The 72,089-nt window shown below is 38.5% G+C and overlaps 2 protein-coding genes across 3 annotated transcripts; one reads left to right on the top strand and one right to left on the bottom strand.

The window, feature by feature from the left end:
• Nucleotides 1–8,928: 8,928 nt before the first annotated feature.
• On the bottom strand, nt 8,929–9,540 carry LOC115991044. The gene has a single exon (XM_031114797.1). The coding sequence runs from the start codon at nt 9,538–9,540 to the stop codon at nt 8,929–8,931; it is 612 nt and encodes a 203-aa protein (XP_030970657.1).
• Nucleotides 9,541–11,820: 2,280 nt separating this feature from the next.
• Nucleotides 11,821–50,948, top strand: LOC115988883. Of its 2 annotated transcripts, XM_031112512.1 has the most exons (6): nt 11,821–12,064; nt 13,587–14,121; nt 14,514–14,663; nt 34,812–34,976; nt 48,697–49,181; nt 50,054–50,948. In XM_031112512.1, exons 2-6 carry the CDS (start codon nt 13,587–13,589, stop codon nt 50,822–50,824), a joined length of 2,106 nt encoding a protein of 701 aa, XP_030968372.1. In that variant the 5' UTR covers nt 11,821–12,064; the 3' UTR covers nt 50,825–50,948. The 2 variants fall into 2 exon arrangements, with proteins under 2 accessions (XP_030968372.1, XP_030968373.1); XM_031112513.1 differs by lacking the exon at nt 34,812–34,976.
• The last annotated feature ends 21,141 nt before the right edge of the window (nt 50,949–72,089 follow it).

Below are 72,089 nucleotides of genomic sequence, written 5' to 3' on the forward strand. Positions count from 1 at the left end.
TATCAAACTATTATTTATATAATTCAGCAAAAAAAAAAACTATTATTTATAATATATATATTTATATGCGGAACTTAAATAGCAAATTATACTTTTTCAACAATTATTAATTAGGAAAAAAAATGAAGAATAAAGAAAAATTTTCATTTTTATTAAATATTTTCTTAATATAATTTATGAAAAATAAAAATTCACATAAAATTTATTTAAATATTTTAAATTAAATTATTTATGACATCATCAATTCGACCCTAATCAAACTATAAAACCAACAATCAGTCTCTTTACTAGCTCTTTGATCGTACCGATTTTAAAAACTATGAGAACATCATGAAGTTTGGAATTATTTAGCTTAAATATTCTAAAATTTAAAAAAATAGATTTTATACTCTCAAGTGACAAGTTCACATGCTGATGTACTTTTTTTTTTTTTTTTTTTTTTTGCCCAAATCAGCAGCTATTCAAAATGATGAGTTTTGCTTTCTCTTTTCTCTCTCCAGGTACTCTTATCTCTTTCACTGTGTTATCTACGATAGACCCCTGTTCCACCTAACTTTCGAATCATCCTGGTGGGTTCTAGTACCATTTCATATTGGTAAGTGCACTTACCACCTACCATTTCATATTGAGGCATGTATTCTCTTCTAGAGGCTCTAGAAGACACGTGTTTTCTCGCTCTAGAATTAAAGTACCTTTCATATTCTCCAAGGAAAGACAAAGAACAAAGTTTCTCTCCAAACTAGTTTGGAGAGAAACCCTACAAACTCATCACATATATTTATATTGAGTGTGAATTTTGAAAATCTAACCGTTAGATTTCATGTTCCTGATGTTCTTAACATGCATATCAAATTTCGTTTAAATTGGATATTATTTACTATTTGATCAATTAACTTATTTTTTATATACAATTTTAGATTACAAAAACTTGAAATTATAACATTTATTTGATGACATAGCAATTGATCTTTGATTTTCTTGAAATTTTGTAAGCATTAAGGATGTAATAAGAACATGTAATCCTACGGTTAGATTTTGAAAATTCACATTCAATATAAATATACATGATGAGTTTGTAGGGTTTCTCTCCAAACTAGTTTGGAGAGAAACTTTGTTCAAAGACAAAATAAATTCCAATTCCATATACACCACTTCTTTATTGACCTGCCCAAACGGGAGACGACAATAAAACTAAAAATCATTTAGGGTGCTAAATTATATATCAAAATTTTTGAAATCTAAAGAATAGCCTATTACTCACACGTACGTATAATTTATAATATATATAAAACTTGATCACATAACATTATGCCTTATAATAGTTCTCACAATTTTATATGTTATTATTCTAATATATTTTTTAAAATATAAAATTTTATTTTATGTTTAAACCCTCTAAAATTTTGGTATATCAAATTTTCTTTAAATAATAGACTATATAATTTCATATATGAACAAATTCATAATAAATGCATAATGCTAAAATATGTAATTCTATATAAAAAATTATAAAAAATTTCTATTAATAATTAATGCAAGGGCAAGATTTGAAATCCAAGCCCAAATTTATGGAGTCCTGGTCTAATAAGCACAATACAATCAATTTGTAGAGTATAGGTCAAAGAACTAGATCTTAATGAATTGGGCAACGGCTAATATTGAGTTAAGAGACAATCAAGCACAAATAAAAGACATCGGTGTCAATGGATTTTTAGTCTGAGGAGGCCAAAGTTTAACGTATATTAATCACAATTGAATATTAAGATTGTTTAGTATGCTACAGTATTCTCTCCCCCTCTTTTTTCACCCCCCTTTCACTCATGCAGGTTCTTCCATATTATATAGCTCATTTCTGATCATCTAGACCTTACACTTGTTGATCATCTAGATCCTCACTTGAGTACCCATCCCATTAGACATCCCTTTCAGCTTTTTGTGAGTTGTGGCAGTTAAGGTAGCACTGTTCAGGAGTCCTCTCCACATTAATGCGGCCATAAAAGTAGTTGTAGTGCATTTAATGTAGTAGTAGCAGTTTTTCCTTAGATATTTTGAGTTTCCTTCCCTCTCACATGTTCACGGAGCGCATTTCAATTGCCAGAGTACACACTTGGTCTACATTTGTCGTGTCCAAGGAGGAGTTCCTCCTCGAACCTCCTTCCCTTCATCCCCCACTGATGAAACTTTTAATGCGAGTCATTTAATAGTTATCTTCTCCTTCTCGGATTTGTTAATGTCCACGAATAAGGGTCAAGACTCAATACATTATTTTGGGCCCTAGTCCCTCCAATAGCCCCTCAAAATTTCGATTTTTCCCTTCCATCCGAGGAGAAAAAGCGGGGTTTTGATTTTTAAGAGATAAGACCAACTGATTTTTGATTCACACGTGCTCCAAGCAGCTTTGTGTCCCCCGTATCCAACGGCGAAGCGCAAATCCAATGGCTAACGTTTCTCCTAGTATTTTGAGTGGGAGTACACTTTTCCATCTTCTCCTTCTATATAAAGCCTTGAAGGAACCCCCTTTGCCTTTCTTTTTTACGAATCTTCAAGAACTTCAGAGAACTCCAGCGCCCAGTTTTCATAAAACATACCAAACTCTTGAGTTTCCGTAGTCATTTCCTGTAAGAAGTTTTCCTTTGAAAAAATCTCTAAAAGTTTTAGAGATTGTTGTACGAGTACCTGTAAGTTCTCATTTCTTTATATTGCCTTTTTTCCTCACGGCCTTTCTCCTCGGCCTCTCAATTCATCTAGATGGGTAGATTCAAGCGTTTAGTAGACACACCAGCCAGTATGGAGGGTTTTAGAGCTAGGTACCGTATTCCACAGGGGGTGGTTTTAGAATATTTCCCCCCGGACCGAGTACTGATCGATAGAGATATGGGTCAAGTCGTCATTCCCATGATCGCTTTCATAGAGGGAGGAATGACGCTTCCCATGCGTAGGATAACCCGAGACTACTTGATTAACTATAAGTTGACCCCCTATCAGTACGCCCCCAACCTATTTAGGGTTTTAGGCTGCGTAGATGCCCTGAACGAGTAGATGGGCTTAGGGCTCACGTGGCATGATGTGGTTCATATGTACGAGTGTCACAAGCTTGCCAATGCGGGTTACTACCTTAAATCCTGATCCGAGGATGTTAGGCTAATATCCTATCTCCCCAAGTCTAATAAAGGTATGAAGGATGACTACCTGATTGCCTTAGGGGAATGAAGCGACAGTCTTCATTGTCCAACTCGGGCAGGAGATCCAGGTGTGGTACCTTTAGGATTAGTCCCCTTGGAAGGGGACTTAACCTTTTAGCTTTATTCCTTTTGCTTGGCACTTCATCTTCTTTTGGTAGAAAATATCCTTTTAGTGATTTGACCATAATTCCCTTCTCGGCTATTTTGCAGATAAAGCCTACATTGCTCCGCAGCTCAACCATACCAACGTTCAGGCCCTTAATTACCTCCTAAGGTCGGAGATATTTGTAAGCGAGGACGGACAACTGCATGCCGCTCATTTGATCATGGGTTACGAGCCCCTGTCCTGCGTCTTTCAAGACATTGGCCAATCAATAAGAGCCGGGAGCTAAAGGTTAGCTCAGATCGACGCCTCTAAGCCAGGATTTTTGGCTTGAAGGGATCTTCCGCCAGTTACCTTACCAATTCCACAAAACCTTCCACCAGCTGCACAGCCACCTCCACAAGACCATCCTGAAGCCGTAGCATTTATTGAAAAGGAGATTGATTGATCTCGCCTTTCATTAGAGGAGGAGATAGACGAGTTTTATTTTGAAGAAGACAATCCAAAGGCTCCTTTGATTAACCTCTCAGACACTGAGGGTGAGTCAGCCGGCATTCGCGCCCCTCCCCTTGTGATCGCCTGCTTGGACAACTCCTCTGACCAAGAGGAAGATAATATGGCCTTGAACAAGGGCAATAAGAGCCTAAGGGAGCTCATGGCTACCAGGGGCAAAGGATCAACCTCAAAGGCACCCACTAAGTCTCAAGCTCCCTCCAACCTTCCTCCTGCTCCTTCACAGGTCCCCGCTGACCTCGGCCTAAAGGCTAACCCTGACTTGAAAAAGAAAAGGCCAGCCAAGTCGCTCGAGGAAGGCGAGGTGGGTCCTCGGCATGGCACAAAACATTAAAAGGTGATCCAGGAACCTCGAGACAAAAGGGCCCCATCCGTGGACAGCCGCGAGGAGTAGGATAGAGCTGAAGTGCGCGTGGCACAGCGTACTTGGAGCCCTCGGCTCGAGGTGGATAAGGCACCAATTCCTTGGAATGCCTCAGTCTGAGAATACCAAAGGGGCTGTGCAGGATACATTGCTGAAACCCTAGAGCAGCCCATGCTCCTTCCTAGGGACATGGACGCTTATAGGCGTTTCTTGCAAAACGAACTCTTCCTATCCTTGAAGAGGGACCTTGCGATGGTAAGGCAACTTATCCTTTTATACACATAAATACTGAATCATATTTTGTTCTAACTCATGTTGTTTTGTGATCTTTGTGATCTTAGGTTCTGTTTAACACTTAGATAGATGCCATAAGTTATTAGTTTCCCTTAAGCCTGTGGTCGGAGGAGCCATGCAGGACTTAGGTTCTGTTTAACACTTGAATAGATGCCATAAGTTATTAATTTCCCCTAAGCCTGTGGTCCGAGGAGCCATGTAGGACTTAGGTTCTATTTAACACTTGGATAGATGTGAACCGCATGACGCACAATTACAATAAATCATAGTGCAAGCAAAATTGCTTTTATTAATAATAATTTCTTCTTAGATTATTTACATTCCATGGGTGGGGTACAACTTTTTCATCTAAGTCTTCTAAATGATATGCACATATTCCTGCTACTGAAGTGATGTGATATGGACCTTCCCAGTTGGGCCCCAGCTTTCCCCAGGACGGATTTTTGGCATTACCCAAAACTTTCCTCAACACCAGGTCTCCTAGCACTAGTGGTCATAGTTTTACATTAGCATCATACCCCTGCTTGAGTTTTTGGTGGTAATAGGCTAGTTGAATCATTGCCTTTTCTCTTTTTTCTTTAATTAAACCCAAACTCCTTCCTAGCAGTTCGTCGTTGTTGCTTAGAGTGAAGGTGCTCGTTCTTAGCATTGGGAAGCTAGTCTCTAGGGGGAGGATAGCCTCGGCCCCATAAGTCATGGAAAAGGGAGTCTCTCCTGTTGACTGTCGTGGTGTAGTCCGATAGGTCCATAGGATGTGTGGCAGCTTTTCCTCCCATCTTCCTTTCGCATCATCTAATCACTTTTTCAACCCATTAACTATGACCTTATTAACAGCCTCGGCCTGCCCATTTCCTTGGGGGTAGGCCAGAGTGGAATATTGGTTCGTAATTCCCAGGTCGCAACAGTATCTCCTGAAGGCCTTGCTATCAAATTGAAGGCCATTGTTTGAGACGAGGGCATGAGGGACTCCAAATCGAGTAACGATGTTCTTCCAAATAAATTTCTTTGCATCCATGTCCCTAATGTTGGCTAAAGGCTCAACTTCGACCCATTTGGTGAAATAGTCTGTGCCGACCAACATGTATCTTTTATTTCTTGCTGCTTTAGGGAAAGGGCCTATAATATCCAGGCCCCATTGAGCGAACGGCCAAGGACTGGAGAGGGGACTAAAGACCCCTCCCGGTTGGTGGATATTTGAAGCAAACCTCTAGTATTGATCACAATTCTTGGAGTATTCTTGGGCTTCCTTCTGCATACCCGGCCACCAATATCCTTGAGTAATGGCTCTGTGTGCTAGTGATTTTTCTCCTGTGTGACTCCCGCAAATTCCCTCATGCAACTCTTTGAGTAGTAGCTCTGACACTTCGGGGTGTATACATAGCAGATACGGCCCAGAATAGGAGCGCTTGTATAGCTTGTGATCCTCGGACAGCCAGAACCGAGGAGCTTTTCTTCGTATTTTCTCGGCTTCTGATTTCTCTTCTAGTAGTGCATCAACTTTAAGAAAGCTCACTATGGGATCCATCCAGCTTAGACTTACTCTGACTTGATGGATTCGAATCATGTCTTTCTTGACTACATCTGCCCTGCAAAAGTCCTCGACAAGGATGATTCGAGGTAAACCCTGCTCCGAGGACATGGAAAGAGTGGCCAATGAATCCGCATGCGTGTTTTCACTCCTAGAGACGTGTGTCAAGTTGAAGAATTCAAAATCCGATTGCAAGCGCCTGACCTGACTCAAGTACCTGCATTCTCACATCTCTGACTTCTAGCTTGCCCTTCACTTGGCCCACAACCAATCTGGAGTTCTAGAACACTTCCATCGCTTTCCCCCCCCCCATTTTTTGCACCATGGCTATTCCTTGCAATAAAGCCTCATATTCGGCTTCGTTGTTCGTGGCCGAGAACCTTAGTCTCAATGATTTTTCTATGGTAATCTTCTAAAGGGATATTAGAACTAGTCCCACCCCGGACCCCCTTTGGTTTGCTGCGCCATCAACGTACACTTTCCAACATGAGGCTCCTTGTGCAGAGATTGTACTAACCAATTTTCCATCCATGTTTTCCTTCTTTGCTACTGCCTCTATTGGGGGCTTGGCAAATTCGACTATTAAATCAGCGAGGACTTGGCCCTTGATGGAGGTTTGAGGCATGTATTTAATATCGAAAGCCCCTAGAACCGTGCTCCACATGGCAATTCTTCTCGTGTAATCAACACTCTGGAGTACCGACTTGAGTGGAAGCTGAGTTAGAACAACGACCATGTGTGCTTGAAAGTAATGAGGGAGTTTTCACGTGGCATGCACTACTACCAAAATCGCCTTTTCCAATGGTAAGTAACGCACCTCGGTCTCATGTAACGATTTACTCAAATAGTAAACTGGCCGTTGTATGCCACCATCAATTCGTATCAATACCAAGCTTACAGCATGAGGGGCCACCGTGGTGTAGGCGAACAAAACCTTTTCAGCCTCAGGGCTGGACATGATGGGTGGCCGCGATAGGTATTCTTTAAGTTGCTGGAAGGCTAAGATACAGTCCTCAGACCACTCAAATCCTTTCCATTTGTTCATCAGGAGGTAAAAGAGCCAGCATCTATCCCCAGATTGGGAAATAAACCGATTCAAGGCCGCGATCATTCCAGTGAGTTTCTGGATTTCTTTTGGGTTCCGAGGAGGTTGCAAATTGTGAATTGCTTTGATCTGATCTGGGCTCACCTCAATTCCCCTGTGAGTCACCATATAGCCCAAAAATTTGCCAAACCCGACACCAAATGAGCACTTAGAGGCGTTGAAACGCAATTTGTATTTCCTTAAGATGTCAAAAATGACTCTGAGGTCTCCCACATGCTCAGACACCACTTTACTCTTTACTACCATGTCGTCTATGTAGACTTGAATACTCTTACCTAACTGTGGCTCAAACATTCTAGTCATCATCCTTTGGTAGATAGACCCTGCATTCTTTAAACCAAAAGGCATCACTTTGTAGTGGCAATTTCCAATAGGAGTCATGAATGCCGTTTTTTCTTAATCACTCGGGGCTAGTGGTATTTGATGATAGCCCTGAAAGGCATCCAAGAATCTCATTCGAGGATGGCCTACAATTGCATCCACTAATTGGTCTATCCGAGGCATTGGGAATGGGTCTTTTGGGCACGCCTTGTTCAAGTCTGTGAAATTTACGCAAACTCGCCACTCCTCACTCTTCTTCTTTACCATTACAGTATTGGCCAACCACTCAGGGTAGAAGACCTCTTTGATAGCCCATACTTTTTTGAGTTTTGTTACTTTATCCCTAACAACGTTGGCATGCTTTTTTGACGAGCGTCGGGGTGGTTGCTTTTTGGGAATGGCGGATGAGTTAACGTTTAGGTGGTGGCAAATGAAGCTCAGATCAATCCCTAGGGCCTCCTAGGTGTCCCATGCAAACACGTTCACGTTTTCCCTAAGAAACCCAATCAGTTCTTCTTTCTCTCGAGGAGGTAGTTCTAAGCCGACTTGAAAGAACTTCTCCAGATCAATGTCAACAATCACCTTTTCTAGATTTTCGCATTTTACCTCCTTGGCTAGCTTATTACCGGGCAATGTCGGGGTGACTGATTGCTATAAGTCCTTTCTAGTGGAGGCCGAGGGCTCGGCACTGGGTTGGCGTGAGATGGCAACCACCATGCACTGTCTGGCCATGGTCTGATTCCCCACAATCTCTTCGACCCGGCCTTTCGACGGGTATTTCACCTTCTGGTGAAGTGTAGAAGAGATAGCCCCTAGGGCATGAAGCCAAGGTCTTACCACAATAGTTGTGTAAGGTGAATAGACGTCCACCACAATGAAATCCACCTTCATCACGTCCGAACCAGTCTGTATGGGCAGTCTGATCTAGCCCCTTGGTGTAACGGTCTTCCCCTCGAAACTTACTAAATGGGAATCGTACGTTGTTAGGTTTTCAGGTTTTAAATTCAGCCCCCTATACAGGTCGAGGTATATCACTTCCACAACACTGCCCTGATCTATCAGTACTCTCTTTACGTCAAACCCCCTAATCCTAAGTGTAACTACCAAAGCATCGTTGTAGGGTTGGATGGTTCCGATCTTATCCTCATCCGAGAATCCCAGCACAGGCAAGGCTCATTTCCTGGCCTTTTTGGACTCCCGATCGTTGTCCTCGGTGGAGAGTCGAGCCGCAAACATTACTCTAGAAGGATAAGAGTCGATCTTTCCTGGAGCAGCAAGGATGACATTTATCGTGCCCATGGGAGGTCTTAAAGATATGTCTCTCTGGGGTTCTTGGTTTGTCTGGCCTAGATGACCACTGGAAGGATGCAAAAGGTGCCTTAGTTTCCCTTCTCGGACCAACTGATCCAAGTGGTTCCAAAGGTTCCTGTAGTCTTCTGTAGCATGTCTGTGGTCCTAGTGGTGCTGATAATACAGACCCTGATTGTGCTTTGTGAAGTCTCCAGCCATCTTATTCAGCTACTTGAAGAATGGCTCATTCTTGACTTTCTCTAAAACTTGGTGTACCGGTTCTCTAAATACAGCATTAACCATCTGCGTGTTGGCTGATCCTGATTGCCCTACGAAATCTCTTCTCGGATGGTTATTATTGTATCGTTTCGACCTGAAATCATTCCTCTTTTGGGGGATGATCTTCTCCTTTCCTTTCCCTTGTAGCTGGTCCTCTTCTATTCTTTTGTATTTATCAATCCAGTCCATAAGTTGACGGATGTTGGTGACAAGCTTGCCAGTCAAGGATTTCCTCAAACCGTGCTCGGTGGGGAGATTGCTTTTAAAAGTACTGATGGCGACGTCGTCAAAGTTGTCGTCCATCTTGTTGTACATTTCCCAATATCTGTCCGAGTATGCTTTTAAAGTTTCTCCCTCATGCATGGATAATGAGAATAATGAACTCAGAGGCAGAAGAGCCTTGCTGTTCGTAATGAAACGAGAGCCAAAGGCTTGGGTGAGCTGCTTGTAGGAATCTATGGAGTCCGTTTTCAAGCTGTTGAACCACCTCATCACTACGGGTCCTAGGTTGAATGAGAAAACCTTGCACATCAAGGTTTCGTTCTGAGAGTGGATGGCCATTCTTTGATTAAACTGGTTCACATGCTCTACGAGGTCCGTTCAACCATTATAAATGGTGAACGTACGTAGGTTGATGGAAACGCAGAGGTAGCCTAGCCCCTTCTATCTTGTGCGTGATGGGTGACTTAGAGATCTGATTCAGAGCTTTATTCATAGCATCATTATCCAGGCCCTTACTAGATGGGCCCTTGTGTCTCCATCTATGACGGCGCTCATCTTCATAAGAGAAGGTCTTGCTTGGGAGAGTTCTTGATCTCCGCCTGTAACTGTCGCCTTCTTCATCATTAGAGGATATGTCAGAGCTGGAAGGGGACAGCCTTCACTGTGCATGGCATAGTCTCTTTTTCAAGTCGTCTATCTCTTGCTACATGGCTTGATGGTTGTTTTGCCTCTGGGATATGCGATTGCCCACTTGAGAGGGGCTTTTGTTCGTCTGGGTGACATGCACACTCCCCTTTAGATTCCTTTCATTTTCCTGATTTTGTTCAAGTTCAGGGCTAGGGAAATTACCATGTCGCTGGGACCCTATGGGTTCTGTCCGTTGGGGACTTGCCTGGCGTGGGTTTTCCTAGTGTAGACCTGATCCTCTCATGTCTAACTATTGCACTCACTAACACACAAGTTCTCCCCACAGACAGTGCCAATTGTAAGGGCAAGATTTGGAGCCCAAGCCCAAATTTATGAAGTCCTGGTCTAATAAGACCAATACAATGAAAGTAGAGTATGGGCCAAAAAACTAGATTTTAATGAGTTAGGCAACGGCTAATATTAAGTTAAGAGACAATCAAGCATAAATAAAAGACATCGGTGTCAATGGATTTTTAGTCCGAGGAGGCCAAAGTTTAAAGTATACTAATCACAATTGAATATTAAGATTGTTTAGTATGCTACAGTGTTCTCTCCTCTTCTTTTTTCACCCCCTTTCACTCATGGGGGTTCTTCCACATTATATTGCTCCTTTCTGATCATTTAGACCTTACACTTGTTGATCATCTGGATCCCCACTTGAGTACCCATCCCATCAGGCACCCCTTTCAGCCTTTTGTGAGTTGTGGCAGTCAAGGTAGCACTGTTCAGGGGTCCTCTCCACATTAATGTGGCCAGAAAAGTAGCTGTAGTGCATTTAATGTGGTAGTACCAGTTTTTCCTTAGATATTTTGAGTTTCCTTCCCTCTCACATGTTCATGGGGCGCATTTCAATTGCTAGAGTACACACTTGGTCTACATTTGTCGTGTCTGAGGAGGAGTTCCTCCTCGGACCTCCTTCCCTTCATCCCCCACTGATGAGACTTTTAATGGGGGTCATTTAATAGTTATCTTCTCCTCCTCGGATTTATTAGTGTCCTCGGACAAGACCCAAGGCCCAATACATTTATGTTAAACTTTTCCTTGTGCATTGTACGATTTATCAACTAGTGTGTGAATATATATATATATATATTCAAACACTACTTCAATTTTTTTTTTTTTTAATAAAAAAATTTGGATTAGTTTTTATGAGAAATTTTAGATTAGTTTATATGTGTGTGTGTGTGTGTGTGTTTAGCTTTTTGTGACCCAGTGGCAACTCCAGGATTTTTTTTTTCTAGGGGGGTCATTGGATCAATAAGAAATGTAAACTATATAAAATCTAAAACAAAAGATAATTTGAAAATATCAATATCATTAAAATATATATATATATATATATATTCAAATACATGAAGTTTTACAATTGCCTTTTATGAGGTTTCATTTTTTGAAATCGTTGCATGATAATTTTTTTTATCAATCCTATTAGCTACATTTTTTTCAATGTACATAACCAAACAATCATTCATCCACTGATCTCTCATTCGTTATTACAAATTTATCAATAGTACTAGAAAAAGAATAAAAGATAAACTATAAAGTTCATTTGACATATTTTTTTTCTAATACACATTAATTATTGTTACTAAAATTAAATCTTGAAAACCATCTAGTGTTTCTAAATAAACCGTATTAATTATTATTGCTTAGAATACTTTAATTTATTAATTTATTTCTTTTACTCTTTGCAATTATTTTATTGAATTCACAAGACATTTTTGAGCAATTCTTTTGTATATTTTTTACAACTCTTTAACTTAATTTATATCCCACGGCCCCCATTGAGTAAGTGACTAAATTCTTTAATTTTTCATACTTTCATTTTCTTTTTAGTATTAATGCTCCCACTGATTGATCCCCTCAAAGACTTTATATCAAAAGACCTAAACGATCAAACAGTAAACACATGCATAGAAATTGACGGTCAAAGACTCAAAGGTGGACTCCTGCCTTCAATGTAGCGCCGCCCCTGCTTCTCATGCCTTTATGTCTCTTTCTTTTCTTCTTTATAAACTAGTTCACCAATCCTCTCTTAATTTCCCAATTCTTTTTTCCTTCCTTCTCCGGTTTTCCAACAGTTTTTTCTTTCTTCACTGATTGAAGGCTTTGCGATGGAGACGGGCACACCATACAGGTCTAGATTTCGGTGAAACACAAGCTGGGTTCGTAACAGGTACACTGGTTCTAGGCCTCTTTATTTTTTTGGCTGTAATTTTGGGTTGAGAGAGAGTGAGTGTGTTCTATTTTATTTTTTTGTTGTTGATCTTATGATTTTTATCCCTTTGTGTTGTGATTTTGGGTTGAGAGACAGAATGATCGAGAGAGAGCAGAGAGGAGAGAGAGAGGAAGAAACTGATCAGAAAAGAAAATAAAGGAATAGATTTTTTTTTTTTTTTTTAAAAAGCCATCTTGTGTCAGTCAGCGGGTTCCATTTGTTTAAGCAAAAATGAGAAGAGTAGAAGTCACGTTTTGCAAAGTCAATGGTCAAAATATATATACAAATATAAGAGTTTTTTTTTTTTTTTTATTGGAAAATATAAGAGCTTTATCAACCGCATCTTTAAATTTTTGTACCATTTGAATGAACAGTATATTATTCTTTTTATTTATTTACTTTTTTTTTTTAATATACTTTTCAACGGCTCTTTATCACTTCTCCGATCTTTTTAAATATTTTTTCTTTAATATTTATTTATTCTTTTTTTAATTTTCTTTCATTTATTTCTAAAAATTACATTCATTATATTTTTATAATATTTTCACAAAAAAATTATTTGTAATAAGTTAATATTGGTTTTAATTTGAATGTACTATTAAAATTATTTTTTTCTCACCAATATTAGATAATTATAACATATCACTTAAAATTTATTATTAAAATATTATAAAGATATTACAGTAACACTTCTCAATTTTAATTACTTATTTTTTATTTTATTTCTCTTTATCTCCATCATTTTTTTTTTCATCCATACGTTTTCTTTTTCTTTTTCTTTTTCCTTTTTTTTTCTCCTCTACACACACATACTTGTCTCTATCTTCAAATTCATTTTTTGTTTCTACCGTAGTACCTCTTGACATACCTCTAGCTTTCTTTCTCCCTTTCTTTCTATCTCTCACACACACACACACAGATCTATGGCAAGAGAGAGTATAAATTGGCATTCACGCATGCTGCTTGTTTGCTCCACCACCACTCGTTCGCCTCACCACCGCGGCTCAGATGAACCAGATTTGCTTTGTTGTTATTGTTGTTGTTGTTGTTGTTTTTTTTTTTTTTTTTTTTGGTTATGATTTGATTAGTTTTAAGATTGTTATTTGAGTTTGTATTTTGATTGTGATTAAGTTTAGATAGAGATGTTTGAGAGAGAAAATTCTGGAATGGTTGAGATGTTTATAGTTAGCCGTTGTGAACTTTGTAAAATTGATTATTTTATTTGGTGGTTTGAATTTTTTATTACAGTTAATTGTTTTGCTCATGAAAAGTAAGTTATCAAATCAAGAGAGCGACTATTCATTAGCAACTAATTTTTTGCTAATAAACAGTAAATTAGAGAGATTGCTGCACCTTTTTGTAGGTTTGCTCTCCAAATTTTGGGTTTAGAGAGCTTGCTAGAGATACTCTAACAAACCCACTTTTCTTGAAACCTTCGAACACCTCCCATCCTTCCTTTCATGTCCCTCTGGTTTTACAGATGCTTCAATTGATGGCTTCCATGCTAGAAAATGAGGATAAATTAAAGGGAGAGCTGTACAATGCTATACTGAAGGAAGACGTGGAGAAAGTGATAGAACTTTGTGAACGTTTTGCTGACCATGCAATGCACAGACTGACCATACACGAAGACACGGTGCTCCACGTGGCCACGTACTCGAAACAAACTGGCTTGGTTCTTAGACTTCTCGAAGCATTGCCTCACCACCATATCCACAAGATTACCACCAGCAAAAATGTTTCTGGAAACACTGTCCTCCACGAGGTTGCTACTCTTGACGACTGCTCGGTGGAGGTAGCAACGAAGATATTAGAGAAAGCCCCAGAGTTGTTAAGCATGCGCAACGAGCTTGGAGAAAGCGTACTCTTTCAGTCAGCCCGCTATGGTAAGATAAAGATTTTCAACTTTCTGGCGGATAAAATTTCAAAATATGATGAAGATACGCTGAAATCACTTATCCAGAGGAATGACAAGACCACTATTCTTCACATTGCCATCCTTGCTCGCCAATTCGGTAAGTTCCCACGCTCATGTATTGTTTGTTTGAAATGGGCTGAAATTTTCAATTTATTTGTAATTTTAGTTTATTTTTGCTACTATTTATAAATCTCACTGTATTTTTTGATTCTATTCATAAATCTTCTTATTGTACTATTTAACTTATTTTTCAACTCTTTTTTACACTTTCAGCAAAAATATTCAATTTCAACTAAATTTATTTTTCAACTCTTTTTTACACTTTCAGCAAAAATATTCAATTTCAACTAAATAAATTGTTCCAAACAAACAAGTAAATAGTAGAAGAATATTGTATCTCTGTGAATTTTTTTTCCCTTTCTTTCTATTAACATGGTTTGTGCGTGGGGGTACATCCGTGGGTTTTCCATGCACAAAATACATAATCAGGTTTGGCTCTGAATATAGCAAGACGGTTCCGACATATAATTGGTGAAGAAGACCAAGATGAGATGACCGCTCTTCAGCTTCTGTCTTGCATCCCCTCTGCTTTTGAACCCGTGCGCAAAAGTGGATCCCATGTGAGAAATTTCAGCAATGGTAAAGATCATTTTTGCACATAAATTGACTTTTCATATCCTATACATACGCTTAGGGCATATATATATATATCATCCATTTTAGTAAAATTTTCATTGAAAATTGAAAAAGTTACCAACTTTTTTTTTTTACAATTCTCCATAAAAACTTTTATAAAATAATTTACTAAAATATGTCCTAAGCGTATACGTTAGACAAAGCCATTTCTCAATTGTGTTTATTTATTGTCAAACTTTAGGAATGTGCGGTGGAGTCTGAAATTGTTTTCAAAGGGATTAAGCTAAATTTATCAATAATTTTTAAATCCAAAAAATAATACATATAGGAAAATGCTAGAGGTATAAACAATTTTACAAAAAGTTGATGTGACCAGTGAGTGGTTATTGGTAAGTAAAAAAATAATGTTAGTGATGAGATAAAATGAAAATACCAATAATAATTGGCTATAATAACTGTAGGGATGTTAGGTCTAGTAGACTATATTAGGCCGGGGGCTTAGTTCGAGGACACTTCATAGTTTGAGGATGGATAAACGTGTTATAGAGGTCAGCACTAATAAATAAAGGAAGGGATTTAGGCGTGATGTTCCAGAGAGGTGATCCGAGGAGGAATGCTTCCTTGGCTGAGCAAAGCCAATGTCAGAAGGTACGGTTTGACATCAAGAGCAACGTTTCGGACAATTTCACTGATGAGGATAAGTATCAAGAAGGAACATGACAGAGAGAGGTTATGAAATATCTAAAGGGAAAGCTACTACCACCGCATTAAATGCTCTGTAGCTAACTCTCTAGCCACATTAATGAGAAAGTGATACTTGGACAGTAACTTTCAACCTTACAGCTACTCCCCAAAGACTTCAAGAAGATGCTGATGGGACAAGAATCAACACCAGCAATCTAATCTACACGTGGAGGGTAGAGATGAAAGAGGAGGATAGTATAAAATAGAAAGAAGACCCTAAAGGAAGGTGATCGGAGAATTAAGAGAGAATTATTGTAGCAATAAGAACTCTACTTGTAACGAACTTCAAGAAATATATACAAGAGCTGAGCTTTTCGGACTATGCCGATGACAATTTTCATGAGATACAACCAGTTTATATTTACTTTATTGTCACTTGGATCCACGATAATTACTACCCAACTCATTAGAACCTAGTTTTTTAACCCACTCTCTACAAATTCATTGTATTGGACTCTTTGGGCCTAGATCCTTTTAACTTTTGGGCTTAGGAACCAAATTCAGTCCTTACAATTAGCACCGTCTGTGGGAAAATTCTTGTGTTTTAGTGAGTTTAACATCCAACTATGGTAGGTTCAGGTCTGAATCTGGAGGAATCTATAGGGTCCCAACGTCAAGTTCATTTTGTGAATCATGAGCGAAGAAAGGATCAAGAGGTTAGTGTGCATACCACCCATACTAGCAAGAGCCAGTCTCGAAATGGGAGCCACCTTTCTTATGAGGAGAATATCGGAGCCATGCAACTGGAGATTGATCATTTGAAGGGGAAGTTGCGCCATAAACGGCAAAGGCGAACTCCCTCCAATTCTGACTTCTCTTTTGACGATAAGGAGGATGGTAGCTATAAACCCAGGTTAAGGACTCCTCCTAGTGAGTCTTTCTCGAATGACGAGGACTACCACCATGAGCGTAGAAACATGAGGTCATCTTCCAAAGGTTTGGGAAATGATGCGATGAGCAAAGCGCTCAATCAAATTTCCAAATCACCTTTCATGCGCCAAATTGAGGGAGGGAGACTTCCTTGGCAGTTCACTCAACCCACGTTTACCATGTACAATGGTCGAACAGACCTTGTGGACGTAAGCCACTTTAACCAGAAAATGACTATGCACTCCAAGAATAAGGCCTTGATGTGTAAGGTGTTCCCCTCTAGTTTAGGGCTTGTGGCCATGAGGTGGTTTGATGGCTTAGGAGCAAGTTCCATTAATTCCTTTAAGCATTTCATTCGAGCGTTTGGATCTCGCTTTATTACGTGCAGTAGGATTCCTCGGCCCTTAGATTCCTTGTTGTCTATATCCATGAGAGAAGGGGAGACCCTAAAAATGTACTCGGACAGATACTAGGAGATGTTCAATGAGATAGATGAAGATTTTAATGATGTGACCATAAGAACTTTCAAGGTCGGCCTACCTACGGAGCATGGTTTGAGGAAGTCTTTGACTAGGAAACCTGCTAGTAGTGTATGTCAACTCATGGACCGAATTGATAAGTATAAATGGGTCGAGGAAGACCAACAACAAGGCAAGGGGAAGGCTAAGGTTATCCCTCAAGAGATGAGAGATTTCAAGTCGAGGCAATCGGTGTCTACATTACTCAAATAGTTAACACAGTATTCCAAGAACTAATACACCAAGTCTTGGAAAAAATTAAAAACGAGTCATTCTTTAAATGACCAAATAAGATGGGAGGTGACTCTATGAAGCGCAATCAAAGCATTCATTGCCAATACCACCAGGACTGAAGGCACATCACAGAAGACTGTAGAACTTTGAGGAGTCATTTAGAGCAACTGGTCAGGGAAGGGAGGCTGAAACAATTTCAGGAGAATGCTTTTTCCAGAGCCCTTTTGGGCACCATCAATGTCATCTTTGCGTCTCCAAGAAGAACTGGTTCTCACCCTTCCAGGGTGATGTTTGTAGCCCGGCCATCAGCTGAGGACTCTAGACCTAAGCCGAAGAGGGCTAGAGTGGAGAACCGACCATCGATGAGTTTCTCTGAGGAGGACAAGGTGGGAACCGTACAATCACATGATGATGCCTTAGTGGTCACTCTCAAGATAGGGGGATATGATGTTAGGAGGGTGATAGTGGATCAAGGTAGTGGGGCAGAGATTATGTACCCTGATTTGTACAACGAACTAGGCTTGAAACCTGAGGACTTGACAACTTATGATTTGACAGGGATAACTGCTGCTCTAAATCGATTAATTTTTTGGTCAGCAGATAGGTGTAGGCCTTTCTTCCAGTTGTTGAACAAGTGAAAGGAATTTGAATGGACCGAGGAGTTTGTCCTGGCCTTCCAGCAATTGAAGGAATACCTATCTCGGCCATCCATTATGTTCAGGCCTGAGGTGGATGAGATTTTGTTTGCTTACATAGCGGTGGCTTTCCATGCTGTGAGCTTGGTACTGGTGCAGGTTAATGGTAGTGTGCAGAGGCCAATTTACTATGTGAGCAAATCACTGTATAAGGCCAAGGTGCGTTACCTGCCACTGGAAAAGGCCATTTTGGCAGTAGTGCATGCTACACGTAATCTCCCTAACTATTTCCAATCCCATACAATCATTGTCTTAACTCAACTTCTGCTTAAATCACTTCTTTGGACTGCTGATTACATTGGAAGGATTGCTAAGTGAGGTATAATCTTAAGGGCTTTTGATATCAAATACATGCCTCGCACCGATATCAAGTACATGCCTCGCACCGATATCAAGGGTCAAGTTCTCATAGATTTAGTGGCTGAGTTCGCTGAATCTCCATTGGAAGAAAAAGTTGAAAAGTAGAACATGGATGGAAAATCGGTTGGTGTGGTCTCCTTACAGGAACCATCATCCTAGAGGGTATACGTTGATGGTGCGGCGAATCAAAGAGGATCTGGAATGGGGCTAGTTCTGATATCTCCTAAGAAGATCACTATTGAGAAATCCTTGAGATTGGGTTTCTCAGCCACAAACAGTGAAGCTGAATATGAAGCTCTATTAGTAGGGATAACCACGGTTTAGAAAATGGGAGGAAAAGTAGTGGAGGTCTTCTTGAATTCAAAGTTGGTGGTGGGCTAAGTAAAAGGAGAGTTAGAGGCCAAGGATGCGAGAATGCAAGAATATTTAAGTTAGGTTAAGCATTTACAGTCACAGTTTGAGTCTTTCAACTTACAACACATCCCTAGAAGTGAAAACACTCATGCTAATTCTCTGGCCACTCTTTCAACCTCCTCAGCGCAGAGCTTGCCTCGGGTTATCCTTGTTGAAGACTTGTGTAAGCCTACTGAGATGAAGAGTGAGGTGGTCCATATCCATCAAATTAAGGTGGGACCTAGCTAGATGGACTCCATAGTACTGTTCCTTTAGGAGGATATCTTACCTAAGGAGAAGTCAGAGGTTGACAAGGTGCGAAGAAAGGTTCCTCAGTTTTGGCTATCCGAGGACCAAAAGTTGTACAAGCGCTTTTTCTCTGGGCTATATTTGTTTTGCATACACCCTGAGGCATCAGAACTACTCTTGGAGAAGTTACATAAAGGGATTTACGGAAGCCACACAAGAGGCAGATTTTTGTCTCATAGAGCTCTCACTTAGGGATATTGGTGGCCGAGCATGCAGAAAGAAGCGCAAGAGTATGTGAAGAAGTGCGACCAATGTCAAAGATTTGCACTAAACATTCACCAACCAAGGGGGGTTCTTAATCCTCTGTCCAACCCTTGGTCATTTGCTCAATGGGGGTTAAATATTGTAGGATCTTTTCCTAAGGCAGCATGAAATAAGAGATGGTTGCTAGTTGGCATGGATTACTTCACCAAATGGATCGAAACCGAACCATTGGCAAATATTAGGGATGCGGATGTCAAGAGATTTGTTTGGAAGAATATTATCACTCGGTTTGGAATCCTTCATACCCTCATCTCTGATAATGGTTTTCAGTTTGATAGCAAAGCCTTCAGGAGGTACTGTTGTGACATGAAATTACAAATAGGTATTCCACCTCGACTTATCCACAGGGGAATAGACAGGCCAAGATTGTCAATAAGGTCATAGTGAATAGACTCAAGAAGAGGTTGGATGATGCGAAGGGAAAATAGGTGGAAGATCTGTCACACGTCTTTTGGACATATCAGACCACACCTCGTAGATCAATAGAGGAAACACCCTTTTCAATGACTTATGGAGCCGAGACTGTTATTCCTCTGGAGACTGGATTCCTAACACTGAGAACGAGTTCTTTCACTTCGAGCAACAATGATGGGCTGTTAGGGAAGAGCTTAGACTTCATTAAAGAGCGAAGAGAAAGTGTCATGGTCCAACTAGCGTATTATCAACACAAGCTCAAGTAAGGGTATGATGCCAATGTAAAGTTAAGGCCATTAGCACCTGGAGACCTGGTACTAAGAAAGGTTTTGGGTACTGTAAAAAACCTAGCATGGGGAAAGTTAGGGCTCAATTGAAAAGAGCCATATCGCATCACATCAGTGGCTAAAATATGTGCATATTATCTTGAAGATCTAGATGAAAATGTTATACCATGTCCTTAGAATGTAAAAAACCTAAGAATGTATTATTATTAATGAAAGTTCTCTTTACCATATTTTGGTTTATTACGTTATGCGTTATGAGTCCTATTATTTACGTGAATATCAAACAGAACCTTGGTCATATCTGGCTCTTCGGGTCATATCTGGCTCTTCGGGCCATATACCTTGGGTAAGCAAAACCTTAGTTATGTTTGGTTCCTCAAATCATGTACTTTGGGTAAATTAATATTTCATGACATTTTCCTGAGTGTTAAATAGAACCTTAGTTATGTCTGGTTCCTCAGACCATATACTTTAGGTAAATTAATACTTCATGGCATTTTCCTAAGTGTTAAACAGAACCTTAGTTATACCTGGTTCCTCGGACCACATACTTTGGATAAATTAATGCCTTATATCATTTTGCTAAGTATCAAACAGAACCTTGGTCATGCCTGGTTCCTCGGACCACATACCTTAGGTAAATTGATATTTTCAGTTATTTCTCTAAGTGTTAAACAGAATTTTAGTTATGCTTGCTTCCTCGAACCACATATTTTGGGTAAATTAATGCCTTATATCATTTTGCTAAGTATCAAACAGAACCTTGGTCATGCCTGGTTCCTCGAACCACATACCTTGGGTAAATTGATATTTTCAGTTATTTCTTTAAGTGTTAAACAGAACCTTAGCCATGTATGACTCCTTGAACCACATGCTCTAGGTAAATTAATACATTCTATTGTTCATTTAAAGTATCAAATGGAACCAACCATGCATAATGGCAAAGATCTTCATGGTAGTAGCTTGAGTAAAGGGATATTCATGAGCATCATTTAAAGCATTTGTAAGTATATCAAATATATTTATTACCTGTTTAAAAATTGGTTGTACCTCTAGTTCTTTAGACTTACAAATAAGTGGATGGTTAAGTGGAATCAGACATGAGTGGATACTTTTACCATTATGTATGTTTTTGGAGTAAAGGATATGCTTTGTTTGGATTTGAAACACATCATCATTTACACATATAACTAAGTGAATTGTGTCTCATTTTCAAATTGGTTAAAGTGCTAAGTAAGATAAGAATCATATCAAGACTTATATGAATATCACAAGAATAAAGGAAATGTTCATAATTTTCATTAAGTTAAGCCTTAGAAAAAGGCAGATTAGTTACAAAAGGGTAGCTTCATTACAAATTTTGAGACACCAACTGGTCTACCACCTAGTAGAGGTCATGAGCATCAAATTCTTTTGAAGGAGGGCACAACTCTTATCTACCAAAGGCCTTATAGATATCCCTACTTTCAAAAGTCTAAAATTGAAAAAATTGTCAATGAGTTGTTGGAAGTTGGTTCCATAAGGCCTAGCCAAAATCCTTTTTCTTCTCCGCCTTGCTAGTTAGGAAAGCTGATTGTTAGGACATATGTGATTCAATGTTAGGAACATATGTCACTATTTTATGTAATTGGCTAATTCTTTGACAAAATGCACTTTACTTGTATTTGGGTAGATTTAGGATGAGTTTAATACTTCAAGAAACAAGGTTTCAAGTTCAAGTGTTAAAGTCATGCAAGTCTGTCTAAGAAACATGTGAAAAAGTGCTAGATTTTAAAACTCGACAACTAGCATCTATTGAGGTTTAAAAGCTGTTTCAGCCCATGGCTCGACAGCTAGCTTGATAGATGGCTATCTATCGAGGTTTATGAAACTCAGTTTTTTAGAGCTGATTTTCATCCAATCCGTGAGTATGTGTTTAGACTTTCTTTTCTCACAACCCTAAATATATATAAGGATTATTTTGAGGGTCATCAAAGGTTGCATAGTTGCACAAGTGTGAAGCAAAGTCTTGTTCATGCAAATTGTGACAGGAGACAGAATTTGTCTTAGTTCATCTTTCTATTGAAGAAGCTACTGTGTTTGTACATCTTAGGGTTTTGTGAACAAGGAGTTTTGTGATCTTCATTGTGTGATGAATTGAAGAACTTTGCAGCCAACATCTTTCTCAAGTTGGTGATCAAGTCGCATACTGGGATCCGCACATCCATTGGTTAGTCACGTACTAGGAGCCATGCATTGAAAAAGAGAGATTGTCATTATAGAACAAGTCCAATTAGGTATTGGGGTAAGGGTTCAACTATAGATTGGTATAAGGTACTGGGATTCCTTTACTTGTAACCGCTTGTTTTGATAATAGTGGATTCTCGGGAGTGGTGAGCTTAAAATCACCCGGTGGGGTTTTTACCGTGTAGGTTTTTCCCATTCATAAACAAATCACCGTGTTAATTTAATTTCCACTGCACTTTAGTTAATTGGTGATTTGTTTGTGCTACCACGCATTTTGCATGTTAATTTGATTAATTAATAAATTTAGCTAATTAATCAATTAATTCATCACAAGGGGTCAATACATTCTTGGCCTATCAAGTGGTATCAGAGCAGGTACACTCTAATTAGGTTTTAATCTTTGCTATGTGATCCATTGACCCCTATTGTCATGGCTGCAACCGGCTTGAAGAGATCTTTGCTTTTAAATACATCTTGTTTTTCTAATCTCTACTTGTTTGAGTGTATAAGAAAATGCAAGTCTAAAAGTTATTTGAATTCTATTATGATGACTATTGGAAAAAATCTCAGCTTAACAAAGGAGAAACTAGGCTGTCTCAGAATGAAAATGTGCAAAGGAGTTCATTTGAGGAGAGTGAAAGTTAAAGGTTTAGTTCAAAAAAGGCAGATGAGAGAAAACATCATTCCCACTAATCTGTCATCTAAGCACGAAGTATGCTTCATGATGAAGTCTGCATTTAAGGTTATGGACACGTGCTTGTGGTACCTTGACAGCGGCCGCTTAAGACACATGACTAGAGTCCGATCTCTCTTCAAGGTTTTTGAGTCTAAGAAATGTGGTAATGTCACTTTTGGTGATGGGAGCAAATGACAGATTAAAGGAAAGAGAATCATCTCTCTATCTGGACTGCTAGACATTGCAAATGTTCTATATGTAGAAGGTCTGAGAGTGAACCTATTGAGCATAAGTCAGATATGTGATCAAGACTTCATGGTACTATTCTCAAAGGGAAAATGCCTTGTCATGAATGAGTCTGGAAAGAAGCTCATAAGTGGTGTTCGCACTCTAGACAATTGTTATGGCTTGGTTCCTAATGCTGATATTATGTGCAATAGTATTCATTTACCAAATGAAGATCTATGGCACCAAAGGATACGACATACTAGTTATAAACATCTTTCAATAGTATCTAAGCATGAGTCAGTGTTGGGGATACCAAAGCTCAATAGAGTAAGCAACATGGTGTGTGGACCATGTCAGCTTGGGAAACAGACGAAAGCTAAACATTCGGGTACTCATACATCTAGTACATCCAAACCGTTGGAGCTACTACATCTGGATCTTATGGGTCCAACTAGAACTGAGTCTTTTGGTGGAAAGAGATACATCATGGTTGTGGTAGACAACTTCACTAGGTACACTTGGGTCATACTCCTACGATCCAAGTCTGATGCTCCTGAGCACATTGAAGCTTTGTGCACAAGATTGCAAAACGAGAAGAGCCTAAAGATTGATCAAATTTGAAATGATCATGGTAAATAATTCGAGAACTCATATATGGAGTCCTTTTGTTCAAGATCAGGTATATCTCAAGAATTCTCTACTCCTATTACTCCTCAGCAGAATGGTATAGTAGAAAGGAAGAACATGGTTATTCAAGAGATAACTAGAGCCATGTTGCACAACAAGGATGTGGCTAGAAACTTGTGGGCAGAAGCCATTAACACTGCTTGTCATATGGTTAAATATGGTGTATTTTAGACCTGGTAACAAGAAGACTTTATATGAGTTATGGAAGGGAAGGAAGCCAAATGTTAAATATTTCAGAATCTTTGGAAGTACTTGTTTCATTCTCAAGGATAGAGAGAATGTGAGAAAATTTGACTCCTGAAGTGATGAAGGAATATTTCTAGGATACTCCTCTCCAAGCAAGGCTTATCGGGTATACAACAAAAGAACCATGAAGGTAATGGAAACAGTGAATATTGTTATTGATGAACCCTCAAAATCTGGTTCTGATAAATTTAGTGAGGAAATCCCCAAAGAAATTCTTCCTCCTAAGCCCAAGGAAGTTCAAGAAATTGTTGAACAAGAACTTGCATCTCCAAGTACTCCTGATACGTCAAGTGTTGTAGAAGATTTAGCTGACATATCTACTTCACCTGATTCTGAATCCCATGAGGAGAAATGACCTTCTTCCAGGATCAAATTGAATTATCCTCCTGAAGTTATTGTGGGAAACATGAATGAACTTACACTAAGAAAGCGTACAGTTGATAAATGTGTTGCTAACTTTGTGTCTTATTCTTGTTACTTGTCGTAGGTTGAACCCACTAAAGTTGAGGAAGCTTTTCAAGATGAAAGCTGGGTTGAAGCTATGCATGATGAACTGTTTCAATTTCAGAGGAATGATGTTTATACTTTGGTACCTAGACCTGATGGTAAGCACATCATCGGCACAAAATGGATATTTTGCAATAAAACTGATGAGGAGGGTAATGTGATCCGCAACAAGGCTCGTCTTGTAGCTCAAAGATACTCATAAATGGAAGGAGTAGACTATGATGAGACATTTGCTCTGGTAGCCCGTATGGAGTCCATCAGAATTCTCCTAGCCCAGGTATGTCACTTGAGGTTCAAGCTCCATCAAATGAACGTGAAGACTGCTTTCTTGAATGGGTTTCTTAAAGAAGATGTCTATGTGGCTCAACTAGAAGGATTCATTGATCCACACTTTCCGGATCATGTACTATACCTCTAGAAGGCACTTTATGGGTTGAAGCAAGCCCCTAGAGCTTGGTATGATTGGCTCACACAATACTTGGTGTCACATGGGTTCACAAGAGGAAAACCAGATCAAACTCTCTTCATAAAAAGAGAATACGGTGAGTTGATAGTTGCTCAAGTCTATGTTGATGATATCATTTTCGAGTCAACTAAGGATGAACTTGCTCACAACTTTTCAAAACTCATGCAGGCCGAGTTCGAGATAAGCATGATTGGAGAGTTAACTCACTTCTTTGGATTGCAGATTCATCAACAAGATTCAGGTATATTCCTATCTCAATCTAAATATGCTAAAACTCTTGTGAAGAAGTTTGGTTTGAAATCTGCTAGTTTTGTTAGAACCCTTATGAGCCCAAATGTTAAACTCATAGTTGACTTGTGAATGTTCAAAATGTGTATAAAACACCTATGAACGTTTAGACCCCCAAATCACAAATTATCAATTCAAGCTTATTATCAAACAATGTATGTGCGGAATATGAACATAAGCTAAACACAGAATTGATAAAATAATCTAAATCTAATAAAATCACAACCACAGCAGAAATTAAATGGCAAAGATTAAGGGAAGGGAGATGCAAACCCAAAGACAACACAGTGATGTGTTATCAAAGAGGAAACCTAAGTCCTCGGTATAAAACCTCTCCGTCGCCTTCCAAGCAGTAAATAATCCACTAGAGAATCAAATTGGGATACATGAACAATAGAAGACCCTCCAAGCCTAATCTATCAAGTGTACCTAAGTCCTCTAAGCTCCTACTCCAACGAGGTTATGCCGAACCTTTGTCTTTTTTAGCTTACTGGATTCTGTTATAGCCCATAGCATCAACTAATATCAATTGGTCCCTTCCTAACTGCTTCCCAAGCACCAAAAAGCCTTCTCATAGATATGGGTATGGTGAGAAAAGGATTTGACTAATGAACCTCTCAAGGATGTAACAATGGAGAGAGTGAGAGTTGAGCAATTTGAAGAGTCACTATGTAAAGATTGTGGATGAGTTAATCTTGTTTTTCTCTAGGGTTTCTCTCTCAATATTCTCTCTAGAAGCTCTTAATATTTTGGTGGGTATAAAGGGTATTATACTGGAGTGAGAAAGGAATGCAAAGAGTTAGTTTTTCCAAAACAGAGTGGATTGGTGACTTGGCCTTGCGACTTGACTAAGTCGCGAGTCCAAGCCACGAGCTAACTGAATGGCCAGTCTAGACTTTTTGTCTTGTAGTGCTATAGTTGGCATGACGGTTCAGCTTCTTTGCATGCTTCACTTGTATGCATCATCTGGTGGCTTGTTAGTCGCGAGCCACCTGTAAGATCCATTCGCGAGTCTCTGCTTCAGTGCACAGTCTTAAAAAGAATCATAAAGTATGTCAAAACCACTGCCGATTTTGGTGTGTGGTACAGCAAGGACACAGATGATGTCTTAGCTGGGTATTTTGACACTGATTGGGTTGGGAATACTGATGATAGAAAGAGTACATCAGGGAGTTGTTTCTATGTGGGTAATAATCTTGTCTCTTGGATGAGCAAAAAGCAGAATTTCATCTCATTATCCACTACAAAAGTTGAGTACATCGTTGCCGGTAGCTATTGTACCTAACTTCTATGGATGCAAAAACTCCTCCATGATTATGGCATTTGTCAAGAGCATCTTACCATCTACTGTGACAATACTAGTGCCATCAATATCTCTAAGAATCCAGTTTAACATTCTTAAACTAAACACATAGAGATTCGACATCACATCATTAGGGAGCTTGTTGAAGATGGTACTCTTACTTTTGAGTTTAATCACACTGATGATCAGAAGGTTGATTTGTTTACCAAACCTCTTGATAGCAAACGGTTTGTATTCTTTTGCTAAAACATTAGTGTCATCTCCATGGATTGATCTCTCCTTATCCTCCTTCTTCCTCATGCATTTGTATCTAGTTTTATGAATTGCTTTGTTTAACTTGTTTTTGTTTGTTTTCTTTTCAGTTTTGGTTTATTTTGTTTTTCATATAAAAATTAAAAAAAAAAATTGAAAAATCAAAAAAATACAAAAACAGTGTGTGTTTGTGTGCATTGGTATTTGTGTACTTTGGATGACCATTGAAATAAAGTTTTGTAAACCTTGTATCTTTTATAACTTAGATGGACATCTCTATGCACAGCTAAGCAAGTGAGCTTTGTGGCTCATGTTTGTGATTTGTAAGATTAAGTAATCTTTTGTACCTAATACTCGTATCACTCTTTTTGACGGGAAGGACTAGAAAATCTTAAGAGAAAGGCATAAATAACCATCTCACCACTGTTGCCCACTATTCATGAAATGACATCTGTATGTTACGGTATAGCAAAAGTGCAATGTCAAAAGCTTAACATCATTGGGTATTTCTTTTCTCTCTCTTATATGCTCATGCATGATTTGCTTAAAAGAAAAATATGCAAAGAAAAACAAAAAGCAAAAAGAATCAAAATGCTTTATATATGATTGCAAGCGTGTATTCTAGGAGATGTGGGAGTTATAGGATGTACCTCAAAGGTGATAGTCTCCATCAAACAGTGATGATTGTGTGTGAGTTAAAGTGATTTTCTCATATCTCAAATCGTCATAACATGTAGACACTTATGTAATCTTACGATGTTTTTCACACACAACATGCAATATTCTTTGCTACTTTTGATACATGTGCAGGTACAATGTGATTTGGTCATCACAAGGAATACTTGTGTAAATGTATGTTCACTAAACTATCTTAACTTTTTTTGAAATATAAAATTGATTAGACTTATTTAGTGTGTGTGTGTGTGTGTTTTGGATCTATGTGCTTAACATTTTTCTTGATTGAGAGATGTTTTTGATAGCTCAAAATGTTGTTTGGATCTTTGATTGAGTAGCATGCTTGATTGCATTCATATCTGTGTTTTTCTCTTCTTTAAAAAACTGTTTTTAAGTAATCTCGATAGCTTCTCGATAGCTCTTGACAGATAAGCTATCTATCGAGACCCTTCAGTTGCTTTTTATCGCATTCTTGATAGCTCTCAATAGCAACTTCGATCCATCAAGAAACCTTTTGAATGCTTGATAGCTTCTTGATAGTTATCTCTATCCATCAAGAATCTTTACTATGGACACCTCTCGTTAGATCCTCAATAGCTAGCTCAATAGCTAAAAGGTGCATTTTAAATCTCGATAGCTCTCGATCCATCAAGGTTAATGATTTCTCTATATATAGGCACCTTGTGATTTCAGATCCATTCTCTTCGATCTCTCTCAATTGCTTTGAGTCTTTTCACCTCCCAAACTCCTCTCTTTCACTCCAAACTTCATTCCTAAGAGTTCTTCGACCTTGATCTTATTCTTCTTCACTGGTAAGGTCCTTAATCCCCCTCTTCATCATGCATTTCACATTTTGTGACCTAACTTTTGGGGTTTTTGGAAAGTTTTGAGATTTTTCAAAATCAATGAAGTTTTTGCTAAATTTTTGGGATGGGTTTTGTATATTTGATTTTAAGACATCATGCATTGCATCACATGTGCATTACAACAATGTTTCATGCATTTTAGATGTATGTTTACTTTGTTGCTATGTTGTGTGCTGGTAGGATTGGATTTGGCTGAGCCCATGATGCATTTATATTTGCATGTCACATGTTCATGCATACGTATCTTCAATTCTTTATATTTTGATATATTGTCTTGTTGGTGCTTTTTTGATTGTCTCTCTTTCTCCCTCTCTCTCTCTCTTTCTTGCGTTAGTCTGCTCTATGGCACCTAAACGCAAATCCACTCCGTCTTGGAACCCTCTTCGTTTCAGGGCATCTTTTTCTTCTCCTTCTGACCCTGCTCCTTCTCATGTATAGCTCCGTGATAAGAAGGCCCGGTCAGACTTCTCGGAGAACTTTTCACGACGAGGCATTCATTTAGAACGCCAAGTCGTTCTGTCAAATTTTTTAGACACTGGCCTACCCACTGTCATCTACAGTAGGGGTTGGAAGTCACTGTGTGGCGCCCCGATCACGTGCCCTTCCGTGATCATATAGGAGTTTTACTCCACAATGCACGGAACCAACACTTCTGTACCTCATTTCTTCTTTTGCGTTCGAGGCACGCATATAGTAGTTACTTCAGAGATTGTCTCCGAGGTACTACATGTTCCTAGGGTAGCGCATCCTAACTACCTTCGTTGTAAGCATCTGAAGACAGTGTCCAAAGATGAAGTCTCATCTCTCCTTTGTTAGACACCTTCTTGGGGTGATTCTTGGGGTGATCGTCAAAATACCCCTTGCTCGGGCTTTGCAAAAGATTCAAGATTCCTTAACATGGTGATGACATTCATTCTTCATCCATTGTCTCACTATAACACTATCACAGAGTTTCGTGCTCGATTTTTATTATCCTTCTTAGAGGATATCTCTATCGACTTCCTTTCTCACTTTATTCTATTTCTTATAGATGTCTTATAGGGATACGACGACACGTGATATGCTTATTTTTCCTTTGGCTATCACGCGGATTTTTCGCCATTTTTCTGTCTCTTTTCCCGCGTCCCCTCATTTCTCGATCATGGGTGCCATAGATAGGGCTATCGTTAGATGGAGTGAGGCTTAGCTTCAACCGAGGCGACCACAGATAGAGACAACTGCTCCTCCTGCGTCTATCGCTCCATCCACCTCCACTCCTTCATCCTTTGCGGGTGGAGTGACACTTGAGGCCATCATGGCATAACTTATGTGCATGGATGCTCGCCTTGACACTCTCAGTGATGAGTTGTGTCAGGTGAACAACTGTGTTAGTCGTATCGCATGACGACAGGTTGTCATGGGTGGTTTCACTATGGCCTTCTTTCCTTCTCTCACGGCATCTAATGACGATGACTTCAACTTCGACAACGATGATGCTGATGGTGCTAGCTCACCCAATGATGATGAGATGTCTACTTGATGTACTTACCATTTGTCACTCGTGACAAAAAGGGGGAGTAGTTTTGTGATAAGAGTAGTCATACTCATAGGGGGAGGGTTAGTATAAGAGATTTTTGTTAGGGGGAGTGTCCATATTCTTTGAGGAATGTAGTGAGGTTTTTATGTATTTTTTTCTTGTCTTTATTTTACATTTACCTCATGTGTATTGTTCTTGTGACCATTTGACATACATTGTACTTATATTTGGTTTATATATACATATTGATGTATGTTGTTTCACCTATCTCTCTATGTGTTGTTTTTTTTCTTTCTTTATACACATGTTTCTTATTTAATGTATGCAATTTATTATTTCTGTTTCACATTAAGATGCCTTGATGAATTTTGTTTAAAGTATTTTGGAAATACAGGTTGTCAAAGTCTACTTGCTATAAACTCTCTTCTTGCAAAGTTTTTCAAGAGTTTGTGTTAGGATAAATTTTATTGTATTCAACAAGTGAGTATGAGTTGAGTAATTTATGACTTCTCTCATATGTTCATTTGTTTGTTGTGGTTTTGTCATGGATTGCCAAAGGGGGAGATTATTAGGACATATGTGATTGAATGTTAGGAAAATATGTCACTATTTTATGTAATTGGCTAATCCTTTGACAAAGCGCATTTTACTTGTACTTGGGTAGATCTAGGATGAGTTTAATACTTCAAGAAACAAGGTTTCAAGTTCAAGTGTTAAAGCCATGTAAGTCTATACAAGAAACAAGTGAGAAAGTGATGGACTTTAAAGCTCGACAGCTTTCATCTATTGAGGTTTAAAAGCTATTTCATCTCGTGGCTTGACAGCTAGCTCGATAGATGGCTATCTATCGAGGTTTATGAAACTCAGTTTTTCAGAGCTGATTTTCATCCAATCTGTGAGTTTGTTTTTAGGCTTTCTTTTCTCACAACCCTAAACATATATAAGGATTATTTTGAGGGCCGTCAAAGGTTGCATAGTTGCACAAGTGTTAAGCAAAGTCTTGTTCATGCAAATTATGACCAGAGACAGAATTTGCCTTAGTTCATCTTTCTATTGAAGAAGCTACTGTGTTTGTACACCTTAGGGTTTTATAACCAAGGAGCTTCGTGATCTTTATTGTGTGATGAACTGAAGAACTTTGCAACCAACATCTTTCTTAAGTTGGTGATCAAGTCGCGTACTGGGATCCGCGCATCCATTAGTTAGTCACGTACTAGGAGCCGTGCATTGAAAAGGAGAGATTGTTATTGTAGAACAAGTCTAATTAGGTATTGGGATAAGGGTTCAACTGTAGGTTGGTATAAGGTACTGGGATTCCTTTACTTGTAACCACTTGTTTTGATAATAGTGGATTCTTGGGAGTGGTGAACTTAAAATCACCTGGTGGGGTTTTTACCGTGTAGGTTTTCTCCATTCGTAAAGAAATCACCGTGTCAATTTAATTTCCACTGCACTTTAGTTAATTGGTGATTTGTTTGTGCTATCACGTATTTTGCATGTTAATTTGATTAATTAATAAACTTGGCTAATTAATCAATTAATTCATCACAAGGAGTCAATATATTCTTGGCCTATCACTAATAAATCGTGGCCCATATGTATTGACTATAGAGCTCTTAACCAAGCCACTATTAAGGACAAATTTACAATTCTAGTAGTTGATGAGTTGCTAGACGAATTGGCTAGTTTTACTATCTTCTCTAAGCTAGATTTGAGATCTGGTCACCATTAGATTCAAATGAAGGTTGAAGATGTTCATAAAACTGCTTTAAAAACACATAAAGGGCATTATGAGTTTTTAGTAATGCCATTTGGCTTAACTAATATTCCATCCACCTTCCAAGCTCTAATGAATGAGGTTTTCAGACCTTACTTAAGGAAATTTATGCTGGTCTTCTTTGAAGACATACTAGTTTTTAGTCAGAACTTGGACCTTCACCTTCAGCATCTCAGAACTATCTTAGGGTTGCTATTACATCATCAATTGTATGCTAGAAGAAGCAAATGTGTCTTTGGCAGCTCAGAGGTGGAGTACTTAGGTCACATTATATTTAGCCAAGTTGTTAGCACTGATCCTAAAAAAAATTCAACTATGATGGCTTGATATTCTCCAAGTTCTATTAAAACCTTGAAAGGGTTCTTGGGCTTAACAAGTTACTACAAAAAATTCATTCACAATTATGGTGGGATTGCTGCTTCATTGACTACCTTGTTGAAAAAGAGTTCATTTCTTTGTCTGATGCAACTGAAGCTGCTTTCCAACAACTTAAACTTTTAGTAAGTAATCCACATGTATTTGCTTAACCTCATTTCAATAAGCCATCTTCCATAGAGTGTGATGATTCTGGGATGGGCTTAAGGGCTGTTCTAAATCAAAATTAAAGACCTATAACTTTTCACCATAGAGTGTGATGATTCTGAGAGGGAGCTTCTTGCTTTGGTTACTACTGTGCATAAATGGAGACCTTATCTCTTAGATAGGTCTTTCTTCATCAAAACTAACTAATAGAGTTTGAAATATATCTTGGAGCAAAGAATTGCTACCCTAGCCTAACATAAGTGGTTGACTAAGCTTTTAGGCTATTTGTTTGTGGAGTACAAGAAGGGCTGTGAGAATAAGGTGACTGATGCCTTGTCTAGAAAGGAGGAGTTAGGTGATGTCACTCAACTCAATGAGGGTTCCTTATTCTTAATTTCTTTTCCTTTTCCTTCTTGGATTGAAGAATTGAAGCTTACTTATCAGCTGCTTCTTAAAGTTCAGAAGTTCTTCCAAGATTTGTAGAGTGGTTCCTCTGGTCCTAAGCATGTTTCACATCATAATGGATTAATTATGTATAAGGGTAGGGTAATTTTAGGCCCAAATTGCAATTTAATACCCAAGGTACTTCAGCAAGTTATGATAGTCTATTGAGAGGTCATTTTGGCTTTCTCAAGTCATTTCATAGACTAAACATAGGATTTCTATTGGTTAGGCATGAAATCAAATTTGAAGTAGCATGTTAGGGAGTGGGGATTTTGTCAGTAGATGAAGCATGAGACCTGCCATCCAATAAGGTTGTTGTCGCTCTTACCTATCCCTAATAAGCGTTGGTCTTCTGTTAGCATGGATTTTGTAGATGGTTTGCCTAAGTCTTAGAGGATGGATGTCATTATGGTAGTAGTTGGTAGACTTACAAAGTATGTTCGCTTCATCATCTTGTCACATCCTTATTTTACTATTAAGGTAGCAGCTCTCTTTGCTCAACATGTCCTGAAACTACATGGAATGCCTACTTCTATAGTTCAAATAGAGATCCTGTTTTTACTGCTAAGTTTTGGGCTAAATTGATGTGACTTCAAGGTGTGCAACTAGCCATGTCATCTACCTATCATCCTCAAACAGATGGCCAGACAAAGGTAGTGAATAAAAGCTTGGAGCATTATTCGAGGTCCTTCTTGAGTGACAGACCGACTGAGTGGTCAGAATGGCTTTATTTGGCTGAATACTAGTTCAATACCAATTACCATATTACTGCCACCAAGCTAACACCATATGTATCTTTATATGGTTTTGCACCTCCTAGGCTAATGGACAACATCCCTGGTACAACTCGAGTGGCTGCTGTGGATTGTGTTGAAGTTTAGACAGTGCATTCTTGCTTTGCTAAAACAAAATTTGGTGGTTGCACAGGCTAGAATGAAGCAACAATGTGACTTGAAGAGAAATGAAAAGGAGTTTCATGTTGGTGATTGGGTGTATTTTCGGCTACAACCCTATAAGCAATAGTTTGTGGCTTATAGAGCTCCTCACAACTTATCACCTCATTTCTATGGCCCATTTTAGATAATCTAGAGGGTTAGAGAGGTTGCTTACAAATTGGATCTTCCTCAGGAATTTGCTATACATCTCGTGTCAATGTTTCTTGTTTAAAAGCTAAATTGGGGCAACATAACATTTCCATTCCCTTGTTACTTTCTCTCAACTCTCAGGGTGTCCTTACTCCTGAACTAGTGGTTGTACTTCAATCCAGATCACATCAGTTACGTAGCAAGACTATCACTCAGCATTTGATTTAGTGGCAATGGGGGTCTACAGATGATGCTACCTGGGAAGATTTGCAAGTGCTTCAGTAACAATTTCCACATCTTGTGGGCAAGATGTTTTAATGGAGGGGAGGAGGTAATGTTTGGAAGCCAAATGTGATGTATTGAGAGTTAACATGTATTGCAAAGTATGTTAGTACTTTTGATGTGTTGGTTTAGTTAGTTAGATAAGGCTGAAGCTGATATCAATTAGTTTGTTATGCTGATATCAAAGTTTTAGTTAGTTAGTTAGTACTCCTTAGGTCGGAAATGATAAGATTTGTGGAGGGAGAATTGTATATAAGAAGACTAAAAGTGAATAAGAGGGATATGCAGAAAATTAACCAAGTTTGCTCTTCCTATTTCTTTCTAGTTCCCCCAATTGCTTTGGAGGTGGTTACCCTCAAAGTAACTCTCTTTTCTTTCTCATTTCCATTCTTATTTTCATCCATTTCTGATTTGTTAAGAACCTAACACTCTAATGTGAATTTGCTATATGAAATATTTTTTTTTAATTATAAATATTATCAAAATTAGATGTCGCTATAAAATAGAAGATAATATTTTAAAAGAATCTTTAAATTTGTACATAAAAGGGAAATTATTACAAAATTAATAATAGATGTTTTTCAAAATTTAAAAGAATATCTTGTACCATTTTAGAATAACATAAATTAAACGTGTTAGAAAAAAAAGCTATTTGTGTCTTTTATTTTATTTATATTTTGTCAATACTGAAAATATACACTAATATATTCTTCATGAATTAATTTACTTTTGAATTTTAGTATTTTATTTTTTTACTTTAATGAGGTGTATATATATTTTTTAAGAAGATAACGAGGTGCATAGTTAAATGGATATTTTATGTATGAATATTCATACATTAAATAATTAAATTTATCATTTCTTATAAATTTAGAATTTTACAACAAGGTATTTATTACGTCATTTTAAAATAGAGTGCAAAACTAATAATAATGAATAGTGCTTTGAGTAAATGAAATTGCTAGAGTTCTCCTGAATAAATCTAGCAATTGATTGTGTTTATATAATTCATACTAGTTCCTGAGAGCCGTGAATCCGCGTTGGACCTAGCCGAACTCTTAGTAGAAGAAGATACCTCGTGGAAGTGTACTAGCTCTAACATGGACTTGAGTAAGCCAACGCCGCACATATATGGTAGTCGCTCAACTCGCTTTAATGCTTCATCCGCTGATGAGAAAAAAGGTAATCTTTTAACTATTTTTGAATTGTGCCAATATTAAATAAAAAGTATAGAGTCAATAGTCTTCTAACTTTTTTTAATAGCTACAGTTACTTGCTTGAATTTTTCAATATCTATTGTGAATATGGAGTGAATATTAAATATTTTCAATCCTAAATATTATCAAAATTAAGTTTTGTAACAAAATAGAAGACAATATTCTAAGTGGCTCTTTGGATTTGTTCATCAAAAAGAAAACTGTTATAAAATTGAGCTAATTACAATTTATTTGCATAATTTGAAATTTGACATTTTACTTACTTAAAGTTAATTCAGTTAGAGTTTTGTAACTCACATCTATTAAAAATGAGGCTAAATAGGTATTTTTGCTACCATTTTATGTTTATCTCATCCTAAAACATAAAAGAATAAGAAAAAACAAGATATATATATATATATATATAAATAAAAAAAATTTTGTAAAAATTAAGAACAAACATTATTAGCCACATTTGAGCAAAGTAGAAAATGAATACCTAGGCTTGAAAGAATTGCTTGAGTTCGTCACGCTGTTGTTTGATTTGGGATGCATAGTCATCTGTTATTACATATAGAAAAGGAGATAGTGACAAACATGTTGTTGATGTTGCTGCTGCTATTGTTGTTGTTGATGTAATTGTTGTTGTTGGTCTCCAAAGGATAAGCCGAGGCCTGTGGAGACCACATTGGGGTGATGGGTATTGTTATGGAGTTGAGAAATATCTATAAATTGCAAAGAGAATACTATTGGATTGATTGGAGCTGATGATGATACCCCAAAAGTTGCCGTAACCTCTCTTCCTCTCTTCCTTGGATTATTGCAATTAGTCCCCACTGTAATTTATCAAAATCCAAATTTCAAAGTTAAATAACAGTAGCTGAATTGATTGTAACGAATAATTATGACCTTCTTGCCCTTTTCTACAAAAAGGCAAGCAAAGAAAGAAAGGGTTAGGGAAATATTAAAAATGGGATTAATGCTTCTTAATTTTTATAAAACCCTTACTTTTTTATCTTGATTTCTCTTATTCTTTTATATATTTTTTAAAATGTTTTGGGATGAGAGAAACATAAAATAAAAGTGAAAGTGACACGAAAATGGTAGTTGCTTTGGTGTTTTGTCTAATAAGGAGACAAGAGTTAATTTGTTAACCGTATTTAAATTGTGCCTGTTAGGTTAAAATAGATTGATATTGGTTAATTAATTCAATTACCCAAGTTGATTAATTAGGTCAAATTACTTGTAAATCGTGGAGGCATAAACAAATCACCAAATAAACTAGAATATAATAGAAATTATATTTGACATGGTGATTTGTTGACTAATGAGAAAACCTCTCATAAAGCAAAAAATTCCACTGGGTGATTTTTAGGTCTCTACTCTCAAGAATCACTGATCAAGAATAAAGCGGTTACAAGTACAAGGAATCTTACCACTACTTTGGACTATCACGAAGTACTAATCTACAATCGAACCTTTACACCAATCCCCAATTGCAATTGATCACCAATCCCCAATTGCAATTGATCTTGTAGAGACTTCTTCCTTTGTATGGATCCCAGCATAAGTGACTAACTTTCTAGCAACTGATGTTTGTTGTCAGATGCAAAGTTCTTCACTTCAATACACGTTGAAGATATGAAAACATTTGGTTACAAAACCCTAAGGTGCATAAGAATGCAATAGCTTCTCCAAAAGTGCATGAATTTTCTAATTGAGCCTTTGTGTCTTTGTTGACTTTAAATTAAAGCTTTTATACACTTTAGAAGTTTAGTGAACGAAACCCTAGTAAATCCAAGTCATCATGTGCTGAAACACAGATCTAAGATTTATGTTTCTATGAAGCTCGATGGATCAAGAGGTGTGAAGAGGTATCGAGACACTTCATTAATTTTTGATAGATACTAGTATCGAGCTAGTGTTAAGATTCACTTTTCAGCTTTTCTTCACTCGTTTCTTAGTGCAATCTCCATGTCTTCAATAATATCACTTGTCTTGATTACTTAACATACTTCATGATATTCTAGAAATATCTTAGAACTACCCAGTTACAAGTATGTTTTGTCAAAGGATATGCCAACACATGAAAGATATGATCCTAATGGTGCCAATAGCTAGAAAATCTAGGATACAAAATCTTTTTTTTTTTTTTTTTTTTTTTTTTTTTAAAGGGGTTGCATTTATATGTACTTTTCCAATTTATATTGTAAATATGAAATGAAATTATCAAAATTAGATTTCGTGATAAAATAGAAAATAATATTCTAATGGACACTGAATTTGTATGTTAAAGGAAAATTGTTATTAAATTTATTATAAAACTAATCATTGATTATTTTCAAAATATAAAATTTCATTTTTTATATATCATAAATGAAATTATTAGTTATTTTATTTTATTACATTTTGTTAATATAAATATATAATAATTTTATTTTTATTATATTAATTTAATTTTGAATTTTAATATATATATATATATATATATATGAAGATTGTAACTTTATTAAGATGAAGATAAAAATAATAAATCTTGAGTTAAAGCGGACTTAATGAATGAATGATTTTCCTCTATCTAAGTTACATAATTACCAATATTCTTGGCATGTGGAGCAAACAAATGAGTAGGGCGATTGTCTTATCTTTTAATATGTGTAACTAGAACTTGGCGAAAGTCTTTAAACTTGTGTCGAATCCCATCAATTACATTGGCAATCATAGCTGGTGCTTCATTGGATCCATTAATTCAAGGCGCCGAAAATAATCTTTGAATCACACTTAAACATAACATCATGGACGCCCACATCCCATGCGAAAGTAATCCCCTCCTCCATTACCATTGCCTTGCTTTCCAAAGGTCCCAGTGGGTAGTGTAATTTCTTACTTAAAGGCGCTGTTACACGGACTGCATAGTCCTGAATTACCACCCAACCCCGGTTGACTGATCAACACTGATGGTGGCGTTTTACGGATGAATATTAGTCGATTAAAAATTTATCACTTCCTTTTAGTTTGGGCTTTTACAACTCATATTTATTACATCATTGGAAATAAATAGATTATAAAATTTATAATATTAATAGTTGAAATATATCACTGCATAATATTAGCTGAGTAAATTGATGGACCAAGTAATTACCCTCGTCCAAGGAGGCCAGCTTGGATGAAGATAGAGCGTCATGAAAACTGTCATTTAATGCCCCGACGGTTACACATCAGTAAGAAGTCCTTTGGGGCTCCAATAAAGGCCAAATTGAAGACCTGGGATGTTACCCAAGCTCTCCTTAAACCACCATTTAAGGAAAGCAATAGCTACTAAAGAAAGCCGGTATATATAGGCCTACAAAATCCAAGAGAAGGTACAGACATTTTACTCAACTTAGACCCCTATTACTAAGATCTCTACATCTCTCAAGTCATATTCACTGACTTTATCATCGGAGATTCCGTGGCCGGCACCACACCGGTGACCACCCTAAGAGGATCCCATTCTCCGTTTTTAACTTTGCAGGAACTTGGATGAGCTCGTGTTGATCCATCTGGACAAACCTACTTACTGATGATTTTTGCATCATTAGTTTGGCATCGTCTATGGGAAACGACAATTCCATACTTCAATTTGAAAGTGTACTTCCATTCAATCCTAAGGTCCAAATGGAGTCCAACACACCACAAGATTCTGCAGCACTAGCGCTACAGATCCAGACACTCACTGCTAGCGTGGAGGAGCTCACCAAGCAGAACTAGGAGATAAGATTGCAGTTACAACAGGAGGAGAATCGCTCACCCACGAGGACTGGGACTAACCAGAATGACAATGAAGATAGCCACAGAAGAGACGACCACCAACGACCAAACACTTCTGATGAAGCAAATTCAGACCTCCTCAGAGAAATGAGGAGAGAAATGGACGAGCTGAGGAATGCAATGAGGGAAAAGATGGATCAAAATCTGGATGGGATGGTCAGAAGGATAGACTCGCCCTTCACCACGAAAGTCTTGGAGTGCCATATGCCCCCAAAGTTTCATCTCCCATAGCTTGAGTTGTTCGATGGTTTGAAAGATCCGCTAGACCATATTACTACCTTTAAGATGAATTTGAGTCTACACCAACCCCTAGACAAGATATTGTGCCGCTCCTTTTCTACCACCCTCAAGGGAGTAGTGCGAGTGTGGTTTAGTAAGCTAGCAACATCGTCCATTGACAACTTCGAACAACTGGGCAACTCTTTTGTGCGCCATTTCGTTGGTGGACAACACTCGAAAAGGCCTGCAGACCATCTGCTCACCATTAGGCAAGGGAAAAATGAGACCTTAAGATCATATGTGAAGTGTTTAACTAGAGAAGTCCTAGAAGTTGATGAAGTAGACGACAAGGTACAATTAACCACCTTCAAAGCTGGGCTGAAATCCAGAGAGTTCATGGTCACTCTCGCAAAAAATCCCCCGTAGACGATGGCAGAAATTTTGTTGAAAGCTCAAAAGTACATGAACGCCAAAGATGCCCTAGCCATAATAGGGGAGAAGGATAAGCCCAAAGAGAAAGAGAGAAAAAGAGAAGACTGGAGGGGACGTAAGAGAGAAAGGAGAGATCGTCAGAGTTCGGACGAGAGCAAGTGGAGAGACGATAAAACATCTCAGATGGTAAAATTTACCCCTTTGGTTATGCTCGTTGATAAAATTTTAATGCAGATTAAGGACGATCATTATCTCAAGTGGCCACAGCCGCTACACTCATCACCCAATGTGCGCGACAAGAGAAAATATTGCCACTTCCACAAAGACCACGGCCATTACACTAAAGATTGTAGAGACCTAAAGGAACAGATAGAGGAACTCATTTAGAAAGGGAAGCTACAGAAGTTCGTGAAAAATGGGGAATCTAGCAAACCTAGAAATGATAACAAGGAGAAGCACGAAACTATTCCTAGGGATGAGGACAATGCGTTCAATCATCCACAAAGTGTAATAGGAGAGATAAAGACGATCGCAGGAGGACCATCCATTGGTGGATCCTTAAATCTCTCAAGAAGTCACAGGAAAGGCAGGTAAATAGTGTCCACGGGACACCACCCCTAAAGTAGAGAAGAAGAACAGAGAGGAACATCCTATTCTTAGAAGAAGATGCTAGAGGTGTAAAGCTATCGTATGACGACCCCTTAGCTATCATGCTTGTGATAGAAGGATTCAACACCAGTCAGATTCTCATATATAATGGTAGCTCTGCAAACATTATCTACCTCTCCGCTTTCCAGCAGTTGAAGGTAGATTCCAAAAGGTTACAGCCTTTTGAATCCCCCCTCGTCAATTTCAGCGAAGACTGAGTATACCTTAAAGGTATAGTAGCATTAACAATCACAGTGGGATCTCGCCCCTAACAAGTAACCCATCAGCTTGACTTCCAGGTGGTAGATTGCCTATCCTCATACAATGTGATTATTGGAAGGCCCACACTCAAGCGTTGGAAGGCAGCAACATCCACATGCTGCCTGAAGGTGAAATTCCCAATGGAGTATAGTGTGGGTGAGGTAAAAGGAGATCAAGTGTTGGCCAAGGAATGCTACCAAGTAGTGTTAGTTACAAAGGAGAACCACACATGGATGATTGAGGAGAAGGAGGAGGAGAAAGTGGAAGCCTTAGAAACTATGGAATTGGTAGACGAAGAACTAATAAAGGCAATGAAGATAGGGACAAACTTGAGCACTCAGATGAAGAGAAGGCTAGTCTAATTTCTTAAGAGCAATTTGGATATTTTTTCATAGAGTCATAAGGACATGCCGGGCATAGCAACCGAAGTCATCCAACACCATCTACATGTAGACCCTGAGAGGAAGCCCATCTAGCAAAGACGTCGAGTCTTTGCCCCTGAACGAAACAAAGCCATCATGGACGAGGTAAACAAATTGCTGGAAGCCAATTTTATCTGAGAAATCTACTACCCGGATTGGCTGGCCAACATCGTCCTAGTAAAAAAAAGCAAATGAAAAATGGAGAATGTGTATGGACTTCACGGACCTGAATAAGGCCTGCCCAAAAGACAGCTTCCCCTTGCTAAGAATAGATCAGCTTGTAGACTCCACGGCAGGGCACAGGCTCCTCACATTCATGGACATATTCTCAAGATACAACCAAATCAAGATGTTAGAAGAAGACCAAGAGAAGATTGCCTTCATCACCAGCTAAGGGCTCTACTACTACAAGGTAATGCTCTTTGGACTGAAGAATGCAGAGGTGACTTACCAGAGGCTAGTCAACAAAATGTTCAATAAACAGATTGGGAGAAACATAGAGGTATATGTGGATAATATGCTCGTCAAGAGTAAAGAGGAAGACACACACTTGGATGACCTCAATGAGACCTTCACAACCCTCAGACAGTACTAGATGAGGCTGAATCCTAGCAAATGCACCTTTAGGGTTGCATCAGGAAAGTTCGTGGGGTTCATGGTATCCCAACGAGGGATAGAAGCTAACCTAGAAAAAGTACGGGCTATATTAGAGATGACATCGTTGAGAATAGTGAAGGAAGTCCAAAAGTTAACTGGAAGGATCGTAGCCCACAACAGGTTCATCTTTAAAGTGACGAACAAATGCCTACCTTTCTTCAAAACCTTGAAGCAAGCTTATACCTGGACAAAGGAGTGCGAAAAAGCCTTCCAAGAATTGAAATGCTACCTAAGTAACCCCCCATTCCTCAACCCGTCAAAGAAAGGGGAGAATCTTTTTTTGTACTTAGCAGTGTTAGCCACTACCATGAGTGTAGCTTTAATTCGAGAAGAGAATAGAGTGCAGCTCTCAGTTTACTATGTCGGCCAAGCTTTCCAAGGAGTTGAGGCAAAGTATCCACAGATTGAGAAGATTGCCTTTGCCCTAATCGCCGCCTCTCGTAAACCATATCCCTACTTCTAGGAAAACCCTATTATGGTAACGATTGACCAGCCAATAAGGAAATCAATGAACAAGCCCGAAGATGTAGGAAGAATGGTGCAATGGGTAGTTAAGCTCAGCCAGTTCGACATCGAATATCACCCCAGGACAGCATTCAAGGTACAAGCGTTAGCAGACTTCGTTGCCGAGTTCACAATTCCAAATGAAAAAGAAATCTCAAATGAATTAGAGAGATGGACGAAACGGACGAGTCGTCTACCCAAAGAAGAGGGGGAGCAAGGGTCATCATCAACACTCCAGAAGGAGATGTCCTTAGGTATAGAGTGCAACTTCAATTCTCCGCCACCAACAATGAAGAAGAATACGAGGCCATATTGGCGGGGCTCAGGATCAGGAGAGCTTTATGTGCTAGGAAATTACTCCTTCAAAGCAATTCCAAATTGGTGATAGGGCAGATAAAGGGTGAATATGAAGTAAAGGAGGATAGGTTGCAAAAATACCTCAAGCTGACGAACCACCTAACCCAAGAGTTTGATTGGGTAGACTTCACACAGGTCCTTAGGAACCAGAACTTAGAAGTAGACGAAGTAGCAAGGCAAGCATTGTCTGAAGAAGGAATAATGTCACCAGATTTGAAAATAGAAGTGCAAAAGCATCCTAGCATTGATGCTCTTGCGATTTTAAACCAAAACAGTTGGACAACTCCGATTCTTTCTTTCCTCTGAGACGGATGACTTCCAACAGATGTCAATGAGGCTAGGAAGGTCAAAAAGTAAGCAGCTAGGTTCACGATGTTGAATGACACCTTGTATAAAAGAGGGTTCTCCATGCCTTACCTAAAGTGTGTTGAAGAAGACGAAGCTAAGTATTTTCTAGAGGAGATCCACAAAGGTCTATACGGAGACCACACGGGCCTGAGATCTTTGGTAAGCAAGATCATCAGAACAGGTTATGTATGGCTTACCATGCAGAGAGATGCAAGGGAGTTCATTGAATGGTGTGACAAATGCTAGAGGTTCGGGAACGTCTAATGTTTCCCAAGAGAGAAGATAACAGACGTAACTTCCTCGTGGCCATTCACTCAATGGGAGATAGACATCGTGGGCCCTTTACCTCAAGGTAAAAGATAGTTAAAGTTCTTATTAGTTGCAATTAACTATTTTAAAAATAGGTTGAAGTGGAAGCACTACCAACTATCACGGAGGCAAAGATCCAAAACTTTGTATGGAGAAACATAGTTTGTGGGTTTGGAATACCAAGGACGATAATATCAGACAACAGATGCTAGTTCAACAGTCAAGACTTCAGAAACTTCTGCTTAGGACTAGGAATCAAGAACTAGTTTTCTTCTCCAGGACATCCGCAAGCCAACGGATAGATGGAAGTGATGAATTGAATGCTATTAAAGATCATCAAAGTTCAACTGGAAGAGGCAAAAGGCGCATGGCTGAAGGAATTGCCAAATGTCTTGTGGGCATATAGAACCATCGCGAGGACCCCGACAGGAGGGATGCCATTCAGACTCACCTATGACACCGAAGTAGTAATACTAGTCGAAGTAGGAGTCACCAACATGAGAAGATAATTTTTCCACGAAGATAGCAATGATGATCAATTAAAGGTTAACCTGGACTGCTTGGATGAAGTAAGAGAAGAAGCATCTCAGAAGATGTCAAAATATCAACAGAAGATGACTGAGTACTACAATAAGAGAGTGAAGCTTAGAAGACTTGACATAGGAGACCTTGTCCTATGCAAAGTCACACTAGCAACAAAGGAATCAACACAGGGAAAGCTTAGGCCAACCTGGGAAGGACCCTATAAAGTCATCCACTATTCAAGACAAGGAAGCTACCATTTGGAGTCAATGGACAGGAAAAAATTACCGTGACCATGGAACATCAAGCATTTGAAAAAGTATTGTTAGTAGAGATAAGGTACTGTTGTAATCACGAGTGATAAGATTCCCTAAATGGATGTATATCACTGACGAAGTCAAGTGATAAGATTCCTTAAATGGATGTAAATAACCTTAAAAATGGCTAAGTTATAAAATTCCCTAGACGAATGTACATCACTAACGAAGCCAAGTAATAAGATTCCTTAAATGGATGTAAATCACCCAAAAAATGGTGAAGTGATAAAATTCCCTAGATGAATGTACATCACTGACGAAGCCAAGTTATAAGATTCCTTAAATGGATGTAAATCATCCTAAAAATGGCTAAGTGATAAAATTCCCTAGATGGATGTACATCATTGACGAAGCCAAGTGATAAGATTCTTTAAATGGAAGTAAATCACCTTAAAAATGGCTAAGTGATAAAATTCCCTAGACAGATGTACATCACTAACGAAGCCAAGTGATAAGATTACTTAAATGGATGTAATTCACCCCAAAAATGGCTAAGTGATAAAATTCTATAAACAGATGTAAATCACTCAGCCAAGTGATAGAATTCCTAATAAGGATACACATCACATGAAAATGACTAAGTCATAAAACCTTGACGAAGTCAAGTTTCTTCGCAAACATAGATCACCAACAACGGAGAGGTGACGACCATCAGAGGTAAAGCAAACAAAAATCATGCAAAGATGAATAAAAAGAAAGCAGAACAACCATTGAAGGTAAGGTAAACAAACAATGGTATAAACATATAATCATCGAGAAGATTGTTTCAAAGTTAATATTTAAAGCCCAAAAACACACTGGGCACCTTCAAGAAAAAAAAAATGATGAACAGGGGAATGCTTAAATAGTAACCTCGTCACCACCAGCCGCATCGACAGGGGCATCCTCAGGTTCACAATCATTGCCCTCTGGAGCATTCTTTTGAGAGCAGCAACAGCAACTTGGGCGGCCTCATTAACCTCCATCTCCTTATCCATTTCCTCGAAGTCCAAATCCTCCAAGTTAACTCCAGAGGAATGCTTCACCATGTACTGTCTGAGGAGCTCAAAGCCCTTGTGATACCATCTAAAGAGTACGATGTTATATTCTTCAGTCTGCTGGAAAGCCTGGATGGCCTTAGCAGCTACGGACTTGAACTTTTAGTTCGCAACTTGGAGCTATTCGTCTTTTTACAATGTTAGTTGCTTTTTAACCCTAAGCTCATCAGCCAACGTCGTGGCCTTCTCCCTAGCTATGTTGGCATCGTCCATGGCAGTAATGAGGTCCCTCCTCAACTTTGCAGCCTCGACCTCCAAAGCCTTCACTTTGGACCCCATCACCACGGCCTTCTCCTCTTGGCCAAGGTACTCAGTAGATATGTGGATCTCCTCTCCTAGGACCTAAAAGTCATAAGGAAGGAAGGGTTATAATATTACAAGAACCATTCCAAACCATAAGAGAAACAAAAGGAAACTCACCTGGACGAGCTTATGGATGTGGCAATTTACAGGCTTATGGGAAGTGATGCCAGAAAGCACCTTAAGATCATTGGTAGTAAGAGCGGAATGAACTCCTGGCCATGTTCCTCTGCCTCTTTGGACGAGGAGTGAACTCTTCCAAGGAGGTCGTGGGAGAGGTCTTCCTCGTGGCTTCAGGGACAGAGATAGTCGGGGTGACCGAGACCCCATTCTCGATGACCTAAACCACTTTCCTGATTGAACTTGGTCGTCATTTCTGTGTAAAAGAGAAAGTAAAAAAAAAAAAAACAAAAAACAAAAAACAAAAACAAAAACAAAAAAAAAAAAACAAAACAAAATTCACTTTTTTCTTCGATCTCGATAGTGCGCAAGACAAAGGGGGAAGGCTCTAGACCCAGGAAGTGACGAGCCAAAGTTTGGGGATCGACGAGGTCATTGAAGTCATCAATCGTCTTCGTGTACTCAGTGGCCGCCTGGATGCGCTCCTTATATCTGCTTTTGAGCCTAGGGCACTCCTTAACTGCGAATGCACAACAAACAAAGGTTAGTGACGAATCAGGTTTGAGAAGAGAATTGTCAAAAAGCAAGTGAGGGACGGTGCACCTAAGTTCAGGGACCTCCACCGATGAAGCAATCTAGGAACCTCACCTTAGAAGACGTCAGAAAGTGTCTCCCATCCATCTCTAGACACGAAGAAGTATCTAGACTTCCAAAACCGGAAGGACGAAGGAAGATCTATAATAATCCTCGCCTTCCTAACCCAGGGCACCAACTCATAGTATCTATACTCTTTGGACTTCTTCAGACGATACAGATGAACGAACTCATCCAACCTGATCATGTCACCTTCAGTGACAACCATCCAAATCTCCATACAACTAATCACTATCCTCCATGAGTTTGGCATAAGTAGCCCTGGAGTGATGTTGAAATGGTTCAAGAGTTCCATGATGAATGGATGGACGGAAAACCTAAGATCACACTGGAAAGCAGCCTTGTAGAAACACACTTCTCCAGGTGAGAAATGACATGCTTTTTCCCCTTCTCAAGGAAGACGAATCCTAACTTCCTCGGGGAACTGGAATCTGTCCCTAAACCTAAAAAGGGTGTTAGTGTCTAGGACGCACTTTTCCCTAAGGGCATCAAAGGGCCTGATCTCCCTCAGTCTAGACGACAAAAGGCCTGATGCAGCAGTATCTCCTCCTGCCCCAATGAGGTCATCACTAGATGACAACCCTATCTCAAGCTCACTAGACCTCACCTCAAACGCTACCTCCCTCTCACCCACCATCTCTTTAAACCAATTCAAGGATCGGTGTAGCAAATGATGCAAATTATCCAACACAAAACCTAAATTGCTATCCCTAAATACGAAATCCTTAATTGGGGGGCGTCAGGTGCTAAAAGAACCAAAGGATGCCCCTAAACGGGCAAAGAGAAATGACATGGAAGGATAGAGTTGCCTAACCTAGGAGCTCTCAACCATGGAGCTAAAAAAAGAAATAAAGGGGGGGAAATTTCTATCCTTAAATGGAAAAGGAAAGGTAGGTAATTTTTGCTATAAAAAAGGAGAAGAAAAAGAAATTGTACCTCAGAAAACCAAACTTAGAGAGGAAAGAGTTAGTGGAATGCAAAAAAGCTCGAAGAAGAAAAACGTAGAGCAACAATGGTGCAAGAGAGAGAAAAAGTGAAGAAGAAAAGGAAAAATGAAATGGCCTAAAAAGCTAGACTTGGAAAACTGAAAAACAGTGGGAAACTCAAAAGTCTATCGAACAAAGCACTGGTATCCACCGTTGAGAGTGCGCCACATGGCCACGACACGTACGACGTTATCACTCCACCTTAAATGCGGACACAACCAGAATGTCAAGAGTCATATCCAAGCAAAACGACCTTCCATATTCTTGAGATCGTCATCACACGTAAGAATGATCTTAGAATAGGGGGGGCAACTGATAGACCGAGTAGTTACCCTTGTCCAAGGAGGCCAGCTTGGAAAAAGATAGAGCATCATGAAAGCTGCTATTTAATGCCCCGACAATTACACATCAATAAGAAGACCATTGGGGCCATAATAAAGGCCAAATTGAAGACCTAGGATGTTACCCAAGCTCTCCTTAAACCACCATTTAAGGAGAGCAACAGCTACTAAAGAAAGCCAGTATATATAGGCCTACAAAATCCAAGAAAAGGTATAGACATTCTACTTAGCTTAGACCCTACTACTAAGTTCTCTACATCTCTCAAACCATATTCACTGACTTTATCATCGGAGATTTCGTGGCCGGCACCACATTGATGACCACCCTGAGAGGATCCCATTCTCCTTTTTTAACTTCGCAAGAACTTGGACGAGCTCATGTTGATCCATCTAGATGAACCTACTTGCTGCCGATTTCTGCATCATCATAAATGATATTATTATTTATTAAAGAGTTCTCCTGAATAAATCACTGCATTATTTAATGGTTGTGTTAGGTTCTAAGAATTAGGATTAAATGTTTAGAGTCCTAATTTGTTTATGTTGGCAAACTGAGAGCAAAAACATGTCTAGAATAAGTGTTAGACATTGCTCAAGGTGATTCAAGTCAAGTCTCAAGAGCATGCAAGCTACAGGAAAAAGAATTGAAATTCAGTGAAACTCGATTGATCGAAGCATAGGCTTGACCAATCGAAAATCGTAACAAAGCAATTTTTGCAAAATTTTAACTTAGGCCCAAGCTTGTGAAATCGTTTAAGGTTTTAGTCCAACATTCCTAAGTATAAAAGGAAAACCCTAACAAGGTTTTGAAAACTCTTGGAAGACTTGCGAGTTACTCCTGTGAGATCTGAGAAGTTTTGTACCTTCTAACTCCACAAGTATCTACCAGAATAAGATTTATAATCAAGTGTTGGTGGAATCTATTTGCTACTGCAAGATCAACAAGTGGTGATTTGAAATCTTTGAGTGGGATCTCAAAGTCATAAGTGTGGGAGCTTATGTGCTATAAATCCAAGAGAGAAGAGTCTGTGAATTCGGAGCTTGCACATGGTCGTGTCAATAAGTTACTACTAGAGGTAGCAATCGATTTAGAGTTAAATCTTATTGTAAAAACTTCAATTCTCTATTAGTGGATTTGTTTACCTTGAGGATAGTTTGATTAAATCCTCCCCAGATTTTTACCGTGAAACAGTTTGTTTCATTGGTTTTCCTAGGTAATCATATCTATGTGTTATTTACTTTTTTGTTGCTGTGCATGATATGATCTTTCAATGTTTAACTTAGATCTCATAATTAACCTAAGTAATCACTTTGCTAATATATTAAGTTAAACAATCTGTTTTAAGGGATCTAAACAAACAAACAGGTTGAAATATATATATTAAAAGAATAAGCAGGGAATTTTTTTTTTTTTTTTCGTTTATTTTCTAGCAATTAATTTTGTTTATATAATGCATATTAGTTCCGGAGAGCCAAGAATTCGTGTCGGAGCTAGCCAAACTCTCAGTAAAAGATGGTAGTTCTAATGTGAACCTAAGTAAGTCAAAGCTGCCCAAATACGGTAGTTGCTCTGGTGTTTTATCTACTGATGAGACGGGAGGTAGTTCTCGGCAACCATTGAAACAAGGAGGAGTTACGCCGTTGTTTCTAGCTACTAAGTCAGGCTGCGTAGAGATCGTTAAAGAAATACTCAAAATATACCCTCAGGCAGTAGAGCACATAGATGATGAAGGGCAGTGCATATTGCATGTAGCTATCAAGTACCGCCAGTTGGAGGTATTCGAGCATGTGTCTAAAATGGAAGTACCGATGAGGTGGTTAGTACGAAGGCTTGACAACAATGGGAACACTATTTTACATATGGTTGGAATGCCAATACATGATTATGTACCTGAAAAGATGTTGGGCCCTGCACTTCAATTGCAAGAGGAGCTGCTCTGGTTTGAGGTACTCTTCTCTCTAACTCCACTCGTATCTGCCCTGCAATCCTTGCTTTGATTTTTTCTTTTTCTTTTTCTCCTTCTATTTTTTGGAAATGAATAGAGCCAGTTGCAACCTGCAATGGCTCATGGGGGAGGGTGAATAGGAGATTAGAACTAGTGATCCTTCGTTCGGGCATGTAGGGGTGAAGTCATTTGCAAAGTTCTTGAAAAATATTTATCCCCTTAACGACTATACTAGTACATATAATGATTAATGACACTTGTAATTAAGTATTTTTACTTTTAGTATTTTTACATAAGGCTTTTAAGGGGACTTACAAGTTATACTTGGGAAAATTAGTACTTGGCCCGATCACAATTATTTTTATATTGCATTATTATTTTTAAATAATATAAACATATTCATTTAATTTCTTTTTTTAGTTTCCCACACTGTTTTCTCAAATCTTTCAACTAGACATTAATCACGATTTGCGAGGGATGGGCTAATAGCGGGATAAATCACTGACCTAGTGAGTTTTTTCAAAGTGTCAGTGCCTGGACTTGAACTGAGGAGCACCCAGTCAAACTCAAGATAGTCATTTTAAGATTGAGTGTCCAACCATTTGGTCAACCCCATTGGGTTATTTATTTAAATTTTAAACTATGATTGATAGACTCTTTATATATGAAAACAAAGATTAGGTTAAAAGTATATTTTTCATTTTTTTTTTAATTAATAAGAATCTTGTTAAATTTCAAATTTATCTTTTAAAAAATTGTCAACTTAATTGAATCAGCCTTGGAGATATAAATAAGATACCTTTTTAAAGTGAATTTTTTAGCTGGTTCGTCAAATGCATGTGCTTGTCGTGAAATGTATGTTTCTGTGTGCAGCGTGTAAAGTCAGTTACAAAAGAGGCTTTCGTTTGTCATCAGAACAATATGAAAGAGACAGCTGAAGCATTATTTGCTACTACGAAATCCAAGCTCCGGAATTCAGCCAGAGATTGGCTAATTCGCACATCAGAAGGAAGCTCCATTGTGGCAGTTCTCATCGCGACAGTTGCCTTTACAGCAGCCTACACAATACCAGGAGGTCCTGATCAAAAAACTGGTTTTCCAGTCCTTCTCTATCACCCTTTCTTTGTGGTCTCCACAGCAAGTGATGTACTCTCACTTGCATGTGCTTTGACATCAGTGGTTATGTTTCTTTCAATCCTCACAGCACCATTTCGATTGGAAGACTTCAAGCATTCGCTTCCTAACAAGCTCATGCTAGGCTTCACATTTCTGTTTTTCTCCGTTGTAATGATGATGATATCATTTTCTGCAACAATCATCCTCATGGTACATGGTAGTGAAAGGTGGACAAAAATTCTCTTCTATTCCCTTTCTTTCCTTCCAGTTGGCATCTTTGCACTAGCATACTTCCCTCTTTATCTTTCTGTGACAAAAACTCACAAGCACTTGCTCAAGAAGATAAAAGAGGCATTTCCTTGCCGTTGTTGGTTTCCTACTGTGTCTAGAGACACCTATTTCTTCCACAGCAATCGAGCCGAAATTTGCCTTCAAGGTGGGAGCAATAATAATTCCAGTCGAGACAACCCAGAGGGAGAACTCTTTGGTTTCCAGGATACATCGCAGACCAAGCTATTTTCCGTTTAAGAAAGCCAAATCGTTGCACTTATGAAAAGCAGTCTTCTGTCATGATATGTGTAGGAATTCTTCATGGGAACTAGAGAGACAAACGGTGTTGATATGTATATAACTCTTGAATTTGTGGTTACTATGGGAATTTGTTTGGTGTGATATATATATATTACTATGGAATTGTTCTAGCCCAAAAAAAACAAAAAAAAGAAAAACAAAAACAAAAACAAAAAAACAAAACTATATAATCCACTTTGCTTGTAAATACTATCTGGACTCGCTCTTCGGTCTTAACTGACCAATGCTTTACCTAAGTGAAGATGCCAAAAATCGTCAGTAAATTACATAGTCCTCACGTGCTCTAGACAGAATTTGCGATCAGAAAAAGATGAAACCTCACAAAGAATACAAATGTAGTACCGGCCAAATACCCTCCGAAGGTTAAGTTGGAGAGGGAGAAATTTTTACAACATTAGAGTGCTAGAGTTGGGAAAAATTACGTGTACCTTGATTTGTGAGGGTTTTTGGAGTTTTTATAATAGTGTAGAGCTGACTTTAATTTCTTGGTGGAGGGGGTATTTCCTTTTAGAGAAGATCCTCATTAATACTCGCAATTTACGGGATCCTTTCCTTATAGGGATTCCTTCGATTGTAGTTGGGCATAGAGTGCAAGACATTTCCATACTAGGATTCTTGGAGACCACTCACACCACGAAGGTGACATGTGGCTTTAGCGGATCGTCTCGCTTAGGTCCGTTTGCCTCGAGGAATCTAACCGTCGTATCTCCTCTCCGTCCATGTTGTTAGTCCGTCTTGTTTAAGGAGTATAATTGTCGTATCTCCTATTTGTTCAGATCATGAGCCCATCTCTTTTGGCAACTCCGTCACTAACGTTTGCTTCCGTTATTTATGTCCATCTACTTGGGGATTTTATCCCTATCACTAAGGTTGCTAAAGATAATAAAGAGGCTGTCAACTGATTGGAGCAATGCCTATTTTTCTCATTGGTACTCCTCTTGCTCAAAAGCACCACCTTCAACATGAGGATGGTCCACTAGTAGATGCCACCAACTATCCCAACATTGTGGGTGCCCAACAGTATCTCACATTAACCCTTCCTAATCTCACTCATGCTGTGAACTTACCATGTCAATTTATGAATCGCCCTAGGTTTCTCATTTTTAGGTTATGAAGCATATTTTACGCTACTTAGAGCACTCATAATAAAGGTGCTATAACTGTTATTATGCTATTTTAGCAACTAAAATACCAAAATGCAAGCCACAACAAAGGAGCTATACCTAAAAATTTTAGCAACAGAGTTATAGTAAGTTGTCATCTTTGACAACCTACTGTAGCTCCAAACTTATAAATAAAAAAAATATTTTATTTGTTCTCTCTCTCCTCCTTTATTTTAAAAAATATATATATATTTTTCCTTTCTGTCCTTCTTTCTTCTCTCTTTACTGCCGTTTCACCCTTTCAGTTTTTTTTTTTTTTTTTCCTCACTTCTTGTTCTCTCTTTTCTTCTCCTCTGCTTTGATCCGTTTCTCTCTCTCTCTTTTTCTTTTTTTTTTTTTTCTATCTTATCTTATCCTCTGTTCAGTGCCACTTTTTTTTTTCTTCTCTCTTCTCACTGGTTCACTTTCCCTTTCATTGGTGGATTGTGGATCACGGCTGAGATCTAGTCCAATTTTGTGTTGGGTTGTGAATGGCTAGTTAGATCTGATTGCAGTGGCACGATGACGGTGGGTTGACTCTCTTTTTCTCTGTTGTTTTCTCTCTAGATCGAATCCAAGCTTAAATGTTCTGATAATTTTTGGTTTTGTATGGGTTTTAGTTGATCTTGTGGTTTTGGTTGATTTGGTGGGTTTTGGGGTTTGTGATTGGGCTTTGATTTGGGTTGAGGTGTGGGCGATGGCTGGTGGCAGTGGTAGTTGGTGGTAGTTGGTTTTTTTTTTTTTTTTTTTTTTTTTTTAATGGTGAATGGTGGCTTAGTGGTGTCTGATAGTGGAGGTGGCTGGCGATGTCTGTTGTGGTGAGAGTGGGTTTTGGTTGTTTTTTATGGGAAAAAAAGAAATACACATAGAGAAAGAGAAGGGAAGAAAGAGAGAGGAAGAGATGAAATTGGGAATAAAAAAGAATTAAAAAATAATAAAGAAATAATATTTTAATGAAGTGGTAAAAAATATAAAACCTTTACTGTAGGGTGTATTATAAAGTGAGGTGTTAAAATAGATAAAATAGTGTTTTGAGTTGCTAAAAGTTATAATTTTTAACTCCCCTACTTGAATGCTCGCTCTTACACAATACCTTGGACTATGGCATTCACATCCTCTCTCGGTCCTCATTAAATTTATATGGCTTTTTGGATGCTGATTGGATAGAGTGCCCTGACACTTGCTAATCCACTACAGGATATTGCATTTAATTAGGTGCTAACTGCATCTCATGGGCTTCTAAAAATAATGCAGGATGCATGAAAATAACCTTGAATACAGAAGAATTCCTTGAAACCACGAGGGTCCTTGAATTCACAATGAGAAAAGGTTCTAAAATCTACCAGAAAATAAAGAAACAAAAATCTAAATTTTATTGATTGAATAATTGTTTAAAAAATGTTTACAGGCTTAAGGGCCTATTTCAGGGTTTCGGCCTATTTCAGGGTTTCGTAAAATTTGACAGATAAGAAAATTTATTCTAAAATAACTTCTAATTAATACCTAATTATAACATGAACTAAATTTGACCTAAAAAGTATTTAAAACACCTAAAATCAGGGAAATAAATAACTTAAACCTAAAATAATGAATTTTACAAAATTAAATAATTACAAAAATAAAATAGTAGATTATGTTCTACATCAAAAAAGTAGAAAAAGGTTTCTTGATCTAGTGCAGAAGTTGAATATCACACCATGGCTTTTACTACGGCTGAACTCACTTGTCTCACATATCTTCTTGGTGATCTTGGAATTCATCTTCCGGATCCTCCTATTTTAGTTTGTAATAATACTAGTGCTCTTCATATGGCTGAATCCAGTCTTTCATGCTCGCACTAAACACATCGAGTTAGAATTTTCACTTTGTCCGTCCGTGAGAAAGTTACTGTTGGTGCCCTTAAGACTCGTTATTTCCTTCTCAATATCAGGTTGCCGATGTCTTCACCCGTGCCCTATCTAAAGTTGCTTTTCATATACTACGAGTAAGTTTGGCGTACTGCCCCCATCGCCCTCCAGCTTGAGGAGGACTGATAAGGAAAATCCTAGTCGTTTGGGAATACTATGTCATTCCCATCATTATGGGGACATATCCCTTAGGATTAGGAAGACAATTTCATTCCTATTATTATGCAACCATATCTCTTAGTTTTAGGAATATATTCTACCTACGGAATTGTTGCAATTTCCTTTTGTAATTTTTCCTTTTTACTTTTGCTATAATTTATTTTCAAAAATAAGAAACTAAATAGATCTAATTTATTTGTAGAGAAGTGCCAACTCATGTTTTGCTACCTATCCTCTTCATGAGTTTAATTTATTTTCAAAATAAGAAACTCTTCAATTCCCTATCTATTTTAATAGATATTAAAAATATGAGTATAAAAAAAAAATATTTAGGGTAAATAATTTAAATTTAGATCATACTATAGGTGAGAAATCTGTAATTCACCCTAATATTTAAATGAAATAACGTTTAAAATAGGAATTTTAATGTAAATGTTTTGAGAAGTGATCCGGTACAATAGGAAAAGTAGCTAGGGTCCAATCCTAAAATGAGAAAGTGAATAATTTCTCCCAAAATAGTGAAAAAGATTTAAGTTACCTGATGTTAAAGCTCTAAATAGATCTAATGGCTGTTGGTATTGTTTTAAACCTTTTTGCACACCAAATAAAAGAAGAAGAAAAAAAAAGTCACCAATAATTTTAAACTTTTCTTTAACAAAAAGAAACCGAATATAATTGAAGGTGAATCTGCTGTGGTAATCAACGCAATTCTCAAGGGAATGATGTGTTGTCTGCTTATGGAAATATCATCGATTATATTCTCTGCCATGTTGCAGCTTTCCAGTTTTTTGAATTTTGTCAAGTCCATCGCAATTGTAACTTTGTTGCTGATACTTTAGCTAAAAAAGCAAACCATTTGGGGCTTCAGGTTTGGCTGGAAGATATGCCGCCTAAAGATATTGCCCCTTTAGTTTTATATGATGGTCATTAGTTTGTTTGATCAATAAATTCCCAGGCATCTGGTCTGGTTTCTCCAAAAAAAAAAAAAAAAAACTATAATTGATATGGAGTAGAAGCAGTGACGGAGCCAGGATTTCAGTTCAGGAGGGGCAAAATTAAATGACAAGATTAAAAGTAAAAGAATCTAAATATTATTAATCCATGTTAATAACAAAATAGATATAGAATTATATACTATTAATGCAATTGTCGTACAAAATCTAATATAATATAAACTCTAATTTATTTTTTCATACATAATTTAATTTGTTCAATTGGAAGATTAGTAAAATACACCTCGATTTGAGTTTATTTAGAATTTGAATCTAAATCATTATTATAATTTGGCTTCTCCATAATCTCAATTGATTATAAGTAAATATTTCATATTCTTAAAATAAATAAAACAAAAAAAAATCATAGTTAATAACAATCAAATTAAGAGATTATTCTAAATATATAGAATTTAAACATGTAATTTTATTCCTTAAAATAAATTGAGAAAATAAATCAATATAAAAGAATTATAAAGTTGTATTTTCATTTATGCAAAATTCAGTATTTTTTACTCTATTCTTTAAGTAGTAAGTAGTTAAAATTGGTTCTATAGTAAAAATAAAGTGTTTCAAAATTGAAATTATGAAAAAGTTAAAGTAGAAGAGAAAAAGATTAGGGAACGCTAAGGTTTTAGTTTGATATACAAGAACCTAAATATATTTTTTTATTATAATTATGTGGGAATACCTTTTTTGAGGAACAAATTGCCCTAAGAAAAGCACCCCACGAAAAAAAAATTTCCAATGCTTGAGAACATGTGGTAAGGAAAAACAGTATGGGTGTTAAGTAAGACCCACAAAACTTTATTTTGTTTGGAAAAAGACAAAATAACGTTAGGAAGAGTTGCACCTAATATTGTTTTCTTCTCTAGTCTCTAGGTGTAGAACGTTTGTATCAAGGTCAAAATACTTGATAACGTATTATTTAGGTTGCTACTCTAGATTTTTTTTAGGAGGTCAAGGGGGACACTCGCCCCCCTTGCCTCCGCCCCTGAGTAGAAGCATATCCGAATAAATTTCTTTACTTTCATAGATTCCTGTAATCCCTGGAGCCTAGATCTTTATAAATATAAACAACTCGTCAGAAAACCATCCGCCTTATTCTCAGCTTCAATCGATGGCTTCCAGATCCACTACAGAAAATGATGTTGATGAAATTCATAAATCAAATGGAAAGCTGTACCAAGCTCTAGCTATTGAACGAAGAAGCTCTGGAAGTGATAAATATGTGTAATGGTCTTGAGGACCATGCGTTGCACGAACTAAGAATACACAAAGACACAGTGCTCCATAAGGCCACTTACTCGAAACAAGCTTACCTGGTACTCAAGACTTCTCGAAGACTTGCCTGCCCGCCATCTCGACAAAATGACCCGCACAAACCAGACTGGAAACACTATCCTCCATGAGGCAGCTACTCTTGACCATGCATACTCGGTGAATATCGCAAGGGAGATGTTATATAGAGCTCGGGGGTTGTTAAGCATGTGCAACGAGCTTGGAGAGACCGCGCTCTTTCGGGCAGCTCGCTATGGTAAGATTCAGATTTTCAACTTTCTGGCAAATGAAATTACTAAAGAATATGATGAAACGACACAGCAACCATTTTTTCAGAGGAATGACAAGACCACTATTCTTCACATCGCCATACTTGCTCAGCACTTTGGTTAATTCCCACCCTTTAACTAATCCAAGACTATAGCTTGTGAAATCGTATTTTGTTAAAACAGATTTTGACTGTGTCCTGTATGCATATTGTGCAACTATTACCACTCATATTGTATTTACATAAGTACATAACGTTTCCTTTGATGGTTTTGATTTGCTTTGTGTGTTTGGGGATTGTGTTTCCATACACAAAATGCATATGAGCAGATTTAGATTTGGAAATTGCTACACGGTTCAGATATTTAGTTAGAGAAAGAGACGAAGATGGGATGACCGTTCTTCAGCTTCTCTCATGCGGATATTTAAGCTATGGGGTTGCATGCAACCCCAAAGCTTTTGAACGTGTGCGCAGACGTGGATTCCTTAAGAGAATTTCCGGTAAGGGTAAATATGGTAAAGTATACATGATCGTTACTATATAGTATGGGACCTATGGGGTAATGATTTATTCATGGTTGAATTCTTTTAAATACTATCTAACCTAATGGACCAATTTCAAATGGAAATAATGATTCCCCGGTTATATTATTTTTAAGTACCATTTTAAATGATTGCACCTTTTAGGAAAGAGTCATCTTCAATGAATTGAAGGGTCACATACCCATGTCAGCATGTTAATATATGTTTATCATCAAATTATTTGGGTTCCATAAGCCATCTCCCTACAATATGGTTTATCAAATTATTGGCCAACAAACTTTTCTTTGTTTATAGTTATAATTTCCAAGGTTCAAGATTATATTTAATTAAGAAAATTAAGGTATATAATGCTAAAGGAGTATATCTTAGTTTTACACGTATTGATATATCAAAATTAGCTTCAGCCTAATATGTACTAATCAAAAGGATGTATATGCCCCGACAAGATAAACAAGATAGATTAGTGTGAATAATGCAGGTAAATAGACATTTATATTAAAAGAATAGTTAAATGATTTTTTTTTTTTTAATGACTTTAGACTTTTGAATGAATGCAATTATGTTATTTCATTTATAAATAGAATATTGAATGGTTCTTTAGTAATGAAATTGCTTACTGAATGTCTCGGATAAAATCTTTGCATTATTTGATGGAACAATTTAGAAGGGCCACGGAAATGTTTTTTCATTTGAGTTCCAAGCAATTTTGTTTAGACAATGTATATAAAAGCTACCAACTTTCAGTTTTCAAAAGTCAAAATGTGCTGTAGTTCGGGCGAAGAGAATGAATTTCTGAAGGAAAAGTTAAGCCGTGAATCAGCGTTAGAGCTTTGCCAAATTGTTAGAAAAAAAAGATACTTCATGGGAGGTCACTAGTTCTGGAATTGACACGAGTAAACTAACTCTGCACAAATATGGAAGTACTTCTAATGAATCTAATCCCTTGCAGCAACAAGTTCCAGTCGGAGAAATTACACCATTGTTTCTAGCAACTAAGCCAGGGTGCATAGAGATCGTTAAAGAAATACTTAAAATATTCCCTCAGGCAGTTGAGCACATAGATAATGAAGGGCAGATCATATTGCATGTAGCTATCAAGTATCGCCAGTTGGAGGTTTTCGATCTTGTGTTGAAAATGGAAGTAGCAATGAGGTAGCTGGTACGAAGACTTGACAACGACGAGAACTCCATTCTACATATGGTTGGAATAAAAAGACACGATTATGTACCTGAAAAAATGAGAGGCCCTGCACTTGAATTGCAAGAGGAGCTGCTCTGGTTTGAAGTACAAATTTTAGTAACTCTACTCTCATTTATGTTTGTAATATTTAATTTAAACTATGAAATAAATCAGTGAATCTTAATCCATGTATAAAAAGTAAATGCAACTAACAATGGCCTTTAGTGGGTTTTAGTTTGCTTAACTAGTAAAGTTTCCGATCATAATTGGATAGGAGATCTAAGATTTGATCTCTATCTACACCAAAAATCGTCATTGGTTGAAAAAACAATGGCCTTTAGGTTAGTTGCACTTTCTTTCCCAGTTTTCTTTATAGAGGATATGTCTTTCGTCAAAAATCCCCCTCTATAGTTTCACCTAGTTAAAAATGATAAATTTTGGGTACTAATGATGCCTGAATCGTCAATAAATATGTTCATCTAGACGAGAGTCGTCCACAGCTAATCCTGATCCTGAGACAAGTTGAAGTCAAAGTAAGGTCACCGGTGTGACGCCTGCCACAAGGTCTCCGATGTCAAAGTTAGAACGACTAGAACAACAAAATGACAAACGTAGTGTATTTTCAGTGTATGTGTGTACCTGTCTTTCGGACCTTATGGGTAGGTATTTATACAAGTGTTTTCCTCTTCCTTCTAGTCGTTGGGGCTGCTTTAATGGTGATTTTATTCTTGCGTCAGTAACGCCTCCACAGAACATTGATGGCGGGTTATTTTTCCCAACGGTATAGAAGTTAATCATTGCTTCGTAACGCTTCATTAACGAAATAAGGGAGGACAGGTCTACTCTCGTCTGATGACGATCACGGGCTGGACGATTTATGGGATCGTCATTGTGTTGCCCTATAGACGAAGGTATAATCGAGATCATCAACTGCCCCCCTATTCCGAGGTCGTTTGTAGTTTAGACGATTAAAGGAATATGAGAAGTTTAAGTTTTTCTTCTTCTTTTTTTACGGTTGGGGCACTTGGGGTTCTGCTCCCACATTGATTGTTTCGTGGCGGCGTGGCACGTGTCTCCCTTTGATTGGTTGATAGGTCCTGTTTCCGGTGGAGCCTTTTCAGATTTACCGCATTTTTCAAGGTACAAGTTTTAATTTTTTGCTTTTCCTTCTCACCTCTTCACTTTCTTTTCTGCGATTGGTTTTTCTGACTTCCCAGTTGTGCATTTCGCTCCTAGTCTTCTCAGTTTCCTCCTTATTTTCAGGTACGCCCCTTCTTTACTCCCTTTTCCTTTTTTGAGTTTCATTTGTATTCCCTTTTTTTCTGTGCACTTATTTTCCTTTTTGGGTTGTGCTACTCTCTTTAATGGTGGATTCTTCTGAAATTAGGCGCACTTCCCCCTCCATCGCCTAGTTATTTGCTCGTTTAGGGGCATTAGTAGATTCCCATACGTTAGCTTTTCGCTCTAGTGATCCGTGTCCACATCTTGGGGATTTTGTGGTGGCTGGTAGTGGTCTAGGTTTGGTGTTAGGTGACTTGTACCCACTGCTCCACAACTCCTTAGTTTGGTTTAAATCCATTAGGAAGGTTTCAAGGAGGGAAAATATGGGGTCTGAGATGGGTTCGGACAATCTAGAGGGGAACTCGTCCTCTGGTGTAGGTATGGTAGGAGCGGCGGTAGACATAGCTACTTTTGTGCCTCCTAGTGTGCCCTCGTCCTCTCATCCTCCTACTCCAGAGAAACCCTGTCCTTTCCATGCTCTTAAAGAAAAGTGTTCCTTGAAGATAGAGGTTTTTGATAAATTTATGGACAGATTACAATTTCCTAATGGGACTAGGGCTCGTCTTCCATGGAGCTTCTCCACTATTTGAACCTTGCTCCGGGGCAGCTTATGCCGAATTCGTGGAGAATCGTCATAAGCAGCATGGTGATTTGGACGACTATAGCTGACGGGGATATGATCACGCTAAACGAGTTCGTCCATCTCTACCGTTTGAAGGAATCTAGGGAATTTGGGTATTACGAGTTTGTGCCCTAGACTAGGAAGTCCCGCCTCGTCGTTGATCTTCCATCGTCCTTCCGTAACTGGAAGTCTAGGTTTTTCTTCGTGTCTGGCGATGGTTGGGAGACTCTTTCTGATGACTTTTGGGGGGACGTCCCTAGGTTGCTGCGCCGGTGGGAGACCCCTCAGCTTGATGCATTCGCCTCCCATGAGATGTTTTTCCTTTTTTGCCCTTTTGTCATTTTGTTCATCCTTCTGATTTTGCCTATTTTTCTGTCTTGTAGCGAAAGAGCGTCTAGAGCTTGAGGAGAAGTTTGAAGAGAGGGTTCAAGAGGCGATCAAGTACGTGAGTACTATCGACGATTTTAACGAGCTGGTGGATCCGCGCACTTTAGCTCGTCATTGTTTAGGGCCGAAGCCATCAGATTATGTCCTTCATGCAATTGACCTGGAACAAAAAAAAAACGTGAGTTATCTGAGTCATTTTATGTAAGATCGTCCCTTCTCCTTTTTTCGTAGGATTAACTTTTCTCATTTTGGTGCAGAGATGACAACAAAATTTAACAAAAAGATGTACGCTAAAATTAAGGGGAAAAAGAACAAACCCTTTTCTTCCATTGGCCAAAGGAAGCTGAGAATTATGGACAAGGAGAAGGAGAAAGAGACAGTGGAGAGAGTCTCGTCCACCCCTGCCCCAGATTTGGACGAAGGTCAGGCAACTTCTTTGGGTATTTCAATCGAAGAAGTTGATTGTCCTTCCAAAAAGCGAAAGACGGGAGATAAAGGGGAGGGAAAGTAGGCTCCAGTGTTTAGGAGAATGCTGGAGTAGCTATGGACCATGCAAGCGAGTTCCTTACCCTCAAGGAGATGAGAGAGATTTCAAGTGTACCTTCGCACGAGATGGTGAGCCGTCAAGTTCACAAGCTTGTGCAGGTAGCTGTTTTATTTCTATCGTTTCATTCCTCGTCCTTATGATTTTAATCTTCTTTGCTAACTTTGGCTGCTTTGTCCGTTAGGTATTGGGCGAAACCATGCACATTACTACCCAGTATTTGGCGAATGAGGAGAAGGGTCGTGGCCAATTCAAAAGTGGAAGCGCTGGAGGCCGAGGCTTCAGGACTACGGAAAGACTTGATTGCTGCTATGGATGCCAGCTACGTTTCAAAGGAGCAACTCAAGGTTTTGTCTGAGCAACTGGATTCTGAGAAACAGTTGGTGAAGCAGAAGGACGAGCTTCTTGCCTCAACTGGTCAGAGGATGAAGGCTACCGTTGCTAAGGCCGTCCTTGCCTTTCAATCCACTGATGAATATAACACCATTTTATTTCAGTGGTATTTTAAGGGCTTCGAACTATTAAGGAGGTACCTGATCAAACATGGCCCGAGGACGAATCTGGAAGAATTAGACTTTCAGGCTGTTGATAAAGAAATAGAGGAGGACGAAGCTGCCCTAGCAGCTTAGGCCGCAACGTTCACTGGTGTGGACCCTTCTCAAGCTAATAAGGGCGAAGACGATGCTCCATTAGCTTGATCCTGTTGCCCCTTGGCGAAGATTTTTTTTTTTTTTTTTTTAGTTATGCCTTGTATGTTTTAAGGCCACTGGACAGCTCATATCTGAATGTTCCCCTGGTTTTGGGGCCCTTCTTTTGGATAACTTTATGTTAATGCCTTTGTTTTTACTCTTCTTGCAAGCACTTCTTGCTTACTGTTATCTTGTTCAGAATATGCATTCTTTCTCCTTGTGGACTTAGAAAAATTGTTGTTGGTATTTTTGCTTATCCTCGTCCTTGAAGAAATTTGTACAAACGTGAACTTGGTTGGCTTTTACTTGGATGACGTACGTGATAGATTTTTATCTTTAACTTAAGCGGAATACACCCACTTATAAAAATTTTTGGACGATGTATAACACTAAAGGACGATGTACATCTACACAAGGAATTTTTATCGTCTTGTCTTTCTTTTGGGCAATGTACATCCATTTAAGGAATCTTATCGCCTTTTCTTTTAGACGATCTAAATCCATTTAAGGAATCTTATCACCTTATCTTTCTTTTGGACGATGTACATCCTTTTGAGGAATATTATCGTCTTGTTTTTTCTTTGGACGATGTACATCTGAACGTTTAGACCCCAATAACAAAAATATCAATTCAAGCTTAATGTCAAACAATAAATGTGTGGAACATGAACATAAGCTAATAATTGAATCGATAAACAATCTAAACCATAAATAATCACAATCATAGCAGTAATTAAATGGTAAAGACAAAGGGAAGAGAGATGCAAACACAAGGACAACACTCGATGTGTTATTGAAGAGGAAACCGAAGCCCTCGGCGTAAAACCTCTCCGCCGCCCTCCAAGCGGTCAATAATCCACTAGAAAATGTAGTTGGGATACATGAACAGTAATAGACCCTCCAAGCCTGATCTACCCGATGTATCTAAGCCCTCCAAGCTTCTTGCTCCAACGAGGTTGCGCCGAACCATTTTCTTTTCTAGCTTACCGGATTCCGCTATAGTACATAGCATCAACCAGTATGAATTGGTCCCTTCCTAACTGCTTCCCAAAGCACCAAATAAACCTTCTCACAGATATGGGTATGGTGAGAAAAGGATTTGGCCAAGAACCTCTCAAGGATGTATCAATGGAGAGGAAGAGAGTAGATGAATTTGAAGAGTCTCTTAGGTGAAGATTGTGGATGAATCAATCTTGTTTTTCTTTAGGGTTTCTCTCTCAAAATTCTCTCTGGAGGCCCTCTTTCATTTGTGAGTATGAGGGGTATTTATACTGGGGTGAGAAGAGAATGTGAAACGTCAGGTTTTTTAAAACAGGGGTGGCTCGCAGCTTGGCCTCGCGACTTGACTGAGTCGCGAGATCCAGTCGCGAGATAATCGTATGGCCAGTTGTCCTATTTTGTCCTGTAGTGCTCCAGTTAGCATGACTGTTCACCTTCTGGCATGCTTGGCACGTGTGCTACATCTGGCGGCTTGCAACCACAAGTCACCCGCGAGATCCAGCTGCGAGACTCTTTTTTCTTGCACACTCTTGAGCATTCAATCACTCTATCTCACTCACTACCCTTACAACAAAACCCACCTAAATACAGGGTTACTAAATGCTGAAATACAAGCAAATTTGGCACGGAATAAAGCCAACAAGATGGTTGATTAAATTCAACCTTACAATCTCCCCCTTTGGCTATTCCATGACAAAACCCTAAAACAGACTCTAGACTTAACATGTAAGTTGGGAACAGTTGAGTAAAACTCACTCACACTTAACTCTAGAAGCTATGAAGCACTTGAATCATATGAACATGAAACTCCTGAAACACAACAATACACCATGATCATTGTATGCAGAAAAACATAAAATGCATATGAAACAGGCATAATGTGATCAAGCAAAGATGGAGTTAAGAAACAAACCATGGCTTGATCAAATAATTAATCACTACAAGGTAGTGACCACAATGCTCATTCACACTTGGAATGAACACTTGGACATACAAGCTAACAAGAACAATGCAAGTCACTTGTATGCCTAACACTCAACCAATGCATAATACACTAAGTATATGCATCTAGGAACAATCCTACAAGGGCACAAGAGTGACAGTACTTAACCAGAAAATGCATGACATTTGGATAGAAGTACTGATTTAACAAAAAATAAAAGGCTGCATAAAAGCATGGTACAGACCATAAAGCCTACAGATAAAAGAACATAAACCCTAAAAGCTTACAAAAGCAAGATGGGTACAAACTTTAAAAATAGTTTAAACAGCTAAACATAATCATGAACTATGAGCAGAGCAAAATCATAGTTAATATAACACAAAGCTCTTTTCGCTCTGTCTCCCCCTATCATATCACTCCCCCTATCATGAATCATATGAGCTGTGATGAACTTGGAACATTCATACTTGTAACCTGAAACACTTGCACAAACACATTAGACCCTCAAGGTATAGCAAGTAATAAAAAGACAAGTATAATGAATTTTTTCCCCTAAAAATGTGCACAAGAAATAGAATTTCTCCCCCTAAGAGTGTGCACAAGGGTCATATAGAAATGACAAAAACTCTCCAGTATACTACTCTAGAGTATACTCTCCCCCTTTTTGACACGAATAGACAAAGGGGTCAATGTGAAAAAAGGGCAAGAGATGAAGGTATGAACAATGATAATGATGTAAGAGGGAAAAATGAAAAGTTTTTGAAATCAACTTTGAAAATAACCCTCAATATGCAAAAACACGCGATTATCGCGATTGAGTTAAGTCGTCAGGGTAAGCCGCGAAACACTTTGAAAACAAGATTCTTGAAAAATTTTCTAAGTGTTTTTTGCGACTAGAAAGACTTACTCACGAGGGAGTCGCAAGTTGAGCCGCGAAAATCTCTGTGTACACCTCGCGACTGGACCTTCCACTCGCAAACAAGTCGCCAAAAATGACCCACGAGCTCGCGACTATGACATGCGACTTGTTTGACCCACGACAGAGTCGCCAAAATAGGGCAACACTGTTTTTGAAATTTTCAGTTTTTGTAAAAACAAAATACTTTCCAAAAACAACTAAAACACTCAAAAATCTTTTTGTGTTTGAATCAACAAAGATTGAGCATGTGAAAACACATTTTATCAAGTACAATCACACAAATGAATATGACATTCATTGAACATAAACTTGTGTGTTGTGTGTGGATATCAACAATGAGATAGTCCTTAGTCTAATGTGAAGTTTCAATGATCAATTCAACCAAGGCATACACAATTAGCACTAGATCATGTGACCCATCTCAATTATAGAAGTATGCATATATGACCTCCCATAAAAACATTATAACATAACATGGAAGCTTTTCATTTGGCTCCACTACAATTCAGTCATTTGATCATTTAGATCCTTTTGACACAAACACATCTCATTGTGAGAATGGTGTCTGATATTTCACCTTGATAAGATAGCCTTTGCCTTTTTTTTTTTTTTTTTTTTTGAAAAATCATACACTTTATTTTTGGTCGCTTTCCCTTTTTCCTAATCGAATACTAGTATGTGCGACAGACTTTTGTAGCTCAATATCTCTTTACATTTGGATATTTACATTTGGTGAGCTCTTTTTAGCAAAAACAAAAAATAAAGAGTGGGAAGATATATAGGCACAAGTCTATGCATGTCTCAAGATCAACATAACCATTCACTAATCATTCATGACAAGTTTGAGGATCTATTTACAACAGTCACATAGATTTCAAGATTTCTTCCACAGTGATAAGAGTGCAAAGGAACAAGCTACGCTCGTAAATGCACAAAACCATTAGCACAAAGGTACAAGGCAAAACAATTTTTGAGACAAAACTCAACAACGTCGATCAAACTTTTTGATTTTCTACTTTTTATGTGGTTTTTGGATTTTTGACACATAAGAAGGAAAAGATTGATCAAAAGCAACATTCTTAAAAAAAAAAAAATGAATGAAAGAATGCAAAAACAAACAAACAAATTTCAACCCACACAATCAATAAGCAAACAACCAAACAAAGTCACAAAGTATAAGAAGTATTAATGCATGGACATGTTGTAATGCTTATGCATGAGTACCATTTTTCACTCACACGTCACTTGTGTTTGGGGTGATATCCTTATAGGATTGGGTACGGAAGTTAGGGCTTTCAAACCTTCATGTGAAGCTTTCCAAGCAGTTTGTGAAGGCACCAATCATCTTCATCACGTCCATCACTCCGGGATCACCATTTCGATCTCTTGATGGTTTGCTAGCCCAATTTCTCTTGTCATTTCTTGGTCCTCTTAACCTTTTATCAGTTGCATTCTTCAATACTCTAAGCTTATGACACTTTGGTCGGGTGTGTCCTTGAAGTCCACAGTGATGGCAAACATGGTTTGTTCTAGAACCTCTTTGTGATCTTGGAAGAGATTTCCCTCTGGCTTCAGACCTGACCATAGATTGGTTCCGGGGCTTATTCAACACCTTTTGGTCAGCCACAATCTTCTTCTTTTCAACCTTTGCCTTCTCCACAGTAGGGGCAACTACAACTGGCTCTTTGGCCTTCATAAACTTCACTTCTTTGGAGATATTCACAGCTGAACTACTTTCTCCAGTATATCCCAATCCGGTTCTATTAGAGAACGATTTTTGTTGAGAATGGACTTCATCAAGCTTCTTAGTGGAGACCTTCTCTATCTTGGCATTTGCTTTAACCACTTCAAGCTCAAGAAATTTTACCTTTGTGTAAGTTTCAGTCAGCTCACCATTCAGCATCTCTATCTCACACTTGGCCTCCTTATAATGCACTAGAAGACTTTTATAGTCCTCTTCTGCCTTCTTCATCTTCTTCACGGCTGCCATGGCCATCCTTGCATGCTCTCCCGATTTCTCAAGGAGTGAGTTATAATTCTCTTGAAGATTGGTTGTGCTTTCATCCTTTTTAGCATCTGATTCTTTAACAACTCCGATTGATTCTTCATCACTATGCTCCCCAAGCTCTTGCACAAGCAAATTCAAGTCCTCCGAAGACTCAACATGAGCAATGGTCATGAGTGCAGAATAGTTTCCCTTTCTAAGACGGAAACCTTCATCTAAAGATCCAATGATGTTACTACCCAGATGGTTTTTAATCACTCTTGATAATGGCTTCTTTGAGGTAGACACTTCATCATTCCGAGAGATGGGAGGATGAACTTCCAGAGGAGTGAGAGGACTTGATGTCTTAGACATTGATCTTGTTTCCATTTTTGAGTTCACAGGAGTTGATTCCTTTTCTAGTGTAGATTCTCTAACTTCAATATCTTGGGCTTCACCCTCAGTTGTGAGTTCTTTGGAGCTTGGCCCTTCTTCATCAACAACCATCTCTACCTTTGTTATAGCATCATCAACCTCCACATTGATGGACTCCATTACCATCTTTGTTCTCTTGTTGAATACTCTATATGCCTGGCTATTAGTAGAATACCCAAGGAAGATGCCTTCATCACTTTTCGCATCAAACTTCCTAAGGTTCTCACGATCATTGAGAATGCAACACCTGCTTCCGAATACTCGGAAGTACTTCACTTTTGGCTTCTTTCCATACCAAATTTCCTAAGCGGTCTTCTTTGTTCCCGCTCGGAAGAATATTCTATTACCAATGTGGCATGAGGTGTTCACGGCTTCTCCCAAAACTTTTGAGGAATTTGCTTGTTGAGTAGCATAACTCTTGCCATTTCTTGAATCACCCAATTCTTCCTCTTAACCACCCCATTTTGTTGAGGAGTTTTGGAAGCTGAAAATTCCCTTTTGATTCCATTCTTCTCACAAAACGACTCAAATCTTGCATTCTCAAACTCCTTGCTATGATCACTCCTTATCTTGACAATAGGAACCCCTTTCTCGTTTTGTAGTCTCTTGCAAAGAATTTTCAATTTCTCACACGCTTCTGATTTTTCTCTAAGAAATTCAACCCAATTGTATCTTGAGAAATCATCAACAATGACCATAATGTACCTTTTTCCTCCTAGACTTTCAGTTCTCGTAGGCCCCATTAGATCTACATGAAGAAGCTCTAAGCATCGTGAAGTGGCGATCACATTCACCTTGTGGTGACTTGCCTTTGTTTGCTTTCCTATTTGGCATGCACCACAAAAAGTCTTCTCCACCTTTCCAAATTTTGGAAGTCCTTCAACAACTTTGAATTTTGAGACTTTAGCCACTTGTTTGAAGTCTGCATGTCCGAATCTTTGATGCCAAAGTTCCAACATGTTAACACGAGAAATTCTGCAGGAAATTGGTGTTGTAGGAACCACTCCATAGCAATTGTCAGTAGTCCTCTTTCCTTCCAAGACTTGAATCCCTTCTTCATTGATGATTAAGCATCCCTTCTTCGAGAATTGGACAAGGAAATGCTCATCACATATTTGAGTGATGCTCAGAAGATTTGCCTTCAGCCCTTTGATGTATAATACATCTTTCAACAGAGGTAATTCAGGTATCTCAATAGTCCCTTTACCGAGAACTTGAGCATGACTTCCATCACCAAAAGTTACATAGTCACCAACCTTCTCTTTGAGTGTCTTAAACAGTGATTTATCTCCTGTCATGTGACGAGAACACCCGCTGTCAAGATACCATAAGCATGAATTAAATACCTTTAATGAGGTATGCACAAATAAGCTTGCATGAGAAAAACATTCTTGACCTTCAAACAGAATTTTATCTTCAGTTTTCATGCTTCTGTTAGATTGACATTTCATTTACAGATTATCAATCTTCTCATACAACATTCTATTTCTTCTTTTATACTTCTTAACCAACGAATTAGACTCATATAGACTATTGTGTAAGATGTGAGTCTCATTTTCAAAATATTTCAGCGTGTGAACAAACATTCTAGCATGTTTCTTTGTTTTTAATAATTCTAAGAGTTCATTGTTAGGACACCCTTCAAACATACTCATAGAGTCATTATCACAAACATGTAAACCACAATTCAGCATGCCCTTTTTCATAGCTTCATCCAAAGCTCAGGGGTCTAGGATCGCACTTAGGTAGTTAAACCACAGCAAGAGAACCCGCTCCAATACCAAATGAAAGTTCAAATATGTGTATAAAACACCCTTGAACGTTTAGACCCCAATAACAAAAATATCAATTCAAGCTTAATGTCAAACAATAAATGTGCGGAACATGAACATAAGCTAATAATTGAATCGATAAACAATCTAAACCATAAATAATCACAATCATAGCAGTAAGTAAATGGTAAAGATAAAGGGAAGAGAGATGCAAACACAAAGACAACACTTGATGTGTTATCGAAGAGGAAACCGAAGCCTTCGGCGTAAAACCTCTCCGCCGCCCTCCAAGCGGTCAATAATCCACTAGAAAATGTAGTTGGGATACATGAACAACAATAGACCCTCCAAGCCTAATCTACCCGATGTACCTAAACCCTCCAAGCCTCTTGCTCCAACGAGGTTACGCCGAACCTTTTTCTTTTCTAGCTTACCGGATTCCGCTATAGTCCATAGCATCAACCAATATGAATTGGTCCCTTCCTAACTGCTTTCCAAAGCACCAAATAAACCTTCTCACAGATATGGGTATGGCAAGAAAAGGATTTGGCCAAGAACCTCTCAAGGATGTATCAATGGAGAGGAAGAGAGTAGAGGAATTTGAAGAGTCTCTTAGGTGAAGATTATGGATGAATCAATCTTGTTTTTCTTTAGGGTTTCTCTCTCAAAATTCTCTCTAGAGGCCCTCTTTCATTTGTAGGTATAAGGGGTATTTATACTGGGGTGAGAAGAGAATGTGAAACGTCAGGTTTTTCAAAACAGGGGTGGCTCGCGGCTTGGCCTCGCGACTTGACTGAGTTGCGATATCCAATCGCGAGATAACCGTATGGCCAGTTGTCTTATTTTGTCCTGTAGTGCTCCAGCTAGCATGACTGTTCACCTTCTGGCATGCTTGGCACATGTGCTGCATCTGGCGGCTTGCAGCCGCGAGTCACCCACGAGATCCAGCCTCGAGACTCTGTTTTCTTGCACACCCTTGAGCATTCAATCACTCTATCTCACTCACTACCCTTACAACAAAACTCACCTAAATACAGGGTTACTAAATGTTGAAATACAAGCAAATTTGGCACAGAATAAAGCCAACAAGATGGTTGATTAAATTCAACCTTACAACATCCATTTAAGGAATCTTATCGTCTTTTCTTTTGGACGATCTACATTCATTTAAGGAATTTTATCGTCTTTTCTTTTAGACGATCTACATCCATTTAAGGAATTTTATCATCTTTTCTTTTGGATGATGTCTTTGCTATTCAGGTTATGTTCATGGTTTGAGAAATAGAAAGATAACAGGAATAAATGGGGCTCTGAATAATATGTTTATTTGATTAAAAAGTAATAGATAATGCATACAGTTGGGTTACAATTCTTGTCCATAATACCTCTTTAGATGTTCCACATTCCAAGGGCGGGGTAGCCTATTTTTGTCCAAGTCCTCCAGATGGTAGCTTCCCTGACGGGAATAGTGGACGACTTTGTAAGGTCCTTCCTAGGTTGGCCCTAGTTTGCCTTATGTCGGGTCTTTAGTTGCAGCAGTTATTTTTCGAAGGATGAGATCTCCAATGTTAAACCTTTTCAACTTTACCCTCTGGTTGTAGTATTCGGCCATCTTCAGCTGGTATTTGGTCATTCTTTGAGAAGCTCGGTCTTTGACTTCGTCCAGGCAATCCAAGTTTAGTTTTAATTAGTCTTCGTTACCCTGTTCGTCAAAGAGCTCCGTTTAAAGACTGATGAGTCCTACTTCAACCGGGATAACTGCTTCTGTTCCGTAGGTCAAACTGAACGGTGTCTCTCCTGTTGGCGTTTGAGCTGTAGTTCTGTAGGCCCATAAAACACTTCATAACTCCTCAGATCATGCTCCTTTTACCCCCATTAACCGGGTCTTGATGATCTTTAGCAAAGTCCGGTTTGTTACTTCCGTCTGTCCATTGGCCTGGGGGTGCCCTGGTGACGAATATTTGTTCTTGATGCCTAGGCTCATACAGAACGTCCTGAATCCGTGGCTGTCGAATTGTCGACCATTGTCTGAAATGACCGTCTTTGGAATCCAGAACCTGCACACAATATTTTGCCAAACAAAATTTTGTACCTTTACTTCTGTGACCATCGCTAGTGCTTTTGCTTCCACCTATTTCGTGAAGTAATCTATCACGACAAGTAAGAACCTCATCTGTCTCTTTCCCTGGGGTAAAGGGCCCATAATGTCAATTCCCCATTGTGAAAATGGCTAGGGTGAAGAAATGGTCGTCATCCTTTCCCCGAGAACTCATTGGACATTTCCGTACCTCTGGCAGCGGTCACATCTGTTGATGAATTCTATTGCATCCTTCTGCATTATGGGCCAAAAATAGCCTACCCTCATGATCTTCTGGACGAGGGATTTTGCCCCCATGTGGTCGCCGCAAATTCCCCCGTGCACTTCTTCCGGAACATACTTAGCTTCTTCCTCTTCTATGCATCTCGAGTAAGGCTGGGAGAAACCCCTTTCGTAGAGTTGGTCATTAAGGATGGTGAATCTGGCGGCTTGCTTCTTGATCTTCTTGGCTTCTTCCAGGTTCGATGGTAACTGTCTGTCTTTAAGGTAGGACAGAATGGAGCTCGTCCACCCGGTACGAGTGTGTATGGTAAAAGTTTTGAATTCTGCAATACTAGGGAGATTTTGTTCTTCCAGTGTCCAGTCGTTTACCCTCGATTGATCGTCTGTGGATGCAGTCCGTGCAACTTCATCGGCCTTAGTATTCTGGCTTCGCGGGATCTGAATAATTTTTGCATGATCAAAATTGCTTACCAGCTAGTTCGTCAACTTGAGATACTTCTGCATTCTTGTCTCCTTTGCTTCGAAATCTCCTCTGACCTGCCCTACGATGAGCTGTGAGTCACTCCTTAGTGAAATGTTTTCAACTCCAAGTGCCTTGGCAATTCTTAGCCCCGACAATATGGCCTCGTATTCTGCTTCATTATTAGTTGCAAGGAACCTAAGCCAAACACTGTATTTTAAAACATCTCCCTCAAGAGAGGTGATGACGACGCCTGCACCCCCTCCCTTCTGGGTCGACGAGCCATCCATATGGATCGTCCAAATTTCTTTGTGGTTTTCTTCATGCTTGGGATCAGTGAATTCAACTATGAAATCTGCTAGTGCCTGAGCTCTGA

The sequence above is a fragment of the Quercus lobata genome, chromosome 5, assembly GCF_001633185.2.
Source record: "Quercus lobata isolate SW786 chromosome 5, ValleyOak3.0 Primary Assembly, whole genome shotgun sequence".
NCBI classification, from domain to species: Eukaryota; Viridiplantae; Streptophyta; class Magnoliopsida; order Fagales; family Fagaceae; genus Quercus; species Quercus lobata.

What these genes read in the sequence shown, in the direction of transcription:
- LOC115991044 (XM_031114797.1), bottom strand. Translation starts at nt 9,540, where the DNA reads ATGGCCATCCACTCTCAGAACGAAACCTTGATGTGCAAGGTTTTCTCA.
- LOC115988883 (XM_031112512.1), top strand. Translation starts at nt 13,587, where the DNA reads ATGCTTCAATTGATGGCTTCCATGCTAGAAAATGAGGATAAATTAAAG. An exon ending in TGTGAGAAATTTCAGCAATG is followed by an intron (nt 14,664 to 34,811) that starts GTAAAGATCATT and finishes AATTCATACTAG; the next exon opens with TTCCTGAGAGCCGTGAATCC. An exon ending in ATCCGCTGATGAGAAAAAAG is followed by an intron (nt 34,977 to 48,696) that starts GTAATCTTTTAA and finishes AATGCATATTAG; the next exon opens with TTCCGGAGAGCCAAGAATTC.